This window comes from Lemur catta, chromosome 1 (genome assembly GCF_020740605.2).
Source record: "Lemur catta isolate mLemCat1 chromosome 1, mLemCat1.pri, whole genome shotgun sequence".
Classification (NCBI taxonomy): domain Eukaryota; kingdom Metazoa; phylum Chordata; class Mammalia; order Primates; family Lemuridae; genus Lemur; species Lemur catta.
In genome coordinates, this window is record NC_059128.1 from 109,446,918 (window position 1) to 109,499,969 (window position 53,052).

The window sequence follows — 53,052 nt, forward strand, 5'->3', positions numbered from 1 at the left end:
GCTATTCAAGAGGCTGAGGCAAGAGGATTGCTTGAGCCCAGGAATTCGAGGCTGCAGCATTGAGCTGTGATCACACCACTGTACTGCAGCCTGGGTGACAGAGTAAGACCCTGTCCCTGAATGAATGAATGAATGAATGGCTAAATGGACCAACTCACAGCGTGGTTGTGAGCATGAAATGGGCCCCTGTGTGTGTTCTGTCTACCCCAGTGCCTGGCACCAGCAGACACTCAGCAAACCTTAACCTAGCACTGCCCAGGCACAAGTGGGGTCTCTGAGAGGCACAGGGGGTTTCCCGAGCTGGAAGGGGCAGACCACCAGCAGAGCTGTGGGCACCCTAGCAGTGGGAACCCGGCTGGGTGGGCTTGGGCCAACCCAGGGACGCTGCACAGAGGAGGTGTCCCGTGGCTGAGACCACATAGCCAGGAAGTGGCAAAGACGGGATTAAAACCCAGACGCGGCCCTGCGTGCTGGGTGGGTTGTGTGTGGGTAGGTGGGCGTGCAGAGGCATGCCTGGCACACTGTTCCTGGGCCGTGTCCCTCCTGCCTGCCCCGGGACAGGGTTCCCAGCCGCGTGCTATTGGGGTGAGGGTCACACCAAAGCTGGGAAGTGGGAGGGTCCAGCCGCTGGGCCTCGTGACCCCAGGCCATCTCCTTGGAGCTGTCACTGTGTTTCCCAAACAGCCGGGGAACAGAGGGGGGCGTCCCCCAGCCTCTGTCCTCCTAGCCAATGCTTCCCAAGGGTGGGGGAGAACTCCGGTGTTCCCCGCCCCTTCCCTTGGGGCGGCCACAGCCCAGTGTGGGGAGAAAGCCAGGAAAAGAAATGACAAAAAATCATAAACACCCCAGTCAGGGCCTGTCCCTCTGCCCACAGCCCTCCATGGCTCTCACCTCCCTCGAGGTCAAAGCCCAAGTCCTCCCTGCAGCCCACCAGGCCCTGCATGACCCATCCTGTCCCCTTCTTCTCTCTCCCTCCTCACTATGCTCCAGCCACATGGGCCTCCTCGCTATGCCTCCAACATGCCAGGCACGGTGCTGCCCCAGGGCCTTTGCACGGGCTGTGTCCCTCTACCTGGAATACCCTTCAAGGTCTTTCCTCAGATGTCACCTCCTCAGAGAGGCCTTCCTGGATCCCCCCTCCAAATTAAAAATATACACCCCCGATGCCTCACACACCCCACCCCCATTTATTTTTCCTGCATCTACTAATGCTAATGCTCTCACTTTTCTTGGTTATTGTCCATCTTCCCTGCTACACCGTAAACTCCTAGAGGACAGGATATGTTTTGCTTGCTGCTGCGTCTCCAGGGTGGAGAACTGCCTGTCATACAGCAGGTGCTCAGTAAATACTTGTTGAATGAACAAATGAACGGGTGCATGATAGCATCCATGGATGAGGTGTTTACTAGGTAAATGAATGCAGAGGGTTTGAAGAGGCAGGTATCCCGCTGGGGTAGGGTCTGGGAAGGCTCCCTGGAGGAGGGGTATTGGGGTTGGGTCTTGAGTTTGGACAAGATGTGTCCAAGAGACAGGTGGGAGGGTGGGAAGGGCATTCCAGGCAGCCAGCACGGCATGGGCAAAGGCCCAGGGGTGTGGGGACGTGCATGGTTCACTGGGAACACAGCAAAGTGTCTGAGTAGCTGGAGAATGAGGCTGGAAGGTAAAGGACTTGGGTGTTTGGTCTGAGGGCAATGGGGAGCTATAGAGGTTCTGGAGCAGGGGCAGTGAGGCGAATCTGGCCTGTGGGAAGTGGTTGGGGCTCCCACAACTGCCCTCTGGACTGGATCCCAGGGAAACCAGAGGCCACCCTGACCTCACCGTGCCAGGCTGTGGTTTCCCAACACCCCGCCCTGCCACAGGGGAGTCTGAGGGGCAGCTGAGAATGCGGTCAGAGGACGGGAGGGCCCCCATGAGACTGCCCCGTGGCCCTTGTCCTACCTCTGTCTCCCCCATCCTGGCCAGGGCAGCTGGAGAAACCACAGGGAGACCAGCTCCCACAGGTCCTGGCAGGCAGGCCCAAGAGTTGCCCCTTCTGCCTTCTTTCCCCTCCTGTTTGCTCCCTGTAGTTTCCAAGAAATGCTAATTTATACTAAAGTGAGAACAGCTTCTATCTAGGTAGATGCACCTGAGGGGGCACCCAGGTGGGCACCCAGACGGGGTGTCAGGCAAGTCAGGGACACATCATTCCTTCCAAACCTCGAACCCTGGCTTCACGTCCCTTCCCCGTGCACCCTGGGACTGAGACCCACCCGGGTTGGAGGAAAGCCGGGGCCTCTGGATGACACAAAGCGCCTTTATTCTGGGGCACAAACCCTAAAAGGCAAAGGAAGTGGGTCTGGCACAGCGGGCGTCTCTGGGGGGACTCCTCAGTCCCGGATAGTCAAACTAGAGTGGGGAGGAGGGCGGCTCACTTTTCAAAGCCCCAAATAGAAGCCACTGGGCAAAACTTCTGTGTGTTTCTTGGGGGAGTTTCCATCAGCTTCTTGGGATGGGGACGGGACAGAGTGAAGAGCCCAGCTCCGGGCTAAAGTCCCTGCTGTTGTCGGGGCCTCTTTCACTACGTTCAAGGGAGGTCCCCTGCGGCGAAGCCAAGGCGTCGGCCTGGTGCTCATGCCCGGCCACCAGGGGCAGCAGGGACCTCGGCGTGGGAGTGCCCGCGGTCAGAAGTCCAGCTCGGGCATCAGGGTGTGCTTGGTGGGGTGGCTGGGGGGCTCGGGCTCCCCCTCACAGATGTCCCCGTTCCCGTGCTGGGCCTGCCAGGCCCTCTGCTGGGCTGGCCAGTCCAGATGTGCCCAGCGGGGGTCGGGGCTCCCCACGACCTCGTCCACGAGGGCCGCCAGGTTGGGTGGGGGCTCGGGCCGCTCCACTAGGATGGGTGCGAAGGGCCCCACCAGCCAGGGCAGCGGCACGGCCTGCACCACGAGCTCCAGCAGCTCGTCCACGCAGGCGTGCGCTCGGGCCACGCTGCCCCGGCCCTCTGCCAGCGCGGCCGCCGGCACATCCCCGAAGCAGCGGGCGTCTGCGAAGGCGGCCTGCAGGGCGTCCACGCTGCGCCGCACCTCGGCCACCTTCTCCTGGGCGCTGGGGGGCAGGCCCCGCACGCTGGCCTCCAGCGCATCCACTGTGCCTCGCAGCTCCTGGGTCAGGCTGCGCGACAACACCAGCGTCTCCAGCTCTGCCTGCGGGCGAGGGCGGCAGGGACCTCAGTTTCCCCGACGGACACCCGGTGGGACCATCTTCCTGCCTCGATTTCCCCAGTGGACCCACAATGGGGCCATCGACCTGCCTCAGTTTCACCCATGGACACAGAACATGACCCAGCCCTGCCTCAGGCTCCCTCGTGAACACACAATGGGACCCAGCCCTGCCTCAGTTTCCCCAATGGACACCCAGTGGGACCATTGCCCTGCCTCAGTTTCTCCCACCAACACCCAGAGGGACTGTCATCTTGCCTCAGTTTCCTCAATGGACACCCAGTGAGACCAATGCTTTGCCTCAGTTTCCCCCATGGACACCACCCTGGCTGACCTCAGTACTTGGTTTGCCACAGCTTGAGCACGGCCCCCGGCAGCAGGGGGCTGATCTGGAACCCTCGTCCCCCTTCCCTACCCAGGGTGGTGCCAGCCATCACCCCACCTGACTCCCCCCGAGTTCTTGCTCACCTGGCTCCGGCGGCAGCCGTTCTCCAAAGGGTGCTGGCTCCAGTCCCCCCACAGCTTGTGTACCTTCCCGGGGCGGGCCGGGGCAGTGGGGGTCACCCCGCACTGCATGAGGTGGATCTGCAAGGACAGGGACCATGGCCGTCAGGGCTGGAGGATTCGGGAGCAACCCTCACCTGGATCTGACTTCAGTAAACATTTAGGTGATAGAGGCAGGTTGTGCAGGGCTTTGTGAGTTGCAGGGAGGACTTGGGCTTTGACCCGGAAGGAAGTGGGAGCCATGGAGGGCTGTGAGGGCAGAGGAGGAACGGGTCCTGCCTCAGGCGCTCACGGGCCCCCTCTGGTGGCTGCCGTGGGGAGACAGCCCTAAGGTTTGAGGATTCCGACCGGCAAGGGAAGAGAAAGCTCTTTTCTTCTCACCTACTCTAAAAGCTATAAACTCCAGCTCCCACCTCCCCTCCTCCACAAACACCCTCCCTGACTCCCCAGGCAGAGCCGTGACACCTTAGGGCTCCCTGAGGCCCAGGTCACCCCCATCTGCCCCAGCCCTGAACCCCCGCGGCTGAAGGCAGCCGCACCCGGCTCTGCCTCCCCCTTCAGACTAGCACAGGGCCGGGCACTCAGCCGGTGCTCAATGCATGCTGACTGGCCTGCGTGCCGGAGCAGGGGCGGGAAGGGGACTCTCACCAGCTCCAGCGTCTCCTGCAGCTGGGCCAGCGTGTCCTGGGCGCGGTGTTTGCTCTGCCTCAGTTTCCCCAGAGAGTGCTCGTACGCCAGGTGGCGGAGCCGTGCCGACAGAGAGCCCAGACGCACAAAGTAGCCCTGCTGCTTTCTCTGATCCTCCACGGAGCCCACTTCTGGACCCTCAGCCTCGGCTGCCAGCGCCGCTGGAGGGCGGGACAGGGAAGAGGCCGTCAGCATGGCCACCCCCTCCGCATCTGCTCACCAGCCTGGGCAGACAAGTCCACAGCCTCCCAGATTTCCAGTTTTCCTTTACCAGTACCAACCCGGTTCATCTTCCCCAAACCCTAAGATGTAGGCACAGTCATTGGTCCCATTTTACAGAGGAGCAAAACTAAGGCAAACAGAGGTGAAATTCCAGAGGGTGCAAGGGGCAAACCTGGGATTTGAACCCAGGCTGTGCTTAACCATCCTATTAAACAGTCTCCTAAAGAACAGATCACAAGTGCCCGGCACATAGTAGGTGCTTAATCAATGCCTCACTGCCGTTCTACCAAGTTGGGGATAAGTCGACACATTATTCTAATGCTGTAAGTAGGGGTTGAAATTTCACATCAGCTCCAGGGCCAGGCAGGTATCAAAAGTGACCAAGGCAGATTAAGATGTAAAACATCGGGGATTAGTGGCGGGAAAGGAACTGTCTAAAGGGGCGGATCTATTCTGCCGGGGTCTAGTTTTTCAAGACAAGCCAGAAATCAGCATTTGTAGCACAAAATCTCATTGTGAAATGCATGAAAAAAAATTAAATGTTTAAAAGACATTGCATGGGCCAAATAACATTTAGAGGGCCACCAGTTCGAGACCTTGGTCCTCATGTCTACAAGCCCTATATGCCCTCGGGGTCTGGGTGGTCTGATTCCTGGTGGGATATGGGTTGGGGGGCTGCAGAAGTGCCTGGGTGGGGGCTTCATGTTTCCAGCTGATCTGCTGTGTGGCCTTGGGCAAGTCTGAGGCCTCTCTGATCTGTACCATGGGGGCATTGTGACTAGGGTTGGGCAGGGCAGGAACCACCTCACCTAGCTCCTCCTCCGTCATGGGCAGGAAGTGGTCCACCAGCTCCTCAGACTTCTCCAGCACCACGTCCACGGCGTGGCTCACGGAGCGCTTTAGCTCCACGCTCCAACGCCGGCCCCGCCGCGCCAGGCCCACCATGCCTGTGACACTGCTGGCCACCGCGTCCTTGGCTGAGGTCACCACCTGGCGGGAGGGGTGCCGACTCTAGGTGCCACAGGGCTCCAGCTTCATTCTCCCCACCCAGTTCCCTGGGGCTGGGGCTCTAAGACCCCTAGACCTCTTCCTGGCTCTGGGCCTCAGTTTCCCCTCTTTAAAATGATGGAGAGAGGTGAAAATAACCCTTCTCTCACAGGGCTTTTTGAAGGGGTATGGGTTACCAGCGCCTACTGGCACAATATTGGTGGCCATTCTAATCTGGCTGTTATTTTATTTATTTATTTATTTATTGAGACCAGGTCTCACTGTCACCCAGGCTGGAGTGCAGTGGTGTCATCATAGCTCACTGCAGTCTCCAACTCCTGGGCTCAAGCGATCCTCCTGCCGCTGTCTCCCAAGTAGCTGGGACTACAGATGCCACCATGCCCAGCCAACTTTTCTATTTTTTGTAGAGATGGGGTCTTGCTATGTTGCCCAGGCTGGTCTCAAACTCCTGGCCTCAAGCAATCCTCCCGCCTTGGCCTCTCAGAGTGCTGGGATCACAGGCACAAGTCTATAAGTCCCTGTGGTCTGGTCATGCCAGGTACCGTCTCCGAGGGCTGCTGGAGGAAGGGCAGCTTCTCCTGCAGCTTGTCCAGGCCCCTGCAGGCGAGGTCATTCACTGTGGTCACTGAGGGGAGAGAGGCAGACATTCAGAGGGAGACAGGGACACAGTGAGGGACGTAGAGGGAGGGCATGCTAGAGGGAGAGATGGAACAGAAAGGAAGAGAGGAGCCCATGCTTGGGTGCTGGAGAGAGTCACCAGCAGAGGCAGGAAAGCCTCCTGCCACCTCACACGTGGAGAGCCTAGTGAAGCCACGAGGAGGTTGGACAGACGACCACGGGGGCCTCGTAGCATGTGGCTGGCACCTTGCATGGGGCTGGGGGCTCTGGGGGGTGGGCAGGCTGCCAGGCTGCCTCCTCTGCTCCCAGCACCAAGGTGACTCCTCAGCCCTGCCCCCCTTGGATGCCCCAGCAGGCAGGCTCAAGGTCACAGGGGCTGGCTGAGAGAGATGTGGGGGAGGTGCTGGGCTGGGATGCTCAGGTGACCCTCTTCCTCCATCAGACGAGAGAGGCCAAGCATCCTTCTGCCCCTCGCCTGTCACCCCCGCCAGGTTGCAGCCCTGAGCTGGTCACAGGGGTCCATGGAGATGTGGGGACTGCAGAGCTCAGGACAGGCAGAGGCAGGGGCAGAGGGGAGGGAGGCTGGACAGATGGACCCAGGCATGTCAGGCCAACAAATGAGCGACGGGACAGGGAGGGACAGAGGAGAGGACTACCAGTAAACAGGTAAGGGCAAAAGGCAGGGTGATCAGAGTTAAGAGGGACATCCCAGTCAAAGAGATTGCAGAGAGGTGGGATGGGGGCAGGATCGGCAGATGGGACAGGTGGACAGGCTGAGCAGGGACACCTAGTTTAGGAGAATGACCCCAGGCATGCCACACAGATGGACCAAGGGTGAGGGGCAGGGCAGCGGTGCAAGCCACAGCCCCCCGGGACCTGGGGGCACTCACGCTGGGGCTGCAGGTGGTGGAGCAGCGGCTGGGCATGGTCCAGCGCCCGGGTGGTCAGGCTGCACACACAGTGCTCAGCCAGGCGGCAGGCGGAGCCCAGCAGCGGGTGCCTGTCCTTGGTCAGGCTGTAAGCATCGAGGACCGCGGTACACGTGTCCCTGACCAGAGGCAGTGCCACCACGCGCTGTACCACGTTCTGTGGGAAGGGGTGACATCAGAAGGGTCCCCTGGGGAAGGTGGGGGGCTCAAGCCACACCTGAGCCTGCTTCCCCTCTCTGGGCCAGGTGAGGCACGGGAGAGTGTATTGAGCGCCTGACCAATCACAGGCAGTGCAGACGGCCTCAGTGGCTACATGGAATGATACACGTTTACACATTTTGAAATACAGTTGCCCCTTAGCTCGGTGGGGGGCTGGTTCCAGGCCCTCCCTGCCCCCAGTATCCCAAATCCGCACATCCTGCAGGACCTGCGTGTGTGAAAGGTTGGCCCTTTGGATATGCGGGTTTCTCATCCTGTGAATACTGTATTTCTCAATCCATGCTCGGTTGAAAACATTCTGCGTAGACGTGGACCTGTGCAATTTAGACCCCTGCCATTCAAGGCTCAGCTGCGATGTGTCTGTTCGAGGGACCAGGCAGGAGAGTCTCCCTTGTTCGGGTCTGGTTCAGCCACCTCCGGGCTGTGTGAACCTGGGCAAGTGCCTTGGCTTCCCTGTCTAGAAAATGGGTTTCTGGGGTTGCGATGCGGGATTCAAAGAGCCAATGTAAGGGGAACGCTTGAAGTCTGAGTGCTACAGAGTATTGCTGTTATTGCCGCTGTTACCATTATTGTTGCCATTGTTGTTGTTTGAGGTGTCGCAATCGTGGACACAGTGAAAGGTGTAGGGGGAGACCCAGGGATGGCAGAAGGAAAGGGCTGGCTGGGTGTCCTTGGACAGACATCTCCTCCTGGGGCCTCATTACACCCCCCTGGGAAATAACAGGTATACCAGACCCCTCCATGGTCCAAACTGTTCTCAGAATCTGGTTCACCCAGGAAGGATAGGAGTTGGAGGGGACAGTTGGCCTGAAACTGTCCCAGAGAGGACAGTCCCTGCTCCCTTCCCCTCACCTGCTGGTCCTGCTCCTCCCATGGGCTGGGAGCTTGAGCTGCCTCCTCTTCGGACATGTCTGCTGCAAACAGAGTCACCTGGGGGGCAGGACAGAGTGAGGGGGGAACCCTGCACCCCGGCCCTCTGGGCTCACACCCAGGCCTTGGCCCTGCCTGGCTGGGCTCTGTGACTTGAGCAAGTCTCATTCCCTCTTGGAGCCTGTTTCTTCATCTGTGAAATGGGGTGATGTATGGGACAGGGACAGCGCATACACAGTAGGTGTACAATAAAGAGCCCGTGGCAAGGTGGGGTCCCTGTAGTGATTCAAAGCATGGGCTTTGGGGTAAGAAAGACCTGGGTGCAAATCCTGATGTTACCTGCTGTGTGACTTTGGGCCAGCACCTTCACCTCTCTGGTCTGCTTCATCTTTTATGAAACGGGGGAGGCAAGTAGCCCCACGCATGGGGTGGAGGTGGTAGCTGTAGAATCCTGATGAGCCCCACAGTTCGTCTGACAGACAGGGAAACTGAGGCACCCAGGAGGTGCATGCTGGGCCCAAGGTCACTCCGCTGGCTAGGGTTAGAGCCGGGAGCTCGACCTCAGGCCTCAGACAGGCGGCCTGTGTTTCTTCCCCCTGTTGCCACCACGCGCCCTCTGAGCCCTGGTCCCCGCCCAACTGGGTCCTGAGCTTGAGCCAACTGGGCCAAGGGTCTCAACCACCTGCTCCGGCCCGTCGTGCCCCTCCCACGCCGCCAAACCCTCGCCCCGCGACCCGATCCGGGGCTGTCCCCACCCCGAGCGTGTGGGCGCTCCTGGACGCCGCCCGCAGGACACTCACCGGGGCGCGCGCAGCCGCGGACGCAGGTGCCTCCGCGGACCCCAGACTCCGCTCAAGTCTCCGCCCCCCGCTGCCCCCGCCCGCCTTATAACTGCTAGGGGGCGGGGCCTCCGGGAGCTCACCAATGGGGAGAGGCCGTTTGGGGGCGTGCCCAGGGGGCGTCGCTCCAGGCTCCTTTCGCCCTCCCCTTGGACCCGCCCAGCACTCTGCGGTTGCCATAGCAATCCCCGACGGCCGGATGCCAAGCGTTGCGCTACTTTCCTTGGTGAGGTCGGCCCACCTGTCCCCCTCACTGCTGTTGCCGTGGAGACAGAGGAGGGCGATCACAGCCCCCTCCGACTTGCTGAGTGACCTTGGCAAAGTCCCCAATGACTTTATTTTTATTTATTTTTTAAAAATTTGTTTCTTAAGCCAGAAGCTAAGTCAGCCCTTTGGCTCGGATGCCCATTTTACAGACGGGCAAACTGAGGCTCAGAAAGCTTAAACCACTTGCCCCGGGTACCATAGTGAGTGAGGGATCGTATTCAAACCCAGCTCTGCTAGAAAGACCCCCTGGAAGGGGGGGCATGACCCTCCTTCCAGGGGCTGAATAAAACTGGTCGTGTACCCCAACACCCGAGAATCTCCAAACCTGACTGTAGCCCCCACTTGACTATGTCGGCAGGTGGCTCTGGGATCTGAGTTGTGAGAACACAGCCCCCTGGGCTGTTGCCTGTCCCTTCAGCCCCACCCAGCCCCCTCAAGCCTGCCCCGGGCAGGTGCCCCCTTGGAATGTCACAGGCCAGTATGACAAATTATCTGGAGACTTGGGCAATCTGGCTTAATTTAAATCTTGCCCGGGACACGAGTCCTGGCAGAAATCCACTGGTAAAACGACACCCGGGCAATAGGCAGAGTTTTATTTCCAGTTAATTCTTGGGCTGGGGGAAGGGAGAAGAGAAGCCACACAGGGCATCGATCCCAGTGGCCATGCACTGGGGAGCCCACGTTCCACACCCCAGGGCCCGGGTCATGCCTCTTCTCTCCTCCCCCGTCACCCTGGAGTCACAGCAAGTCGACTTTGGAGACACAAGGGACGCAAAAATACCGATTCAGCCAGTTCAGTTTGCAAGTTATTTATTAAACCCCTCAGGTGTGACCACAAGCTAAGTGGGACTCAATCCCAGACCCTGCACTCCGAGAGCCCCCTAAATTGGGGAAGCCACAGAAAAACAACCCCAGGGGGGCCAGGGCTGGTCCAGAGGGAGGGACAGGGAGCTGGGGGAACCCAGAGACCAAGAGAGCAGGGACATGGGCAAAGGCATTCCTGGAAGGGGGCACAGCTTGGGCAAAGGCAGGGAGGTCCGGAAGGCCCACGGTGTGAGACGGGGCCATGGGAAGCCTTGAGTCTCACCAGAAGGTGGGATTATTTGCTAAGTGGGATGCAGTGTCCTGCCAGGCTCCCACCCCCACTCCAGCCCCAGGCCTCATTGGAACCCGGCCACTGCCAGGAGTGTCTGGCCCTTCACGGCTTCAGGTCCAGCGCAGCGCGTGTCATTCTGCGAGAACATCTTGTCTTTTGTGGCTTCAAGCCAGCGATAGAGATCGTTGAGTTTCTGGTCGCAGATCCAGGGGTTCCTGGAGATGTCAAAGCCGTCCTGCATGTCCCGGCCGGGCTGCGCTAGGGGTGCCCAGAGCCCCTCAGGCACGCTGGCCAGCGAGTTATTGGACAGGTCCAGCATGTCCAGCTGCCGCAGGCCTCCGAAGGCGCCAGCCGCCAGCTTGGCCAGCTTGTTGTCGTGCAGGAAAAGGTAGCGCAGATCTGGCTGCGGCTCCAGCAGTTCCTTTCCAAGCACCTGCAATCGGTTGCCCTCCAGGTGCAGCCGTTCCAAACGCAGCGGACCCCTCAGAAGGTCAGGCGGCAAGGTCTCCAGCTGGTTTTCTCCAAGGTCAAGGGTGCGCAGCAGAGTGAAGTTGGCTAGCAGTCCAGCTGGCAGTTTCCGGAGGCGGTTCCCGGACAGGTCCAGAAACCCCAGCGCTTTCAGGCCGTGCAGCCACGAGGCTTCTAGGACTTCCAACTGGTTTTCCTTCAACACCAGGGTTTCCAGGGCGGCCGAGGCCTGGAAGAGCCCCGGTGGTAGCCCGGTCAGGGCATTGCGGGTTAGATCGAGCACCCGCAGCCCTGGCGCGGGAAGCAGGAACTTGGCTGCGAGGCTTTCCAGCCGGTTGCTAGAGAGGTGCAATTCTTGGAGTTTAGAGGCGCCCTGCAGGATGTCGGGGGGCAGCTGTGTCAGGTTGAAGAACTCCACGACCAGGTGGAAGGTGTCGGCTGGGAGGGAGCTGGGGAGTTCAGCAGGCGGGTGGCAGGAGATGGAACTGCCTTTCTCTGACTGGGACACCACGCAGTCTTTGGGGTTTTGGGTGACACCCCGGGCTGAGGCCACAAACACCAGCAGCAATAGCAGGGTTCTAGGAAGATGGGGGTCAAAGCCCCCTGGGCTGCAGGCAATAACAGAAGGTGCTTAATAAGCCAAAGTGAAAATTTACCCCGCTAGGTGAAAATATGCCCAACATCTGCACATCTTTTCCCATCTCCACTGCCACCACCCTGGACTGGGCCACCTTGTTATTTATCTGGACTAGCGCAGTTACTTCCTCTTCCTCACTCGGCTTCCCCCTCACCCCCACAGTTGCCAGATGTGAGAATTCTAATTCCGTTAAATTGAGTTCCTGATCTGCATCCTACCTTTCCCCACCTCTAGCCCAGTCCTGATGGGCTATTGATTATTCACAGTCCAACTTGCTTAGTTTCTTCTGATCTGTTTTGTTTTCTGGGGCAGTTCTTTTCTCACTGGTCTGTTTTGAAGGCAGAGCCAGTGAACTCCTACTCATCCTGCAAAGTGCCAGCTCCCATGCCCCTTTTCCTTGAAGTCTTCTCTTGCCCTTCCCAAGAAGTGCTCTCAGTCCCCATAGCGGAGTCTCAGGCCCTGACCAAACAGCGTTAGGTTATCTGTGTCCAGCGCCATCTTCCTCCAAGTGCTCAGGTGCAAGCCAGGGCACCAGGAGCCAACAGGGGACTCCGAACATGAAAAGTGTGTCCTGCTTTGGGCAGGTCTAGGGTCCAGCAGTTGTCACCGTAAAATGCACCCGTTCTCGTCTAATCTCAGAAGCTAAGCAGGGTCAGGCCTGGTTAGTACTTGGATGGGAGACAGTTGTCACCGTAACCCCCGAAGGCTTGCAGCTTCCCTGGCCCAGTAACATGGGATATCACCTGGAGAGCCTTGGTCACTGGGGCCCCAGCCCTCTGAGAGGGGTCTCCTCCCACTCCCTGCCTGGCCCGTGGCCCACCTGGGCTCCTGCAGGTGTGTCTGTGTGTGTAAGATCAAGTCTGTCTGTCCAGGGTCAGTGTTGGTCTGTTCCAGCCTGCAGGACTGTATCTGCCTGCTGTGACTTTAGTGTGTCAGGCAGAGTGTCTATGTGTCTCTGCATGGCCCGGTGTCCAGGCCTGCCAAGGACAGGGAGAGTGGGAACCTACCTCTGGTGTCGTTGTCCACTCCAAAAGGACATGGTGGCCTGTCTCGTTTCCTTCTAGGCTCTCTTGGCCTGCGGAAGTGGCCTTATACCTGCCTGGGCTGGGATCAGGAGCACCGACCTTGGGGACGTCCCCACCCTCGGCCAGTTCCTGATAGGGGCTAACCCAGAGCCGGGCAGACAAGGGGAGGGGTTAGAATTGCACAATTGCTTCCTGGCAGTTTGTTCCTGCTCACCCCCTTCCTGGCCCCACTTCTAGAGCCAAGTTTTCCTTCCCTTGCTTCCTGTTTCTTAGGGGGCACTCGGGAGTCTCTCTAGCTGTGACCCCACTTCCCCGAACCCAGGATTCAAAGGTCAAGGTTGTAAGGCACTACCCCTGGGGGACAGGACAGCTCTTTGAAAGAGGTACTACTTACAATAAACTAGAACAACGAGGAAACTCATTGAAAAGAACAAAAATGCTCTTGTATTCAATTCACGGCATGTTGTTGTGGTTTTTTTTTTTTTGAGAAAGAGTCTTGCTCTGTCACCCTGGTTAGAGTGCAGTGGTGTCATCCTAGCTCACTGCAGCCTCCAACTTCTGGGCTCAAGTGATCCTCCTGCCTCAGTCTCCCCAGTAGCTGGGACTACAAGCATGTACCACTGCACCCAGCTACTTTTTAAATTTTTCATAGAGATGGGGTCTTGCTATGTTGTCCAGGCTGGTCTGGAATTTCAGGCCTCCAGCGATCCTCCTGCCTCGGCCTCCCAAAGTGCTGGGATTACAAGCGTGAGCCTCTGTGCCCAGCCATCTTGCTTTTTCTTGCACAACTAGCTCAAATCAAGGTTTAATTTGCTTGTATGTTGTTGGTTCATGCCACCCCACCCCCTAGGCTTTGAACTTCCATAAGGGCAGGGCTCTCTGTCCCCACACAGTGCCGGGCACATGGCAGGTACACACTGAATATTTGCTGAAGAAACAAACTGTCCTCCATCCAGACGAAGATGGAGACCCCCCACAACTCTCCGTATGTCCACACCCAGGTCCCCAGAGTTCTGTCTTGCCCTGGTCAACCACCCCGGGCCACCCCCACGAGACAGAGCAGAGCTGGAGCCGTGGGGGCCGGTGGTTGTAAACAGAGTTTATTGATGGGGAGGGGCTGGGGAGGCAAGCTCCAGCGAGGGTCCAGGACTCGGCTGGCCACGTGGCATGCATGGTCAGCTGGAGGTCAAAGGAGGGAGGTCACAAGAGGACGGGTGATATGGGACTCTCTGACCACCCCGGGGCCGTATTTACAGGGGGCCTGCCTGCCTCCACCTCCCCCCAGGCCTCCCCGAGCCCTTTAGACAGCTGTGCCAATGTGACTTCTGGGCAGGTTCTCCCCGACTCCCTGCCTGGAACCCCGGCACTGTCCCCCCTTCCCTCTGCGGGGGGCAGGGGGGTGGTTCAGACTCCTAACCGGCACCTCAGAGGCCCTCGGCCTTGTGGAAGCCCCAGTGTTGGCTCAGCCAACGCCCAGGCCGCTGGGGCCACCCACCACGCTCGCACTTAGACACACACACCGCACGCGTGGCCCACCCGACGCACACGCCCACAGCAGCCCTCGCAGGCACGCACACGCACGCCCCCTCCCGGCCCCTTGCACACAGACACGGCATGCACACGCACACACACCCACACACGCCAGGGGCCTGGGTCCAGGAGAGACCTTTTCCGGGGGGTGGAGGGGACTTGGGTCTGCAGCAGTGGCCCCCCCATCCCCACCCCACCTCCGAGCCCCCGGCCGCCACCCCGAGAACGGAGTTGTGCAATTGGTTAGAAAACTGCAAAAGAAACCAAAAATTGCCAAAGAAACCAAAATCTACGCGCATAAGGTCAACCTCAGATCCATAGCAAATTCTTCCCGCCCACCCACCCCCAAACCATCTCAGCGTCCTGCGGCCCGGGTGGGGGGAGGGCGAGCTCGTTGTGCTTCCGTGTGGCGGAGGGGGCCCCCCACGGGGGGGGCGGGGGGCTTGAGCACCCACTCGGAGCTGGCCCAGGCCTGGCGTCTTTGCGCCTCTCTCGCTCCTGGTTCCCGTGGCTGGCACTGCCAAGGCGTCGGGGGGGGGCCCCGCCTAGGGCACCGGGGGCGCAGTCCTGTCCGCCCCCCCATAGGGGAGGAGGTGGGCCAAGTCCGTGCTGGGCCGGGCGTGGCAGCCACGGTGGCGGTCCCCGGGCCTGCCCTCTCCGCTGTTGAACGTGTGCGTGCGGCGCAGGGCGGCAGCCGGCGGGCCGTGGGGGCCCGGCCTCCGGAGGCTGCCCGTCGGGGGTGGGCTCCAGGGCCGGGGGAGGCTGTCGGCGGCTGAGGTTGGGTCCAAGGGGCCCGTGGGCGCCGACACCACCCGCCGGCGATCCGGGCTGGCGTGGGGCGTGAGCGGGAAGTCGCTGTGGGAGGCACGGCCTGGCCGCGCGGCATAGAGGCGGGCATCGGGGGCCGGGTCACCCGGCGCCGGGGGCTGCTCGGGGGCCCGGGCGGGGGCCAGCAGCAGGAGGGAGGACGAGGCGGAGGCGGAGAGCAGGGCGTGGCCGTGGTCCCAGCCGCGGGGGCCCAGGGCGTGAGGGTGGGGGTGCGGGGTGGGCAGGCGCTTCTGGGGCAGCGGCGTCTGCTCGGGCGTGGGCAGCAGCCCCGAGTCCAGGTCGTGGGGGCCGCCCTGCAGCAGTGTGGCCTTGGCCCAGCCGTTCTGCATGAGGGGCGCCAGCAGCGCCTCGGGGGCACCTCCGGCCCCCCCGGCCCCGCCCCCCCGGGCCCCGGGGCCGGCCCCCCGGCGCTCGCCCAGGCGGCTCACGCTCAGTACGGCCTCGCCACCCCCCGTGGGCCAGGATGGCCTCCTTGTCCTTGCGGCGGGCCAGCTCGCGCCGCTCCCGGAGGCCCACGAACCAGCCCACGCTGAAGCCGGACACCACGGCGCCCACCACGAAGGCCGCCACCGACGACGTCACCAGCAGGTTCACCGACACCAGCCCTGCGCGGTCCTCGGAGAGGCTGGCCCGCAGGAGCCCTGGCAGGGAGGGCCGGTGAGAGGGGCCGGGCCGGGGGCAGTCCAGGGCCCCTCCTCCCACCTCCTCGGGCCTGTCTGCCCTGTGACGTCTCTTTGTCCCCGTCGAAGCCTGTCTGTCCTCCTCACAGCTTCTGTTTGTCTTCTGGGGTCTGTCTGTCCTTCCCCTCCCCCCTCCCTGGGAAGTGGGACCCCTGCCCTTCCAAAGCCCCGGTGGAGTCCAGCCGCCCCACCCCCCTGGTCACAAGTGGCCTAAGGGGGCAAGAGAAGCCCTGAGGACCGGGATTGGGGGTCCCCAGGCCTCTTCCTGCCCCCCCACCACGGGATGGGGGCTCCTAGCCTGACCTCGCCTCCCCCCACTCACCTGTGCAGTCCCCTAAGCCTGAGGTGCTGGCCCCGGACACGTCTTGCTCAAAGGTGGCTCTACCGGGGGGTGGCGGGGAGAGAAGAGGCCCCGTCAGCAGAAATCCCGCCTCAGGTCGGCCGGACACCGTCTGCCCACCTTCTGCTGACCTTACCTGGTGCCGGGGCTGAGGAAGACACAGGAGCCGTCGGGGGCCCAGCCGCAGTAGGGGTCCTGGCTGCCGATACAGTTCCTGGGACAGACAAGGGGACCCTCAGCCGGGGCCACTTGCGCAGCCCCCACCGTGCGCCCTGTTCCAAGCACCCCGCCTTTCTTAGTGACTCCGGGAGTCCTGGTGACGGCAAGTCTTTGTGGGGGGACGATCCACTCCCCACTTGACAGACGAGCCAACGAGGCTCACGGGAGGTAACTTGAGCCCGAGTGGCAGAGCTGGGGTGGGCACCCTGGTGGGCTCGCCCCAGATCTGTGCCCTTCACTCGGTCCTCCAGAGTCATTGTTGCAATGACAGGGGGCCGCGAGGGTCTTCTGTGTGGAGGGAGGGCTCACGTGGAGCCCAGGGGTGCGCCAGCACTGCGCGGGCATCCCAACCTTCCGCCCCCTTTAGAGACAGAAACAGCCGCCTCCCCCAGTCTCCTCCCCACAGCAGCCACCAGAGGGCGCCGGTGAGCATCCGAGTCAGGGCCGGTCCCTCCTCTGCCCACAGCCCTCCATGGCGCCCACCTCCCTCCCAATCAAAGCCCAAGTCCTCCCTGCAGCCCACCAGGCTCTGTACAACCTGCTGTCGTGTTCCCACTCTCCCCTCCTCCCTCTCTCTCCCCCTCCCCCCTCTGCTCTAGTCACACAGGCCTCCTGCCTGTGCCTCCAACACACCAGGTGCAGTCCTGCCCCAGGGCCTTTGCACGGGCTGTGCCTCTGCCCAGTTCATTACTCAACAGCTCAGGATGCTGAGGGGCCCCCGACTCGAACCCGGCTCCCCCTGCTCCCTGCGCTCATCTTTTCCTTGCTTCCCACCCACGGCCAGCACAGGGCGGGCCACTCACTTCATACACCCCGAGTACTGCTGGCAGCGGGCCACGGGCACGCGGACCACGCAGCGGGGAAAGGCCGCCAGCAGGGCCCCGGAGGCCGTATCCAGCTCCAGGCTCAGCAGCCGCTGCCCCGTCTCGCCACCACCGGACCGTCCACACCTGGGGACAAGATGTGAAGCTCAGGGTGCCAGCCTCACCTCTCTGCCCGCTGGTCGCCTCTCCCCGGCTTTGCCTGGACTCACCTGTCTGGCCGGTAGGTCTCGAACTCCTCCAGGAAGACACTGGGCCCAGCAGTCCCTGAGGCACTGGCATTGGGCCGCACGAGGAACTTGAGGACGGTGCCCGCCTCGGAACCCAGGAAGACGACAGTCTGGTTGCCCCAGGGGCCGGCACCCACGTCCACGGCCACGCGTGTCAACTGGTGCCTGGAGGCCAGGGCGGGGCAGGGGTCAGGGTGGCCCCACAGCCGCCACGCCCCACCAAGGCAGGCACGGGCATGGTTACACCGGTGCACACAGACACTGACACGCCAGCACCCGTGAGAGCCACAAAAGTGCGTATGCACGGATGCCAGGCACGTGGGCACACATGCCAGAAACAGAGGACACGTGTGCTCATCACAGACAGAAAGAGCTCTCCCTCTGGCCTGCAATGAGCCCTGTGCCCCCTCCCCGCCACCCTGGCCTGGGCCCTCGTCCCCACCCCGGCCCCTCCAGGACTGACCGCATCAGTGTGCGCACGATCCAGGGCGCGTGGCCCAGGGAGGGCACCGCCTCGTCCATCAGCGGGTGGGTCTTGACGAAGTTGAGGATGTCGTCAGGCAGGGCACTGGAGGCGTTGTACTGCATGCCAGGAGCCGCGCAGCACCCAGGCCTGGGCCGGGGGGATGAGGGGGAGGTCAGCGCGGACTTGGGGGTGGCCTTCACCAAGGGCCCCTGATTCTCCAGGGGGACCCGCTGCCCTGCCCAGAGGGGTCCTCAGTTTTCCGCATCTGCATAATGGGCACAGCCGAGCTCGGCAACAGCTACATAACCACCAGGACCTTATCTGGCCACCTGACCCAGGATGGAGGGGGCTCTCACCGGGGCCGTGGCACCTGATCCTCCGGCACCGGCGTCCAGATGGACTCAGGGGACTTCTGCTCGCGGAAGCGGCCTTCAAACACAGCAGCCACGTGTGTCATGTCAAAGGCGCAGACGGCTGAGCCAGGGATGCTGGGGAGGGGTGTGGATAAGAGAGTTTGGTGAGCCCGGTGGGGGCCTTGGGCAAGCGTACAGGGGACTCCCTGGCCTCAGGTGCCAACAGGTGTTCAGATCCCTGGGCCAGAGATGCCTCTCTCCCTCCGACTCCATATCCTGAGCAGCTCTCAGAGGTCACCTCCCCATTCAGGCCCCCATTGTCACTTGCCTGGGCGTCCAGCCTCCCAGCTGCCACTCTTGCACCCTTAGAACCTGTTACCCATGGGGCTTTCCAAAAATGCAAACCTGATCTCACCCCTCTCTTGCTCCTTACTCTCCCATGGCTCCCTATCGCTCTCAGGATTAAGTCCAGGCTCTGCCCCATGGCCCACAAGGCCCTGCACGACCTGCCCTGTCCTCTCCCTGCCTTTCTCTCCCCACTCTCGCCTCTTCAGCTCACTCTGCTCCAGCCACACGGGCCTCCTTGCTGTTACTTAAACACACCAAGCTCCTTGCAGCCTCAGGACCTTTGCATATACTGTTCCTCCATCTTCCAACACTCTTCCCTCTTTCTCCATCTCACACGCAAAGCCTAGCTCCAACATCCCTTCCCCCAGGGTGCCCTGCCTGCCCCTCTCCCCAAAAGGCAGAGGATGAGGATGTCCCCCAACCATCCCTGTTCTGACCAAAGGGCCTTGGGGGGTTACTGTCTGCTTCATCCCACCCCAGCCTGGGGTTGAGGCCAACTCAGGACCCCGGGGCATGTTTGATGAGTGAATGCGGGACCTCCCCAGCCACGCCCACCAGATGCTCTTGGCTCGCTCCCGTGGGTGTGCGCTGACCTGTTGCTGGGTGTGGAGAAGACGGCAAGGACTACGGGCCGGCCCCCCAGGCTGACCACGCCCGTGACAGCCTGCAGCACGTTGAAGTAGAAGTGGGAGTCGCCAGGCACGGAGCAGTTGAGCCGCGCCTTCAGGAAGGATGTCCACTGCTTCTCCAGCACGCGGGGGGAGCCCCCCACGTCGTTCTTGCACACGCGGGCCACTCGGGACACCACCACCTGGGCATGATGGTGGACAGACGGGGGGACCTGAGTCCATGTCCCGGGAAGACCTGCCCACAGGCCGCACCACCCAGGCCAGGATGGAGGCGTCTGGCCCTGGCGCCGATGGGACCTCTCTGAGCCCCTGCCGCCCCGGCGGGAACGTGGGGATGGCGATGACGATAACCATAGTCACCGCCACCTGGTTCTCACGTCTCTTACACGCCTTCCGGGGGGGTTATGATATCCCCATCACACATATGGGGACACCGAGGCACTAAGAAAGGGATGTGACCGGCCCAAGGTCACACTAGTAGTAAGAGGCAGTCTGTGCCTCACTACTGTCTGGTGCTGGGTGGCTGGGTGGGTGGATGGATGGGTGGATAGATGGGTAGTGGGTGCATGAGTGGGTGGGTGGACAGATGGATGGATGGATGAATGGATGGATAGGTGGATGCATGAGTGGATAGGTGAGTAGATAGATGGACAGATGTGTGGATGGGTGGATGGGTGGATGGATGGGTGGATGGACAGATGGGTAGATGGATGGGTGGGTAGGTGGATGGATGGATAGGTAGGTGTAGGGATGAGTAGATGGATGGGTGGTTGGTGGGTAGTTGGATGGGTGGGTGAGTAGATGGATGGATGGATGGATGGATGGGTGGATGGGAAGGTGGATGGATGCATGGGTAGGTGAGTAGATAGATGGGTGGATGGATGGATGGGTGGGTGGGTGGACAGATGCGTGGATGGATGGGTAGGTGGGTGGATGGGTGGGTGGGTGGACAGATGCATGGATGGATGGGTAGGTGGGTGGATGGGTGGGTGGGTGGACAGATGCATGGATGGATGGGTAGGTGTGTGGATGGGTGGGTAGGTGTGTGGATGGGTGGGTGGGTGGGTGGACAGATGCGTGGATGGATGGGTAGGTAGGTGGATGGATGGATGGGTGGGTGGGTGACGGATAGATGGGTAAATGGGCTGATGGAGCGTGAGTGGGCTGAAGAACAGACAGATGGGTACGCGTGAGGCTGAGCAGGTGAGGGGTGGGCAGTGGATGAGGACGGTAGCTGGGTGGGTACACAGTGGAGGAGCAACAGCCCCAGGCGTCTCTGACCTAAGCTCATGTCCTCCACCAGGGCTGCGTGCACCAAGGCCACTCTGTATGTGCCTTCAGCCTCGGGGCCTGGTCCCAGCTAGAGGGGAGGCCCCGAGGACCAGAGGAGGAGGGTGGGACCCTCCTACCCCAGGTGGAGATTCATGGACCCACCTGGGGCACCCACTTCCCACGATGAGAGCCCCTTCCCTCCATGCCCCACCGCACGGGCCTCACCTTCTCCAGGTAGTTAAACTCCATCGCGATCTCCCGGAAGAAGAAGTACACGTGGCTGCCCCACTCCACCGCGTGGACAAAGTACGGCTCTGCAGGACAGGAGAGGTCAGAACGCAGCCCCTGATATGACGAGGGGGTTCTGGGGCAGAGAACTCATCAGCTTTTACGGTGAAGGGGGGACGTAGGCTGGTTACCCAGGCAAAATGAAATAGACTCAAAGTTTGGGTTATTTTGGGGGTAAAAGGGAGGTCAGAGCTTAAAATCGCCGTATCTACTCCCCACAAATGGCAACATCTACTATTTTTTTGTCACCTTCCTCCCTCGTGTTGAAGAGCCAAGTTCCTGTTATACCCCTGCCATCGTTCCATTTCAGGCTTCCAAAGCCACCCACTTCCAGCAGGTTCTACTTTAGATCCAACTGAAATCATCCCTCTGGCTTTATGTTCAAAGAGGTCAATAGATTCCAAAAATGAGGCAGAAGTCCCCTTGCCAGCTTCCCTGGGACTCTTATTCTGCTGGGGGGACTTGATGAATGCCAGCCCCATCAGGACTGGGCCCACTGCCCTCTGGGCCTCACCTTTGAACCACTTGGAGTCATGTTTCACGGTGCGCAGGGTGGGCCGGTCCCCAAGGCTGCGGTAGATGACAGCGTCGATGGCGAGGAAGTCGGTAACAGTGGCCGTGAAGAGCATCCCGTCTGGATGGGGAGGAGCGGGGAGGCAGGCAGGAGATGAGATTGTAGAGGCCAAGGGCTGGGTGGGTGCAAACTCGATTTTCCAAGCCCAAGCCCTGAGCCCGGGGGAGCCCCGATCCCATCCAAGCCCTGTCCCTGACAAAGCCCCTGACTGTGGCTGAAACTTAATGCCAGCTGAGCCCCAAACCTGGGCTGAGATTCTGCCCATTTCACAGCTGGACAAGTGGTCACCCAGCTGCCTCCTGAATGACCCAGACTCCAAGAGTGGAAAATGCCAGGACCTGTGCAGGGCGGGGGCTGATCAGATACACAGGGGCAGAGATGACTCACCAGAGAACAGGGCGACATTGGCGTGTTTGGGGTCATATGGACAACGAGCCATGCCGCTGATGTTGTCCCCAAGAGGCTGCAGGGTGTCTATCTGCAGGGAGGATGAGTGTTAAGTGACAGATCTCCTGGCTATGCCTGGCAGCCCCTGGCTCCCCTGGTCCCCCACTCCAGGGGGAGTCCTGGCTGTATCATGGATTACTGTGTGATTACAGTACATCAAGTACTGTACAAGGCCATGTACTTGACCTCTCTGGGCCTCAGTTTACTTATCCGTAAATGGGTCTAAGAGTTGTGGCTGGGCAAGGTGGCTCGTGCCTGTAATCCTAGCGCTTTGGGAGGCCAAGGCGGGAGGATGGCTTGAGGCCAGGAGTTTAAGACCAGCCTGGGAAACATAGCAAGACCCCATCTCTACAAAAAACAGAAAAATTAGCAGTGCGTGGTGGTGCGCCTGTATCTACTCGGGAGGCTGAGGCAGAAGGATCGCTTGAGCCCAGGAGTTGGAGTCTGCAGTGAGCTATGATCGTGCCACTCCACTCCAGCCTGGGTGACAGGCTGGTGACCTTATCTCAGAAAGAGAAAAAAAAAGAGTTGATTCTCGTTAGTGTTATAACTGGCTCATTCCTGACCCCTTTGGAAACTGCTGACCCCCCTTGAGCTCAAGGCAGGGAGGGCACAGCCAGCAAGGCTTCCTGCAGAAGGTGACGCCAGCTGGGGAGAGGCCCTGGCCAGGGGAGGGCAGGTGAGCAGAGGCCAGGAGGTTGCACCCAAGCGGCGGGGACTCACACTGTAGTTGGCGCACACCGGGTTGAAGGCGTTGGAGCCGCACACGAAGAGCGTGGACTCGTCGCGAAGTAGCAGCACCTTTACGAAGTTTCGACACTCGCCCTGGCGGGGGACAGGAGGACGTGGGGAGGAGATGTGGGCGTGGGCACGGTGTGGGCGTGGCCTGGGCTGGAGCCGCAGGGGTGTGGCGAAGACGGAGGGTGGAGCCGGGCTTCGGGGGGCGGGGCTGGGGGCGGGGCCAGGGTCCACTCACCTCCTGCTTGCCTTTCATGCGACACACGTCGATGTCGCTGGGGTTAGATCGCCAAGTCAGCTTCTGCGGCGCGCAGAGAGAGCTGGTGAGGGGGCCGCAGGGTCCCCGACAGCCCCAGGAACCCCCCACCCCAACCCCTGGGGCAGGGCTGAATCCACCCGGCTCCCCAGAGCAGCGTGGGGACACCCCACGGTGGGATTCCAGGTCCTGCCCCTCCCCTGCCACCTGCGCCCCTTCCTCACCCGCTGGTAGCGCAGCTCCGTTGATGTGGGGGGCTCCAGCTCCACCCGGTACAGGTTGTCCCTGGCGGGGAGGGGCATAGTTAGTGAGATTGGGGGGGGGCCTCTGCCACCCCTCCCCCTTCCAGTCTGTCCAACAGGTAACAGGTGGGGACACGCCAAAGCCTCTAACACCAGCAACTCCAGTGCTAAGCAAACCCCGCCTAACACTGCCCCAGGCCCCCTCGCACCCCCACCCGCTGCGCGCTCACATGCCCCAGGCCCAGGGGTCTGCACCCAACACGGCCTTACATCAGGTCCCCCTCGCACCCCTAGCCACCCACCAGGCTCCCCGCTCCCCTCCCTGCAGAGGAAACTGCCCTGCTCAAGGTCACTGGTGACCTCGTGCGGTCAAGTCCAGCGGTCACTTCTCCATCCTCATCCTCTCCAAAGCATCTGACCTGGCCGGACCCGCCTCTTCCTGGGAACACCGTCTCATGCAGCCCGCAGACCCCACACTCTCCCGGCTTCCCTCCCACCTCTCTGGGAGCCTCCTGGGTCTGCCCCTGTCACTGTCGTGGGCCCCAGGCTGGTGCCTCCTCCCTCTACCCCCCGCCCCTCCTAGGTGACCTCGATCACTCTGGGGGTTCGAAGTGCCCTCTGCACCCCAACGACACCCACAGTCCCGTCTCCAGGTCTGCAGCCTGGTCCTGCCCCTGAATGTCCCCCACTTCAGGGACCCTTGGGGTCTCACACTCAACACGGCCACTCTGGGCCTGACCAGACCCCCAAACCTGCTCTGAATCTCGGGGGATCAGTCCATAAGTCGGGAGGGTCCCTCATCTTTCCTTCTCCCCATCACAGCCAGACTGGACCAGCCCAACACCCTCGCCGTGGTTCCCAGCGCCCACCTGCCCACCCGCACCCCCACAGCATGTCCTCCCCGCAGCAGCCACCAGAGAGCGCCCGTGAGCACCTGAGTCAGGGCCGGTCCCTCCTCTGCCTACAGCCCTCCATGGCTCCCACCTTCCTTGGGGTCAAAGCCCAAGTCCTGCCCTCGCTGTGCCTCCCATACCTGTCCCCAATGAACAGCGTCCTGTTGACCCGCAGAACTCGCTGGATGTTGAGGTCGTCAGCACCCTCCGTGGGGGTCAGGCGTCCAGGCCCGCTGCCCACGAACACGGGGTAGTGGTTCAGGTCTGGGGGGAGGGCAATGGGAGGGGGTGGCCCGAGGTCATGATCCTTCTAGAGGTGGCTCCTGGCCTGGTGAGCCCCCGGGGGGGTGAGGGGAGGAACAGCAGACCCTCCCACGAGACTCCCCCCCCCCCCCCGCGATCCCCGACTCACAGTCCCTGGGGGCCACACTGAGCGGCGGCGGCTCCTCGGGAAAGAGGCCGTGGGCGCCCCCCAGGAGCAGCAGCAGGAGCAGCAGGGCCGGGCGGGGAGGAGGCGTTCGCGGGGTCAGCATGGCGAGGGCCAGGCAGCGGCAGGTGACACCTGCGGGCGAGGGGGCGGCGGGGTGAGCGGCGCGACCCGCAGTCCCACCTGCTGCCGGCAGAGGGCGCGCGCGAGCCTCCGCCGAGTCCTCCAAGTCCCAGAAAAACTCCCCACTGTTATAATAATAAAAATAACAATAATAACGGCACTAATAATAATAACCGTGCACGGCCCGTACTTATTTAATTACCACAACAACTTTATGGCCACGTGTGAGTGCAAGCCCGGGAAACAAAAGACTTCAAACAAAAATGTGTTAGGTAATCCAAGACTCGTACAATAACAGCTACATCTTAAACCATATATTTAAAAATCCAATCTCGAAACACACATATAAGAATTCTTAGAATTAAAACGCAAAAATCTTACACTCAAAGGCTCAAAAAAAAATACTCAAAGACACTTGGAATTTTATAAACCACGAGCCGGGAGCTCCAGTGCTTTAGAATTACAAACTATTCCAGCTGGCCTGGGGGGGCCTCAGAGGGCTGGGGAGGTCTGGCTTCCTTCCCGAGTTCAGCCTTTCTGTCCTCTGCTTGAATATCTCTGTGACAGGCACCTCACTCCCTCTCTAGGAGGCCTGGTTCCTGCTCTCATTCAAAGTAACTTTGCCCCACCTTCCAGCACCTTCCGGATGTGTGGCATAGAAACCTCCATCCCCCCACCCCGCCCCCAAGCAATAAACAATGAGCAGAATCCCCCCTCTGAGATTCAGCCCGCACCCCCTACCAGAAAGGGGTACAGTCCAGGTCCCGGAAGCCCCAAATGACAATCTCAGCAGCCTCGTCGCTCTGGGAAGTCTTGAGCAACACCCATGCCTCAGTTTCCCCAACTGGGCAGCAGGGACATCTCCCAGCCCTGCCCGGGCCTTGTGGGTCAGGGGTTGCAAGCCTCTGGAGGTGTGATTCGGGAACATGGGCCCCGGAGTGGCTGCCACTGAACACCCAGGGCCAGAAAACAGGAAGGTCTTGCGTAGCCCAACACGGCTTCCTTTATGTGACCCTGAGCTTCCAGGATTTGTGACTCGGAGGATGCCCGGATCCCACGTGTGTTCGGGGCAGGGCTCTGCTTCCTCACTGGTTTCCTTCCCCGCCCCCGAAGCCTCCCGCGGTTCCCAGTGACCCCTGAGTCCACAGCCCCTGACCTTCGACCCCACCGCTGCCTACAGGATCCTCAGGCCACTGGTCCTTGTAGACCCCTCCCCAAGAACCCCTGCCGAGCACCCTGTCTGCCCCCTGCCGTTTTTAAATGTATATGACAAGATATACATAGTGAAGTTTGCCATTTTAACCATTTTTTCAGGGCACAGCTCAGCGGCATTAAGTACATTCGCACTGTTGTGCAACCATCACCACCATCCACTTCCAGAACTTTCTTGCGTTCCCAAACTGACGCTCTGTCCCCATGAAGCACTCACTCCCCACCCCCTCCCCAGCCCCTGGCACCCACCATCCTACTTCCTGTCTCTGGATCTGATGACTCCAGGGACCTCCTGTGAGTGGAGCCACACAGGATTTGTCCTTTTGTGTCTGGCGTCTCTCACTGAGCACGATGTCCTCAATGGCCATCCACGCTGTGGCCTGTGTCAGAGCCTCCTTCCTTCCTTTTTTTTTTTTGATGTTTTATTTGTTTTTTGAGACAGGGTCTCTCTCTGTCACCCAGGCTGGAGTGCAGTGGTGTCATCACTGCTCACTGCAACCTCGAACTCCAGGGCTCAAGTGATCCTCCTGCCTCAGCCTCCTAGGTAGCTGGGACTATAGGCATGTGCCACCAAGCCTGGCTAATTTTTGTAGAGGTGGGGTCTTGCTACATTGCTCAGGCTGGTCTCGAACTCCTGGCCTCCAGTGATCCTCCCGCCTTGGCCCCCCAAAGTGCTAGGATCACAGGTGTGAGCCACAGTGCCCAGGTTCCTTCCTTTTTAAGGCTAAATAATATTCCCGTGTGAGGATGGGCCATGCTGCGTGCATCCACTCATCCATCCACGGACACCTGGGTTGCTTACAACTTTTGGCTATTGTGAACAATGCTGCTACGAACATGGGTGTAAAAATATTTATTTGAGTCCCTGCCTTCAATTCCTTTGTGTGTACACCCAGAAGTAGCATTGCTGGATCAGGCGGTAATTCTATTTTTAATTGTTTCAGGAACTGCCACACTGTTTTCCATAGTGGCTGCGCCATGCCGCATTTCCACCAAGTGCACAAGTGTTCCAGTTTCTCCCCATCCTCACCAGCACCTGTTCTCTCGGTTTTGGGATAGTAGCTATCCCAATGGCTGCAAGCAGGTATGCCTTTTATCCTGCATTTTATCGGAATATTTAACTAAAGAAACTTTAAAACAACAGCTTCCATCCGCCTTGCAGCACTGTGGTTGGGGGAAGGGCGCCAGAGCCAGGCTGCAACGGTTCGAATCCCGGCTCTGCCACCTACATGCTGTGTGACCTTGGACAGATCACTCTTCCTCTCTGGGCCTCAGTTCCGTATCTGTACAATGGGTATGGTAATGGTACTGACCTCACAGTGTGATGAGTAGTATTAAATAGCACAGTGCTGGGCACACGGTAGGTGCTCAGTAAATGCTAACATTATTGCTGTTGGTGGTGGTGGCTTATTAAGTCATAGGGACTGGGCTGGATAATTTCTGGGAATTATTTCATGGAACCCACCAATGGTTCTGTGGGGTTGGTGTGACATTAAGCCCATTTTGCAGACAGGGAAACTGAGGGTTGGATTCTGGGGCTGTAGCCCCACCAGAGAGGAAATGGCAGCTGCAGCGAGCCCAGGGCCCTACTCACTCATCCCGCAACCCCATGAGGCCAGCTGTGACTTTAATACCCAGTTAACAGATGGGCAGACTGAGGCCTCAGGCCCGGATGGGACCTCATGGCTATTTTTTCCTTCTGGTTTTCTTAGCTTTGGGACGATGCAACCACTTGAGGCCGGGAAGGGAGTTCCTCTCGTCCCTCTGTCACCAGCTGCCTCCAGCCCCAGAAGCCCACCCCTAGGGCCCCTGAGACCCCAACCGGGCTCTGGTCTTGCCTGAAACCTGCTTCTCCTGCAAGGTCCTCGACTCGGGGACAGCCCCACTAGTAACACATCTTCCTCTGGGAGGAAGAATTCAAGTCCCGGTGTGGCCGTCCTGGGCGCTGCACCTGCTCCAAGCCAGGAGCGCCCCCAAGTCATGACAACTATACGTGTCTCCAGACACCTCCAAGTGTCCCCGGAGGCAGAAGCACTCCGGTTGAGAGATGCTGCTCTAAACCCTTCTATGGCTCCCCAGCACCCTTTAAATGAAGTCCCAGCTCATCCTCTCCCTTCTGTCCCCACCTCTGGGCATCTGCACATGCACATGCTGTTCCCTCTGCCTGGGACCTGGTGAACACAACCTTTGGGTCTCAGTCGCCTCTTCCAGGAAGCCTTCCCAGATCAGCCCCCAGGCTGGGCAGGGATCGCCTCCAGCCTCCCACAGTGTCTGTGTGTCCCCCGTGAGCACCCTGCTCCCCTTGTCTTGTAGCTGCCTGGGTAACTGTCCTCCCCCACTGGGCTGTGAGCCCTGGGATGGCAGGGCTGGGTCTGTCCTGTCCACTTGACTGTGTTTCCAGCATCCAGCACTGGGCCCCATATCCAGTAGGAGCTCAATAAATAATAAAGCACTTGTGATGTGCCAGGTATTGTCATAAGTACTTAAATTAAATCATTTAATCTGCACAACACCCCCCCCAAGGGGTGAATGCTCTAAATAGGCCCCTTATACAGAGAGGGAAACTGAGGCACAGATAGGTGAAGTCATTTGCCCAGAGTTAGGGAGCAGCAGGGTCGACACTGGAACCTTCTCAGTTTTATTTATTTTGATGATAGTGTCGAACTGGGCTGGGCGCAGTGGCTCACGCCTGTAATCCCAGCTCTTAGGGAGGCCGAGGATTGCTTGAAACCAGGAGTTCGAGACCAGTCTGGGCAACACAGCAAGACCCCATCTCTACCAAAAATAGAGAAAATAGCTGGGAGTGGTGGTGCCTGTAGTCCCAGCTACTCAGGAGGCTGAGGCAGGAGGATCGCTTGAGCCCAGGAGTTGGAGGCTGCAGTGAGCTGTGATGACACCACTGCACTCTAGCCCAGGTGACAGTGAGAACCTGTCTCTAAAAAATTTTTAAAAATGCAATTTTTGAGGGCGGGAGTCTAGACCACCTTCAGGATCAACCCTGATACCTGGCTTCATTTTACCCTTGATCTGGGGTTACCGGAGGCCTGGGCACCTCCCCCCACCCCAAGACCATCTGTTTCTCTCCGTGAAACTCGAGGCGCCTGTGCCAGCAGCCGCCCGGCGCCCGCCTGCCCGGAAGCGGCCCCACCACCTGCCAGGCTGGGGCTGTCCAGCACCTGGCCACAGGGAGCCGCCACCCGGGGCCAGGCATGGGGGGAGCCGCGTGGCCAGCGTGCGCACCCCACGCTGTGCAGGGTTTTCTGTGACATCCATGCACCCACGTGTCTGCGTGCCCGTGGGGGAGGGGGAGCCTGCCTGCAGCCCTGGGGACATGCCTTCGTGCCATGGGCTCCAGAGGGGGTGGGACAGCCGGTCACAAAGTCTCACACTGTGGTGGGGCCCCTCTGCCTGACCCCTAACTGCCGCTCCAACTCTGCATGCCATCGCACTGCACAGATTGGGAAACTGAGGCTCGAGGCTCCGGGATGGAAACTTCATCAGGGCCACGCTACTGCATTTCCCCTTGCTGGGAGCTCCCACCTGTCTGGGACCCTGGTCCACTCCTGGGGCTCCAAACCCCCAACCCTGTCTACACCCGACACACCCACAGCCCGGGGCCTCCCCCAGCTCCAGACATGGGGCCCAGCTGCCCTCGATGTTGTCACCCAGGGATCCCACAGGGTCTCACCCTTAACTACGCCAGCCCTCTTCCCAGGAGCCACGTGGCCTCACTTACTACGGCCCTGTCATCATCCGTCACCATCGGTGTAAATTTCCTAGTTCAACGCTCCTCCCACCTTCTGGCCCGCGCGCCCGGGCTGCTCCTGGCCCCGGTGCTCCGGGATAGATTTTAGGACCAGCTTGCAAGTTCCAAAACAAACAACAAATAAAACAAAAACCTGCTGGGACGCTGGCTGGCATGGCGCCGCGTCTGTAACTCAAACCTGGGAGAGTCCGGCTGATGGCGCAGGCCACGCCTGGGGGTCCGTCCCCAGCTCCCCTGTCCCCACCGGTTCCTGCGACCTCACATCCGACATCAGCATCCGCAAGTCCTGGGGGCGCTGCCTTTGGATTTATCCGGAATTCTCTCAGCTTCCCAGCCCACACCCTGGCCAGCCCCTGCACGGCCTGCCTGGACCAGCGCTGTCCCCTCCGCCCTGGTCCCCAGCTCCTGATCTCAACCCTCAAGTCTGTACTCCCCGCAGCAACCGCCAGGGGGCGCCTGTGAACACTGAATCAGGGCTTGTCCCTCCTCTGCCCACAGCCCTCCATGGCTCCCACCTCCCTCAGGGTCAAAGCCCAAGTCCTTTTCACTGCCCACCTGGCCCTGCACAACCTGCCTCGTCCCCTCCACTCACTCTGCCTCAGGGCCTTTGCACTGGCTGTTTCCCCGCCTGGCATGGCCTTCGCACAGTTACACACATAACTCACTTTCCGTTTCAGGTCTCTGCTGAAAAGTCGCAACCTTCTCAGAGATGCCCCCTCTCGACCTCCTCGCGTTACCCCACGACCCCTTAACACCCTCAGAGCCCGAGTTCTGTGCCTTCGGCCCTTTGCATCTCCGAATGTGGTCCTCGAACTAGCGGCATCAGCATGACCATTAGAAACGCAGAGCCCGGCGTCCCACGTCTGCCCAGCCGGAGCCTGCGTCTGAGCAGGACCCTGAAGGATCCGCGTGATGGCAGAGTCGGAAAAGCTTGGCGCCGCGCAAGGACCCCTCCAAATAAAACAGTCCCCTGTCCATCAGCCTGTTCAGGGCCGATCTGGGACTGTGAGCCCAGTGACCACAGCGCTGGGTGTGTTTTGGCCAGTGGCATATCCCTGCAGGGTCTGGCATGCTGTCGGTGCTCAATAATTGCTTGTTGTACGTGAAGAACGAATCATCAGCTTTGGGAGTTGAATGATCCCAGATCTGTCCCCCCCACAACATTTCCCACCTTCTCTGCAACAAGCACACGTGCCCGCATGCGTGTGCACACGTGTGTGCAACGGATCGTGCTCACACAAGCCCCAGAGAGCGGCTGCCTGGGTCCCCACTCTGCACCGAAGGCTCTCCAGCTGCCACGCCGTTTCCGAAGCCCCCGGTTAACTGCGTCTATCCCCCTTCCTGCCCCACCCGACCCCGCCAAGCCCAACCTTGCCAGCCGGTTGGGGAAACTGAGGCGCAGACAGACAACATTGCCAGCTGAGGAGCCCCCAGGTTGAGAGCTTTGGCTCCAGAACCGCACAGCCCGGGTTCAAACCCCGGCTCTGCCTCTTACCAGCCACGTGACCACAGAGAGTCACTTCCCCCTTCCCAGCCTCGGTTTCTCCATCTGTAAACTGTCATGAATAGAATTCCAACCCTAAAAAATCGGGACAAGGAAAAAGGACATAATCTAAACCAACGTCATCTCGCAGAAACCCCACCTGCACACCCCCGTGCACACATGTGTGATTTTAAGGTCGAAAGGAAGTAGCAGGTTAAATTCGTTTTGATACCACGTTTTACTTAACCCGACAGCTCCAAAACGGTGTTACGTCCACTCGCAATCCTGGACATTTCACATTCTGCTTTTCATACTGAAAACGGAATCTTTGGGATCCAGTATGGATGTCATGCTTCCTCATCTCCATTCGGAGCGGCCAGGCTTCGAGAGCTCAGCAGGCACACGCGGCCAGCGGCACACAGTAAGCCCTCAGCAGGTGTCACTTGGCAATGTTATTATTATTGCAATCGTTTTTATTCAGAAAAATATCAACCAGGTACCAGTTTGGAATTGGAGGGTGTGGCCCCATGCTCCCTTGGGACAAGCCTGCGGCCAGGGGGGATTCGCCCAGCCTCTCTGCCTTAGCAGAGAAGTTCTACTTTCAGTCTACCTTGAATCCTTCTTGCCTCCAGAAGTCAGCTAGCTTGGTCCCCTGCTCTGGCCCGGTGGGCACTCCTAGCCTGGGCTTTGAGATGTCCTTGATGGGCAATGCCTATCTTCCTCCTGTCTGATCACTCCCACCACCAAGCACCCCAAGCTCAGCTCACACCCTGACACTGCCCTACTCAAAGGCCTGCCATGGCTCCCTAGTGCCCCACAGAAGAAAGAGCTGAACTTCACACCTCCATGTTCAAGGGCACCTCCCACCCTGGGAAGGACTTTAGCCTTCCTCCTGCCCTCATCTCCTGCCCAGTCCCACCTCCAGGCCTTTGGTCAGCTGTCCCCAAGAGGCCCTCCCAACTGCCCAGACACATCATCTCACTCTTTGTCCTTGAAGCCCCACAACTGAGTCCTGCTCACCAATCAAGGCCGTGTGTGGACGTTGCCTCCTCCAGGAAGCCCTCTCTGACCACTCAGGCTGTGCCTCAGTTTCCCTGGGTGCCCCCGGCCATGGCCCTCCCTCAGCCCCACCCAACTTCACCAACCTGGAAGCAACCGCATCCTGCCCTGGCCCCCGGGAGCCCACATTGGAAGCTATCCACTCGCTCACTTGCTTAGCACTTATTGAGCACCTGCTGTGTGCCAGACACCATTCTAGGCATGGCAAGCACAGTAGAGACCAAGAAAGCCACAAAGCCCCGCCTTCGTGGGGTACCCAGTCCAGTGGGGAGATGGGGTACACACGTTACCCAAGAACGGAACTCGGTAACTTCTGACAAGGATAAATGTCACGGTGCAAACGCAGAGAATGATGGGAGTGCATTGCCAAGGGGCTGCTCTAGCTGGTGGCCGGGGGGACCTCCTGCAGCAGAGGACATCTGTGCTGAGGCCAAAGGCTGGCCGAGGTGAGGGGGGCTCTGCAAAGGCAGAAGCTCGGAGGCTGGAACTGCTCAAGGAACAGCAAGAAGGTCTAGGTGGGTGGGGAGGCAGGTACGTCGCGGAAAGGACCCCGGGGGTCTCTGCCTTTTCCAGAGGAGACACTGACCCTCATTTTTTTTTGAGACAGGGTCTCGCTAAGTCACCCAGGCTGGAGTGCCGTGGCGTCATCATAGCTCACTGCAGCCTCTAACCCCTGGGCTCAAGCGATCCTCCTGCCTCAGCCTCTAGAGTAGCTGGGACTACAGGTGGGTGCCACCATGCCCGGCTAATTTTTCTAGTGGAGATGGGGTCTTGTTATGTTGCCCAGGGTGGTCTCGAACTCCTGACTTCAAGTGATCCTCCCGCCTCAGCCTCCCAGAATCCTGGGATTACAGGCAAGAGCCACCGAAATCAGCCTGAGCCTCGATTTTCTTGCCCATAAAATAAGGCAGCAGAACGGGGTCTGGTGCACACGCATCTGCTTTATGTTAAACAGCCTTGCTGTGTGGCCTTAGGCCAGCAGCTTGGCCTCTCTGGGCCTCTCTGTACTGTGATTAGGGACACGGATCCGAGCCAGGCTTGGAGCCGCCATTTCTCCATCTGCCACAGGCAGCAAGGCTGGGGGCGGGATGCCTGTCTCCTGTTCTGCAGGAGCTCCCTCTCGGCCCTGGCCGCCCCGGGTTTCTGGCTCCGGGGCCAGCGTCCCCGGGGGGATCGAGTAACCTGGCAGGGTGGCCGGGCCCCTGCGCCACCCAGGTCTGGTTACAGGCTCTGCTTTCAGCTGCCTCCTCCAGCTGCCCCGTTCACCCCCGTTGAAGCCATGCTGGGCTCGGGGCTGTCTAGGAACTTGGCAGAAAGGCCAGAGGGAGTCCCTGTGGTCCCTGGACAGGGCATGTGGGGGGCAGAGGGGAGAGGCCCCGAGTCCCTCCACGCCCACTGGATGCCGGTTAACTCATCCCTGCCCAGCCTGGGAGGCGGCTAGCGAGTCCCCATCCATTCCTGACACTCACTGAGTCCTCAGCTGGCACAGCCTCAGTTTCCCCATCAGGGAACCGAGCAAGACAGACCCCTCCTTGGGTAAACGAGCACCGCCTTGTAGATGCTAAATTAACTGTCTTGACCGCTGTGCAGCCTTGGGTTAGACCCTTCCCTCTCTGGGCCTGTTTCTGCCTCTGGAAAACAGGGATGAGCGTATTGGCTCCATGGCGGCAGTGGGATCGCCGCCGTGTCCCCAGCATGCATGAGGCCTGGCACACAGTAGGCGCTCAACAAATCCCAGCTGAATGAATGCCCCAGGAAGAGCCCTCGCTTATAAAATAGTTGCAAGGACACGTTCGTTCCAGACTTCTTGCACACCTACTGCATGCCAATAGGGCTGGAGAGCCTGTGTGTCCGGGGCTCGACACAGAGCCGGCATGCAGCAAGCGCTCAATTAATGCTGAGCGTCTCTTTTGAAGAGGTTGGTGCTCAGAGCTGCCTTCCACACCCAACTCACAGCAGCTCAGAAGAGCAGGGATTTAGACGAGATTTAGGAAGGCCCTACCTACTGCGCGCCAGGCGCTGTGCCAAGCCCTTCACAGGTATGAAGAGCTTAATGCCCGCATGGTCCCTCATCCCCATCCACAGATGGAAAAGTGGAAGCTCAGAGAGGTTAAGCCACTTGGCTGAGGTCGCACAGCACGTGCGGGCGGAGCTGGGATTCACAGGCTATCTTGCCTCTGCCTGCCCTTTCCCGGGCACTCACAATGTGTCATCTGCCCATGAGTGTGGCACAGCCCAAATATTTTACAGAAAACCAAGAGAGGCTGTCCCTGTCCCCAGACCACTCAGGAAACCAGAGGGGTGAGACCAGGTGGCAGAGCCAGGACCTCAAGTGGGGACATGGATGGGTCCCCAGGGCTCCTGGCCCAGGCGGGGGGGTGGAGGGGCTCCCGGGTAATTAATTTTAATCACTGTTTGGAAACTGGGCTGCCAGGAGCCAATTGGGAAGCAGGGACTTATAATTAGGAATTGGGGGCAGGGGTTGCAACGACCACTCAGAGGAAATTAAAGTGTCATTTATGCCCTGGGGGTAATTAGAGGGCCCAGGAGGGGGTAGCTCCCAGGGGCTGGGGCAGCCTGGGAATCTGGATGGGATGGGTGTCAGGCACCCACAGATTCCCTGGGGACATGGGTCCTGCCCTGGAACTCCATTTGCAGCAAATACAGAGGAGCCGGGCCTGCGCTTGGGCCCGGTTTGAGGGGACAGAGAGAGGTCAGGCTCTATTATAGGGAGGACAGAAAGAGAGACAGTCCCCAGCTTTGATCTAGGGGCGGAAGACGGGAAGCCCTGCCCCTGCCAACTTGGGGTTCCGGGAGCCCCTCTTCCAGAATTTCCCCAGCCACTGCCCTGCCCCAGAAGCCACGTCCAAGAGAACACAGGGGTCGCCCAGTGGGGCAGGAGCAGAATAAGAGGCCGGGAGGGGGTGGCAGGCGGGGGGTGCCAAGTGCTGCTGGGAAAGGGAAGACCTGGCGAATGAACTTGAAGAAGACAAAGGCGGGAAACAGGTCCCAAAGGAAAGGCCCTGGGGTCAGAGGGGACCACAAGTCTTGGTGAGTCAGGGCTCAGGAATGGCTGGAGAGGCTGGCAGAGTGACATCAGTGCCGGGGGATGGGGGCGTGAGAACTGTCCAACAGTAGAGAAGAACATCGAGGGGCAGGGCTCCCTGGTTTATGGGGTGACCTCACGGCATTTGGGGCCTTCAAGGGGGAACAACAGCAAATATTTACGGAGTACCTACTGTGTACAAAGCCCTGACAAGAAGGACCTGATTTAGCCCAGTCAGGAAGGTGGGAGAGGCTCTTCTGACCATTTTATGAGAGGGAAACCGAGGCCCAGAGTGGGCAAGTGATGTGCCCAAGGCTGCACAGCTAGGAAACAGTCTACCACCCCTGGGGTCAAAGCACAAGACCTCCCTGCAGCCCACCAGGCCATGCACGACCTGCCCTGTTCCCTCTCCTCCTCCCCTACTCCCTCTCTTCCCCTCCTCACTCTGCTCCTGCCACACGGGCCTCCTCACTGTGCCTCCCACACGCCAGGCTCCGTCCTGCCCCAGGGCCTTTGCACGGGCTGTGCCTCTGCCAAGATTACTGCTCCTCCAGATCTTTGCGTGACAGCCTGCTTCTCATCTTCCAGGTCTCAGCTCAAATGTCACCTCCTCAGTGACACCCTCAGCTAAAACAGCCCCGCCTTCCCAGCCACTTCATCCCGTATTGCTGTCTCAGGGCGCTGAGTATACTTGATTTGCCTGGTGTCTTTCTCTAGTTAGTGTCTCTGTCCCCATTTGGCTGTGAATTCGACAAGGGCAGGACGTGCAGTTGGCCTTGGCCATTGCTACGTCCCCAGCACCTGGCACATAGTAGGTGCTCATTAAACATCGGTCAATGCATCACATGAGAGCAAGTCCCCCCCCCAGCTCCAAATGAGATCAGGGCCTGCATTCTTTTGTTTAAATGATCAACCCTACAGGAGACAGAATAGCACCCTTGTTTTACAGATGGGGAAACTGAGGCTCAGAGTGGGCATATGAGTGAGTAAATGAAGAGATGGATTCCAACTGGGAGTCTGATTAAACTGCTGTGGCATCCACTAAGGGCAACAGTGCAGAGTGGTTATCTTAACTGCCCCAGGGGCTATGACATCTTGGCCTCCATGGAAGGGAGGAGCCAGGACCCACTGAAGGGAGGAGGTTCTTATGCAACTATCAGAAAATATGTCCTCCCCTGGAACTCCTACACATCCGTCATGGCCCTAGCTGCAATGCCCCTTCTCAGTGCATCTCCTCTGATTCACGTAGCACAGCCCTGCTTTTCCCCAGCCCTCTGCCTCTGCCCTGACCCCACGTAGCATAGAGGGCCAGTGTCTGCCTCTGTTTCCCCTCCCCTAGCCTAGAAGCCCCTTGAGGGCCAACCAGACACTGGAGTTGAGGTTTTGCCTCTGGTTCACTCAGCACGGGGCATGGTAAAAAGTGGGTACTGAAAGTATTTGTTGACTGACTGACTGATCACCCTGTCCGCCCTGAGCCTGGGCCCACCTGAGCACCCACAGTTCTCTGGGCTTCTGTATTTGGGAAGTTCCTTCGTAGGCCGGCCTTTGGAAGGAGGGCTTAGCCAGGCCACAGTGCATCCTGGGAAATGTAGTCCTCATTAGACCAGGAGGACCTCCTAGCAGGCCCTTCGGATCCTGGGGCCAGATGGGGAAGGGGCATTGAGGGTGGCTAGTGAGGGGGGCCGTGTCTCTGCCCAAAGGGCCATAAGAGGGGGCCCCAGCATCCCAGGCCACTTCCCTGGGTCGTGCTAACGTCTGCCACTTTATCTCACATCCCGGGAGGGGAGGTGATGAGGGTCTGTGATGACAGAAGAGAGGCTGAGGTTGTTCAGGCCCCGCTGCACACCGGACCCCAGCTCTGGCAGCCAAGCCCGCACTGTTCGGGAGGGCGGAGGCGTCTAGGCTAGGGGTCTATTCCGGGACAATTCAGCCACAGGACGTGGGGCAGGCAGTAGAGCCTGTGTCCCGGGTTGCGTCAAGCCTTAACTGTCCAATTGCTGCTACACAAAGACAGCAAGGGTGGGGAAACACACCCACAGTGGCCAAGAGAAAGCCGCAGCTGAACCAAATCCCACCTGGGTCTTGGAAGAACCCAAGTCCGAAAAGCCACAACCCCTTAAAAACAGCTCAGAGTTTCATACTCGCGGTCTCTTAAACGTTAGAGACGTTCGGAAAAACTACCATACCTGGAAATCAAAAATGAATCCAGAAGGTCACCTGGGCCTGACCCATATCACGATTATTTCCCCAGGATTCTGGAAAGATGGCTGTCCGACTCCCCTTGCCTGCCTCCTGGGATGGGCAGCTCATCACCCCTTTGAGCATCGCACTGGTTTCCAGGAGCCTGTCTCCTGCTAGCGACCCCTTCCTTGCAGCTGCTCAGGTCTGAAATGTTACTCATGTCCTGTCCCTGCTCTAAAACCGTCCATGGCTCCCTACTGCCCTTGGAATAAAGTCACTCCTCAGCCTGGCGTTCAAGGCCATTGCCCTCCCCTCAGGTCTCAGTGTCCTTGCCTCCTATTCTTAAAATAGTGCAGCCACTCAGGGCTTCCCCAACATACCCTGCCATAGTCATTCTTGCTGTCCCCTCCACCAGGAATGCCTGTCCCTCTCTCCCCCTGGCAAAATCCTTCTCATCCTTCAAGCCTGGTGCAAGCACCCCCTCCTCCAGGCAGCCTTCCCTGCTCCCACCTGTCCCGACCAACTGGCCTGTGATTTTCTCCCTCCAGAATGGCCCCTTCTGGGCCCACAGGACAGGACCACACCCAGGGTCAGCTGGGGACATCTTCCTTCCTGGGAGACGGGCAGTGACCGGCATATCCTTCAGTCCCCAGGGACCCAGCTCACCTGTCCGGCAGGCTGATGTCATGGTCACCTTTCCAAGGGCAGTTTGATTTCTATCTTCCAGGCCCCGCCCCAGGTAACCCCAGCAACTCCTGCCTCAGCCCTGGACGGCCACTGCAGACACCACATCGAGTCTCTAGCACCTTCTTTGCCCATCGGACAGAGGCAAGGACTAAGCTCCAAGGGGAAAGGGCCCCTCCCAGATGACTTAATATCTCCACTTGGAGATGCCGTCTCACCTCAAAGCAGAGGTGGTGACAAGGACTGGTGGGTGCTCAGCCCCTGCAGAGGTAGGTGACAACTGGAGGAGGTAGAGTGGGGCAGTTACAGATCCAAGACAGTGTTGTGTGACCTTTCTCTGCCTCACCTTAAGTCCTAAAACCAGAAAGCATCTCCTGGAGACATTGCAGCCCAGAGAGTGATGGAGACCTGCCTGAGGCCACACAGCTAAGCCCCTCCTCTCAAAGCTCCGGGTCTAATTCCTGCACAGCCCAGAGCTGAAGGGGAGGGGAGAAGCAGGGACTCCAGGGCGACCATCACTGGCTAGGGGCATCCTGGGATGCAGGGGGATGGCAGGGGGTCTAGGGTTTCAACTGCCTCCGCGGGCCTCAGTTTCCCCATTTGCTTTTAAGAATGGGCAGGTTCAGAGTGGATGTGCTACAGTTTAATGAGGCTTATGCCAGGCTGCCACCCGACTCCCAGCCAACTTCCTAGCGAGCTTAGGACCCCCTCCCAGGTGGGTCCTGACCCCAGCCTTGAACCCCCAGCCATCTCCCCACACCCCGTCCGTACTCTCCCTGGACAGAGTTTAAAGCAATTGTACAGATACACCCAGAAATCCCGCCCCTGGGAGAAATAGGGTCTCCTAGCATGTGGGGAAAGCAGCTGCGGGGGTCCGTGGGTGTCGGGGTCCCCCAGGGTCCTGAATTTTTATTTTGGAGGCGGAATTTGGACCTTTTAACAAGGTGAGTGAACCCAGAAAAATATGAAGAAATGCACTTTTGCATACGGGGTGGGGCCTCTCCCTTCTTTCCACTTGACCCCAAACCCAGACCCCCCAAAGCCTGGGAGTGCCCCCCTAACTCCAAGCCCCAGTTCCGCCTTAGTCTGGGGGTCAAAGATGACAACTTCAAGTGGACAATGTCAAAAAGACAGGCCATATGGGGGCGAGGGTTTGGGAATGCCTCCCCCAACCCCAGGACTCTTGCAAACGCTCCTGGCTCTAGCATTTATGGGTCCCGGGCAGAGGTGGGGTTCACTGCACTAGCGCCCCCTCTGGGAGGTGCCCCAACTCGGAGGGCGCCCGGAGGCGGAGAGGACAGGGGGGCACGTGACCCCCACCCTGGGGACCAATCAGCGCCCGCAGGAGGGGGCCACACTCGGCGCCCCCCACCCAGCCCAGCGCGCTTGGAGAGAGACGTTTTCTTTGTCCCTTTGTCAGCTCTTGGGGGGCTCCGAACCCTCAGGCCCCCACTGCCGCGAGGGGATCCGGACTGGCTGGCCTTCTCCCCCCCACCACTGCGGCCCCTCCCCCGCCACCAGGGCCGGGGACTCGTTCCGTTCTGGGCCGGGCAGGAGGCCGGAGGGGACTCGGGCGCCCAAGGTGCGGCATCTGGACCGCGGAGAGGGGCGGAGGAGCCCCACAGTGCCGGGACCACCCCACCAGCCCCGGGTCGCCCTCGACTTAGCTCTTAGGGTCCCGCCCCCCAACACTAGCCCCCAGCCCCGGCCCGGAGGCCCCAAACCTGCCCCGAACCCCCAACCTGGGCCCAAATCCAGCGCCCCAGCGGCGCAGCCGCGAGCCCCCATCTTTGTGCCTCCTGCGGCCCCCCCGGGACAAAATCTCCACCCGCTGCGGAGCCGACAGAACCCCCATTATAGCCTCACATGCAGGCCCCCCGTCAACCATCCGACCCCCCCCCGCACCCGGCTGCGGTGCCATTGGACACCCCCATGATGGAGCCTCATTCAGCGCCCCAGGCCAAAATCCAGCCCCTGACAAGCGATGCTGCCGGACCCCCAGACGCCACTCCGTGTAGCGCCCCCCTCTCGAAGCCAGCCCCCTCCCCAGCTGCGCGGCGCACAGACAGCGCCCCCGAGCCCCCTCCCCGGCCCGATCCACCCGCTCCCGGTGGCAGGGCCCTCGGGCCCCCCCCAACCCGCGACAGCGCCCGAGCCGGCCACCCCAGCCCCCAGCCCGGCCCCCCGGCTGCGCACCGCCGGACGCCCCCGTGGCAGCGCCTCCCCCGGCCCCCCGCGCAGACGCCCCGGGGCGCTTACCTCGGAGCCGCGGCGGCCGCGAGTGCGCGGGAGGGAGCGAGGGCGGCAGGCGGTGGGGGGGGGCCGTGCGCGCACCTGTCCCGGCCGGGCCGGCTCAGCCGGGCATCCCGGGGTGGGGCGGGGGGCTGGGGGCGCGCGTTCTCCCCGCCCCCGGGCCCGCGGCGCTGCGCTGGGGGAGGGGGCTCAGCCCCGGCCCCCCGCGCGCTGGCGTCGGCTCCGGGGGGGGCGCTGCGCGGCGGCCGGACCGGGGGCGCGCCGCGGCCGCATCTCCTCCGCCCGCCGCGGCGGCCGCTGCGACTCGCGGCTCCGCCACCTCCGCCCCCCCTTGCCAGCAACCCCCCCACCGAAGCCCGGCTGGAGCCGGGCAAAACCCGGCCCAGAACGACGGCGGCGCGGAGCGGAGCGCGGAGCCGGGCGGGTGGCTCTCCGCGAGGGGGGTTGGGGGCGCAGGGGCGAGCCAGGGGGGGCTCCCTGCTTTTTTCTCCAGGTGTTGAGCTTAATTGGGCCGCCCCAACTTCCTGCTCCGGTCCCTTCTGTCTAAACTCGCATCCCCGGTACCCTTCCCTAATCAGACTCGCAGGGACCGCGGGCTGACGCAGTGCCAGGACACCCCGGGGTCCGGTGGCCCCCTTCACATATGGGGTCAATTACTCAACACACAGGCGTTCCATCCGACAACACCCACTGGACGTGTGAGGAAACTGAGGCTCAGGGAGGCGTCTTGTCCAAGGTCTTGCAGTTAGTGGTGGGACAGGGGTTTGGGCCTGAGGAAACAGCTGCAGAGGTCTCCGTGGTACCTCCTGCCCAGTGGGGCCGGGCCCAGAAGGAGGTTTCTTAGGGGCTGCACGTCCCCCCCACCATGGGGAACACTCTTGCCCCCCGCCTTTGAGACCCCAAGACAGAGCCCTGAGGTTTCAGAGACCTTCCGCTAACCTCCCTGACCCTCAGTGTGAATTCAGGACAGTGGGGGCCTGCTCCACACCTCAATGTCCATCTCTGTGCCAAGCATCTCCCCCACGTGCATGTGACCCTGGATGTCTCCAACACCAGCTGGATGCTGTCCTGGTCCCCCTGGCACCTCTGGTATACATACAGTAGGTGCTCCATAAATACTTTATTATTATGTTTTTAGTGACTTTTCTTACACACCTACTGTGTGCTAGGGCTACTATGTCCCAGCCCTGGCACCCAACAGTCCCAGAGGCTCAGACTGGCTTTCCGCCAGCCACACAGCAGGGACAAGGTGTTGGGACTCGGATCTCTGCTCCCCAGGCCATGCCTGGCCCTCAGCACCCTGCAGGCTCCCTGATGTGGAGACAGCCTGGGGCTTCCAGGGCCTGAGCATGTGCCGGGGCCATACTGGTGACCACAAACCTCCCAGAGCAGCCAGGCCTTCCTGCCGGCGGTTTTGGCCCTTTTACCACTTTCCGGCCGCCCCCGCATCCCAGGCAAATCAGCCATGGCACCTGCCAGCGTCCAGCCCCCACCTTCTGTGCCCTGCCCACTTGGGGACACTGAGGCCTGCTCCACAAGGGAGGGGGCCAAGTCCCAGCAGCTCAGCTTGGCAGCCAAGGTCTGCAGCCTCCCACCGCCACCCCTCCCACTGCCTGTGCTGTGCCCACCCCCTGACGCCCCTCCCTGCCTGTGGCCTTGGCTGTGCCCAGCTGGGCAGTTCTGCAACCCATTCATTCAACAAACATTTATTGAGCGCCTGTTGTGTGTCAGATCCTGGGCAGAGTCGACAAATGTGGCGCCTGCCTGCAGTCTAGCCTGGGAGATACAAAAGCCAGTGGCCACAGAACTCCGTAGACAAGGGCGCCAGGACTGGTGTCCGGGGTCCAGGAGGACCACAAGGAGGTGATATGGGGGCCATAGACGGACCACAGACAGGTTTGGCCGAGCACAGCAGCCGGGACAGGGGTGTGTGGGGAGGGCTTGTGAGGCTTGGACAAAGGCCCTGTGGGAGGCCCCACCCCTGCCGCCCGGCTCAGCTGCCACCCAGGCTTCTGTGGCCATGAATGGGTCTTTCATGCCCTGGACCGGGACAAGGTCAGGCCGGGCTGCTCCCTCCCCCCGCCTGGGGCTCCGGCCTGTCTGAGCCCTGACCTGGAGTTGGGTGGCAGAAGTTCACAGCTCGCCCTCCGGATGCGCCAGGGAGGCCCAGGCAGGGGCAGGGCTCGCCAGAGGTCACCGGAGCCAGCAGCGCCCTCCTAACTGCGGGACTCTGGGAAAAGCCCGGCCCCGCTTGAGCCTCAGTTTCCCCGTCCGGGCGGCCGCGTGGGCAACGCTGCGCTCCAGTCCGGCTCCGGCCCGGCGGGTTCCAGGGCGGGTTTTGCGGGCGCCCGGGGCTACCGACACCTTCCCAGCGCGGCCGGGGCTGCGGTCCCGGGTCCAAGGGGGCCCGGGGAGACCCGGACGGGGTCAGGGGGCCTTCGGGGGGCCCCAGGGATGGGCTGAGGCTGGGCTCGGCGCCTGCGGGGAAAGGAGGCCCCTGTCTCGCTGCCTGCGCGCCCCCCAGCAGGCTCCCCGCCCCGCCCCCACGCTGTGTGACACCCGCGCGTCCCTGCCCCTCTCTGGGCCGGGCTGGAGTCAGGCCAGTGGGCAGCCGCTCCGAGAGGTCGCCTGGGTCCCACTCCGTCGCCCATATGTCCCAGCCTCAGTTTCCCCAGGCAGGTGTGGGCCATCTTTAAGCCCAGGTTAGGGGCGGTCGCTCCTCGGTGGCGCCCCTGGTCCTGGCTGGGGCCAGGGAATCCCCGGGGGACTCTGAAAGGGCAGCTCCTATTGGCCGAGGCCGCGTGTGACGTCAGGGTCTCCCCTACGCCCCCTCCCCCAGAGGCACGTGGGGGCGGGCGCGGCGGGGGAGGGGCCCGGGGTCCGAGCTGATTCGGGGTGTCCCCCCAGCCCGAGCCGGCAGCTGGGCCGCGCAGACGCGATTCTCCTCGGACAGATTTTTCCCTCGTCCCAAATCCCCCTTCTGCCCCCCCAGAGCGGCAGCTGCTCGGGCGGCAGATGCGCTGGCTAAATCCGCCCAGCTGGTCGCTCCGCGGAGCTAACCGTGGAGCTCAGGGGGCGGGGAGGGGGCGCCCGGCGGTGGCTGGGCCCTGACCCTTCCTCACTCTGTGATCTCTGACCCCTGCCTCTTCGGGGTGGGGTGGGGGCTTCTCTTGTGGACCCTTCCTCAAGCTCAAACTCTTCTGGAACTCCTGAGAGAGGATGAGGAGCGACCGGTGCCCAGAGAGGTTGTAACCCTTTCCGGAGGCCACACAGCACCCCTGGGCTTGCTGCCCAGAAAATGCCCTTTGTTGTGCAGATATTAATAATTATAAAAATGATCTAACATATATTAGGCACCTAGTCTATGCAGCCCCACCATTCTAGGTAGAAATGGTGGAGCCAGGTTTGAACCCCAGCTTTTTTTGGAGGGGACAGAGCCTTGCTGTGTCACCCAGGCTGGAGTGCAGTGGCATCATCATAACTCACTGCCGCATCGAACTCCTGGGCCCAAGCGATCCTCCTGCCCCAGCCTCCCGTGAAGCTGGGACTACAGGCATGCGCCACTGTACCCGGCCTGAAGCCCAGCTCTTGAGTTGAACGTGCTGTTGTCCCTAGAAGAACTTCCAGGGGCTCAGGGATTCCCCTATTTGGAGGGTTCTTAAGGCAAGTGAGTTGAGTTGTGACCTGGACCCAGTGAGTGAGGTCCCCTCAACCTCTTCCCTGTCCCCTGCTTGGATGCCCTGGAGCCTGGCATGGACCCTCCCTCTGTTCCTCGTTTCTCCAGCTCACAGAGGATCCAGGAGGGCGTCCCAGAAGAGGAGGCAGCTGCATTCTGAAACGTCAGGGTACAGCTGTATAGGGCCAGACAGTGTCTCTGTGTGTGTAGTTTCTGTACCAAGCCTGTCTGCCCCAGGGCCTTTGCACTTGCTGTTTCCTCTGCCTGGAACACTCTTCCCACAGATCTCCAAGTGGCTCCCTTCCAGCTCCTCCAGGTCTCAATTCCAATGTTCCCCCAACCTCCCCTCATTTAAATAATCACCCTTCTAGTCTTCCCTCACCCTGCTTTGGTGGCTTTACTGAACTTATTGCAACCAGGATTTCTCATATCCATCTCCTTGTTTTTCTTCTCCTTCCTCTCCCAGGCTGTCACCTTTCTGGGGCAGGACCTGTGTCTCCACTGTGTCCGGGATCTAAAACAGGGAGTGGTGCACAGTAGGGACCCAACTAATGTGTTGAATGAATGAATGAATAAACGGGAGTCTGAGAACTCGCCAGGGTCTGTCCTCGTTGTATCAAGGGGGAAACTGAGGCCCAGTTGAACAGGGGGTGAGCCCCGGGATACTGAGCAAAACAGGGCATAATGGTGGCCACCCCCACCCCAGGATGGAGCTGGGGTATCCAGTGAAATAATAACTCCAGGAGCACTTCTTAAGCAACTACTGTGTGCACTGCACAGCTCCAGGCACTTTGCACATTTTGAGTGAGGGGCAGGGATTTGAATCCAGGATACCTGGCCCCAGAGTTTGCCCAGAGCCCCCCTCCACGGTGCTGCCTGCCCCCCTCATTGGGAGAGGGGATGTATACGCGAGGCTGGGACACAGTAGGCTTTCAGCCAGGCAGGCAGTGGGGAGATGATGGGGGCTGCCCAACCTGAGCCCCGTGCCCGTCTGCAGCCCCTCAGACCCTGTGTGTCTGGCAGGAGCTATAAGCGCCACACTTGCACCCGGGAAATATTAGATTAGAGACATAAGCAGCAGTATCCGCTGCCTGATTTGTAAGTGGAAATTAAAGAGCAATTATAGGGCTTCCTCCGGCTCAGAAATCCCCCAGAAAGGCCAGATGCGTTCTGGGTAGTCCCAGAAACCCCTCCCACAAGGTGTCATCTGCATATGCAAATGAGGCAAATGACATCCTGGTCCCCTAACAGAGAAGTAGGGTGGGGGGATCTAGGGATCTTTGAGCTCCCATGAGTCTGTCCTTGGGTATAGACAGGAAACAGGAGGCACAGAGGGCAGGAGGCGAATGTCACTTGGGTAGTGGGAGCTGTCATATCCTCCCTGTTCACAATCTCCCCTGCTCTGGGCTCCCCGTCCCAGCCTAGTGAACACATCCTGCCACAGGGCCTTTGCACTTGCTGTTGCCACTGTCTGGGAAGCTGTTCTCCACCAATGTCCCCTTCTCTGCTCTGTCCCCAATTGTGAAGGGACAGCTCTTTCCTACCCCGTTTTGTTTCCTCTAAGGTCATCTTGCTCATTCATTTCCTAATCAATGATGGAGTGGTGAGCCTCCCCTCGTCATAGGCAATCAAGCAGGCAGTAGAATGGATGTGCTTTCTGCAGCTCACAGACTGGGATCCAAACCCTGGCTTGGCCACTCACCAGCTGTGAGCAAGGTGTTTCATTTCCAAAGATGCCGGGGGCCTGGCATATACAGTAGGTGCTTAATAAAGGTGAGTTTTCTTTTCCTCCACTGGGAGGTTCTGAAATTCTGCGTTTCTTCCTCTTGGAGGTTTTTCCTGATAGTTATCCTCCCTTGGAAGTTGTGAGAAGGAGCTTTGATGTCCCTGAGATTGTTCAGGGCATTGTCAACAGAAAGATAGAAGCAGACAGGTAGGACAGATATGTGTACGCCAGTGGTCACAGCAGCACGATTCACAACACCAAGAGGTGGAGACCACCTAGGTGTCCAGGGATGGATGGACACACACAACGTGGTCCCTCCACACGCTGGAATATCACGCAGCAATGAAAAGGGACGAGACTCTGACACAGGCTACAGCGTGGATGGACCCTGAGGACATCCTGCTCAGTGACATAAGCCAGACACAGAAGGACAAATCCTGTGTGGTTCCACTCACAGGAGGTCCCTGGAGTCGTCAGATCCACAGAGACAGGAAGTAGGATGGTGGGTGCCAGGGGCTGGGGAGGGGGCGGGGAGTGAGTGTTTCATGGGGACAGAGCTTCAGTTTGGGAAGATGAGAAAGTTCTGCAGGTGGAGGGTGGTGATGGCTGCACAGCCATGTGAATGCGCTTAACGCCGCTGAGCTGTGCACTTAAAAAACAGCTAAAATGGTCAATTTTATGTTATCTGTGTTTTGCCACAATTTAAAAAAAAGGTAGAAAGAAAATCAGAAGTGTTATGGAGAAAGAACAACAACAGCAAAAACAGACAGCGATGGTGGAGGGTGTGTGTGTGTGTGAATGACCTCAGCTAGTGGCACTCTGTCATTGCCACCAGGACTGGCCACACAGGTGACACTGAGATCAGCGTGTAGAGGGTGCTGAGCTCACACCCACACCCTTTGTGCCCCACCCGGAACCAGCCCGGCCTCGGCTGTAAAACCTCCGATGCCTCAGCAAGCCTTGTGGGTGTCGATCCTTGCTGGCCTATGTGTTCAGCTAACTTTATTAAGGACCTACTGTGTGCTGGGTTCTACTGACTGGGCAGTGCTGAGGACACAATGCTGTCCCCGTCATGGCAGAGTTCAGAGATCAGGGGAGTAGAAGAGGATTAAGTTATTTAACAAGTATTTATTAAACACCTACTGTGTGCCTGGCTCATTCTAGCCACTGGGGGTGCACAGCAGGGAACACAACAGGTAAGTCTCTGGCCTCGTGCCGCTGACATTCTGGTGGGGGAGAAACAACATACACGGGAGAAACCTATTCCGGACCAGAGGATGCTAACAAGAAAAATGAAGCAAGGAAGAGAAGATGGGGAGGGTGGGGTGGGGGTGGGGATGTTAAACAGGGAGTCAGGGGGCCCTCCCTGAGGAGGTGACAGCTGAGCAGAGACCTGAAGGAGAAAAGATTGGAAATCATGCAGGTGTGTAGGGAAAGAGTGCCCAGGTAGGCTGGTCCTGAGGAGCCAGCTTAGAGGGGGAACAGCAGAAGGCAGGAAGAGGAAGGGCTGGAAGGTGACAGGGCCTTGGGAATTCATTCAGTGACTCAAAGGCTCCAAGCTTTTGCCTGCCCCGGGGCCTTTGCGTGGCCTCTGCCTCCCTTTCCTTCCAGGTTTACCTGGTCAACCCCTCTTCCTTCATTCCCAAGGGGAATATCTCAGTTTGAATCCTAGCTCACACCAGCCTGGGAGCCCCAGGGAAGGGACCCAGGACAGCCTAGGCCAGCCCCAGCCGCAACCCCAGCCCACTGCACCCCGAGGCTGCAGGGGACCCCTCCCGGCCTCTCTCTCGTCCCTTTCTCTTTCCATCTCACCACCTGCTTCCTCCCCTCTCAGTCTTGCTCTCCGCTGTCTCTGTCTCAGACTCCCCCCTACCCTAGGTCTCCAAATTTCCACCCCCATCCCCACCCACCACCTTTGGGAGCGTAGAGATTTGCCCACTTTGGGCAAACCCTGGAGGCCAGGGAGGAGGAGGGGGTAGGGGAGCCTCCGGGTGCTCCCAGAATGCTCCTCCTTAAGTGTGGGTGGGTCCCCAGGGGACTCGGGCTGAGACAGCTCCCCCCGTCCCCAGCTTCGGGGATCCCGGAGGCCAGTGGGAAATTTCTGGGGAGAAATAAACACACGTGTCATTTACATAAAATCTGCACAATTAGCATATCGATTACAAGAGTCTACAGAAGCAGGCGAGCTGTTCGCAAGGGAAATAGTAACTTTAATGATAAATCAAGTGGGCGGCTTCTCAAAGGGAGCAACATGTGCGATTCCCACCCTGGTTTACAGGTGGGGAAACTGAGGCAGGGAGATGGAGATGACAAAGGAGGTGGTGTCTCTGAGGAGGTGACATTTGAGCTGAGACTTGAAGGAGGAGCAGGAGCTACTTCAGGGAAGAAATAGAGGAAGGGCAGAGGTCAAGGCTGTGCAAAGGCCCTGGGCCAGGAGGCCCCAGAGGGAGGAGGAGAGGGCCGCGAGGGGATGGGGACATGGGAAAGAGTTTGCATTTTATCTGAAGGGCACTAGGTAGCCATGGGAGGGTTTATAGTCAGGGTTCTGGGATCCAGTGATTTGGACAACCTGGGAATCGTCCCCTGTAGCTTAGAATCTCATCTGCACCTCCCAGGGACAGCAATGCCTGGTGGGGGAGGGGAGGGCGGAGGAGGTTGAGCTCACTGGGGGAAACTGAGGTGCCATCAGCTGTCTCCCTGCACTGCTTTCCAGTAAGGGGGTCCCTGGGGTTGGGGGCTTTAGCTCAGCTCCTGGGGTGGGAGCCCAGCCGGGAAAGCACTGGAGTGGGAGAGAAGGAAGACCGGGAGGGGCCGGAGAAGTGTCTATTTTTCCTCCTGCAACTGTATTTATAGATTCCCTTTGATGTCCCAGCGTTGGGCTGACCTGGTTCTTGGCTGCCGCAGGAGGAAGACAGGTTCTCGGCGCGACTTCTGGGAGTTGGGCAGGGGTGGGTGCTTGGATGATGAGAGCCAGGTGTGCAAGGACTGGACCCCTGGGCTTGGGAGGGGAGAGGCAGGGAGCTGGCCTCAGTTTCCCCATTTGCAAAATGGCGATGTCAACCTGAGGTTCTCAAAAAGTTGAAACCTTGACTCACCCAAATGTCAAGTAAACACGTGTCAGTGATTCATTAACTCATTTAGGCAGCCAGTGAAATTGTCAGGCTGGCGTTAAGAGCATTTGAGAAATTGGGTATCTATGGAGATTTTCTTTTTCTTTTTTTTTTTTTAAAGAATGTCAGAGGCCGGGTGCGGTGGCTCATGCATGCTGTCCCAGCACTTTGGGAGGTAGAGGCAGGAGGATCGGTGGGCCCAGGAGTTGAAGGCCGCAGTGAGCTATGATTGCACCACTGCATTCCAGCCTGGGCAACAGAGCAAGACCCTGTCTCTAAAAATTAAAAAAAGAGAATAAGATTAGGCTAGATAAAACTAGCTCATGATCTATATTGCAATACAGTCATTACTGAGTTTCTCTTTTCTACATGACAGAAATGATCAAGTTGACTGAAGCCTTGCAGGGCCGGGGCTCTAACCAGAGGCGAAAGAGCAAGTTCAGGTAGAAGCACTTTCTCCCGGAGCAAAGTTCCAGCAGAACTTTCTGCAGTGACAAATGTGTCTTGAAATCTATACCGTCTAAGACAGTAGCCATCAGCCACATGGCTCTTCAGCCAGGTAAACTGTGGCTTGTGCATGTGAGCAATTGAACTTCAATTTTTTTTTCATTTTAATCGATTTCGATTTAAATCTACATAGTCATTTGTGGCTGTTCCATTGGACAGCGAGGTGAGATGAAATAACGTGAGGGCTGTCAACACCCCAGTGAGGAATCGAACACCCACGCCGAGTTCTCTTCTACCTGATTTCTAAGTTTCAGCTAAATTTTCTTTTAAGAGGTGTAACAGTAACAACCATTGCAATGATAGCAATAAAGTGACAGCTCCTCTTTGTGCGGTGCATGCCATGGGCACTACGAGCACAAAAGATGTACACTGTTGACCCCACGGGTCGCTGTGGTCCCACTGAATGGCTCCTGAGCTCAGCCCCTGGCCCGTAATAGGCACTGAGGATGTGTTTGTTAGCTGTGATTCTTATTGGTGGAAATGACCAGAGAGGTTGACTAATTTTCCCAAGGCCACACAGCCAGGCAGTGTCAGGGCGTAGGAGTTGAAGCAAGGTCTTTCCAGCTAATGTTGGGTCAGTGCCAGGGCCTTGGTGAGGTCAAGAGACAACAGCGTCGGGCCTCTGAGGACCCGGCGCTCAGGCTCCAGGGTTAAGCCCGGGTGGCAGCTGAACTTCCGTGGACCTGTCCCTGTGAAATCCCTGGGAAGCGAGGCATCAGGTGTTCCGGAACAGGCGCCTCTCTTGACAGGCTGGTGCACACATGGTGGGACAGCTGGCATGGGGCTTGCGGGCCGGGGGGGAGGGGCCCAGGGGAATGGGGGTGGCCTTGGCCAGAAAAAAGAGGTCACAAGCTGCCCCAACCCACCCACCCCGAGACAGGAGCCACACACCTCTTTCATGGTCATCCGCTGGTCCCTCAATTCCTTCATCAACATTTGGCAAACTTTTCTTTTTTTTTTTAGAGACAGCCTCTTGCTCCCTCACCCAGGCTGGAGCGCAGTGGTGTCATCATAGCTCCTGGGCTCCAGCGATCCTCCTGCCTCAGTCTCCCCAAAGTGCTGGGATTGCAGGCGTGAGCCACCACGCCTGGCGCATGATGTGGCGAATATTTATTGAGTGCCTACTATGTGGGAAGTGTGCTGTTGAGCCTCTTTGCTGAGCAATGTGTTAGGAGCACCTTTTACAGATGTGGAAACTATGGCTCAAAAAGGTGCAGTCCCTTGTCCGGGACACACAGCAAATAAATGGCAAAAGTGGGAATGCCAGCCTGGGCTCTTGCTGCTGCCCCAGGGCCTTTGCACTTGCTGTTCCCACTGCCTGGAACACCCTCCCCTGGCCCCTAACTTATTCCTTTAGCTGGAAGCTTAGCTGACACCTCCTGTGGAAAGAAAGCCTTCCAGGACCCCCCAGACACCCGATCCCCCAGAGCTGCCTGTGTGCCCCCCATCAGGGCTCCCTGACCCTCACCTACTCCACCACACTGTGAGCCCCACGGTGGGGGGACGCTGGCTCTGTCAGGGTCACTCCTAGATCCCCAGCCCCCAGCACAGGTTTGCAGACAGTAGGTGCTCATTAAATGTCTGTTGCATTATATGCAGGAAGAGAGGAAGGAATGAAGTGGGAATTTCTACCTACCCCATGTTTCAAAGTTGGGGAGACCCGGGCTCCTGTGTGGGAAACCAGGTGCGGGTGCCAGAGGCCTCCTGGGCTGTGTAGGGGGTTTGAACTTGGATGGAGGATGGTCCCCCTGGTGGCTCCTGCTCAGAGGAGCCCAGCTCAGGACTGGCGTGTGGGGTGGGGGTCCCTGCAGATGTCTGCTGTGCCCAGAAAAGGCAGGGTCTGGGGTCACAACGGCTCAGAGTCCCAAACTCTGAGGCCATTGCTGCAGAGATTCTAATCTGACTGTCCCAGGAGGGACAACCCCTGAAAGAGTGGGGTGACAGGGTTCTCAGCAAATGGGTGGAGCAGCAAGAGGGGTGGGGGGCAGGGCTGGGGACAGGTGAGGCCTGGAGGGAGGGCCCTCCTAAGTTCTATCCGCCCCTGGGGCCCAGGACGCCAGGGTCAGGAGTAGTGTCTCATGTCACGGGGTTTCTGTCCATCCCAAAACCTGACCGCGTCCCCAGCATTCAGGGTCGCCCCCCTACACCCTGTACCCTCCCTCCCTCCCTCTTAGGTCCTCGAGGTTCCCTCAGACCCCCCCCACCCCAATCAGCTGTGTCTGTCCGTATTTAGAGCAGTGCAGGACTCTGTCACTTTGCTTCCGAAAGGGATTGCGTTTTGTATTCCTGCCTCAGAACCCCCAACACCTGTTGTGGCCAGAGGGGCCGCGGTGCCAAGGGGAGGGGGTGCGGTGCCAGGGGGAGGGGGTGGTCCTGGTTTCTGGAGCCACTGGGGGGAGGGGGCTAAGCTTCATCGCTGCCTGACGTGCCCCTCCCTTTGTGCACCCCCTTCCCCGAGCCCCTCCCAACTCACCCCCTCTGGGGCCCCCTCTCCCCACACACCAACCCCGAGCGCCTGGTTCCCAGGCCCCCAGAGCCCCCGAGCCCGCCAGGCCCCCTCCTCCCCTGGCCGGCCCATTGTCCTGGGCCCGGGGTCCCGGCGGCTGGGCGGGCAGGGGTCTGCAGGCAGGGGACGGGGGCCGCCTGCTGCCCACGCGTCTCTGGGCAACGCTGGCAAACCCAGAGCCGGGACACAGAGGCGGCGCTGTTCCCTGGGAGGGGACAGTCAGGGCAAGGTGACCAGAGAGACCCTGGGGGTCTCAAGCAAGGGGTGGCAGAGGCAGATCTAACTGCCCGCAGGTGGGAGAGAGGAGGCCATGGGAAACCTGTCCCCACACTGTCCCCGCTGCGATGCCCAAGTCACTCAACCCCCTTCCTTCCTCTTCGAGCCCCACGATGGGGTCCTCCACGCCTGCCTGGACGTGTTCGTCCTAACAGCCCTCCCGGCTGGGTTCTGCAACTAGACTCACTTTACAGATGGGGAAACAGGCCCGGAGAGCATTTGGCGACCGGAAGAGTTAAGAAACCTCATCTTGGGGGCCATGGACTTGGACTGCAGCCCAGGCCCTCTGTTTTCTCCCCAAATGACCCACAGCCTCGGTTTCTGAATCTGCACAATGGGCGGACAGCAGCACCTGCTTCTGGACTGTTCTCCGGAGCCCCTGGGTACCGCGAGCATAGTAAGGTGCTTGGCGCAGCCCAGGGTTCAGACTCAGGCTGCCACTTCCCAGCTTTGCGGCCGCCAGACCAGGTCGCCTCGCCGTGCCTCAGTCTCCCCATGCAGGAAATGGGGGTTATTACAGCATCTGCTTCGTGAGGTCGCCGTGACCCCCGAAAGGCGTGTGTTCGGGTGTGCGCATGCGCTTGTAGGACGTCCTCAGTCCGTGGAGCCGTTCCTGCTATTTCTCCCTCTGGGCTTGTGCTTCTCGTGAGGGTCAGAGGGGCCGAGCGCGCGCCGGCGTCTAGTCCCAGGGCCTGCCAGGCCCCCAGGCTTGGAGTCAGGGATTGAGAGCGTGAGACAGTGTCCCGAGGTCATTCAGTCTGGGAACCGGTCCCCCCGCCTGTTGAGTGACATGGCAGGTTCCCCACACACCCTCCATCTCCTACGCCTGGACCCAGTAGACCTCCCAGGACCCCTGATGTGGGGACTCTCTTCTCCTTCTTCTCCTTCCTCTCCTTCTTCTTCTTCTTCTTCGCAGAGGCAGGGTCTCGCTCTGTCACCCAGGCTGGAGTGCAGTGGCACGATCACAGCTCACTGCAGCCTCCTCCAACTCCTGAGCTCAAGCGATCCTCTGGCCTCGGCCTCCCACAGTGCTGGGATCACAGGCGTGAGCCACCAGTCCCGGCAGGACTCTCTCTAACTCTGTCCCCATCAGGATTATTTCAGACAGTGTGGAGTGAGGCCCCCACAGCCCCCGCCCTGGACTGTGGCTCGTGTGTAAAGGAGCTGCGGGGTCTACGTTCTGCACATAAGAGGGTGCACCTGGTGGGTCCTCGGCTAAGGCTGCCGGGCCAGCAGCCCCCGGCTCTCCCGCTCCAAGCAGAGGTGGCAGCTTCCGCCTG

The 53,052-nt window shown here is 59.7% G+C and overlaps 3 protein-coding genes across 7 annotated transcripts; all 3 read right to left on the minus strand.

The window, feature by feature from the left end:
* Positions 1-2,275: 2,275 nt before the first annotated feature.
* PLIN5 (perilipin 5) lies at positions 2,276-9,104 on the minus strand. 5 transcript variants are annotated; one of them, XM_045545212.1, is made up of 9 exons: positions 9,052-9,104; positions 8,591-8,786; positions 8,234-8,311; positions 7,124-7,319; positions 6,158-6,240; positions 5,417-5,597; positions 4,347-4,546; positions 3,663-3,779; positions 2,276-3,179 (listed from the first exon to the last, which is right to left on the minus strand). In XM_045545212.1, exons 3-9 carry the CDS (start codon positions 8,288-8,290, stop codon positions 2,661-2,663), a joined length of 1,353 nt encoding a protein of 450 aa, XP_045401168.1. In that variant the 5' UTR covers positions 8,291-8,311; positions 8,591-8,786; positions 9,052-9,104; the 3' UTR covers positions 2,276-2,660. The 5 variants fall into 5 exon arrangements, with proteins under 5 accessions (XP_045401168.1, XP_045401185.1, XP_045401161.1 ...); XM_045545229.1 differs by lacking the exon at positions 7,124-7,319; XM_045545205.1 differs by having other exon boundaries at positions 8,234-8,786.
* Positions 9,105-10,150: 1,046 nt separating this feature from the next.
* Positions 10,151-12,707, minus strand: LRG1 (leucine rich alpha-2-glycoprotein 1). Its single transcript, XM_045545252.1, has 2 exons — positions 12,566-12,707; positions 10,151-11,529 (listed from the first exon to the last, which is right to left on the minus strand). Exons 1-2 carry the CDS (start codon positions 12,595-12,597, stop codon positions 10,518-10,520), a joined length of 1,044 nt encoding a protein of 347 aa, XP_045401208.1. The 5' UTR covers positions 12,598-12,707; the 3' UTR covers positions 10,151-10,517.
* A 955-nt stretch (positions 12,708-13,662) lies between these two features.
* SEMA6B (semaphorin 6B) lies at positions 13,663-25,296 on the minus strand. Its single transcript, XM_045545264.1, is given in 18 exon segments — positions 13,663-15,393; positions 15,395-15,582; positions 15,944-16,002; positions 16,098-16,175; positions 16,984-17,130; positions 17,214-17,396; positions 17,695-17,844; positions 18,054-18,185; positions 18,992-19,209; positions 20,525-20,613; positions 21,102-21,221; positions 21,549-21,639; positions 22,332-22,433; positions 22,585-22,647; positions 22,827-22,887; positions 23,878-24,001; positions 24,150-24,299; positions 25,029-25,296. Coding segments are annotated over 18 exon segments (2,877 nt in total). The 5' UTR covers positions 25,216-25,296; the 3' UTR covers positions 13,663-14,658.
* Positions 25,297-53,052: the final 27,756 nt, after the last annotated feature.

What these genes read in the sequence shown, in the direction of transcription:
- LRG1 (XM_045545252.1), bottom strand. Translation starts at nt 12,597, where the DNA reads ATGTCCTTTTGGAGTGGACAACGACACCAGAG. An exon ending in AGTGGACAACGACACCAGAG is followed by an intron (nt 11,530 to 12,565) that starts GTAGGTTCCCAC and finishes TATTGCCTGCAG; the next exon opens with CCCAGGGGGCTTTGACCCCC.
- PLIN5 (XM_045545205.1), bottom strand. Translation starts at nt 8,419, where the DNA reads ATGAGACTTGCTCAAGTCACAGAGCCCAGCCAGGCAGGGCCAAGGCCT. An exon ending in TCCAGCAGCCCTCGGAGACG is followed by an intron (nt 5,598 to 6,157) that starts GTACCTGGCATG and finishes CCCTCCCGCCAG; the next exon opens with GTGGTGACCTCAGCCAAGGA. An exon ending in TGCAGGAGACGCTGGAGCTG is followed by an intron (nt 3,780 to 4,346) that starts GTGAGAGTCCCC and finishes CTGTCCTTGCAG; the next exon opens with ATCCACCTCATGCAGTGCGG.